Below are 72,089 nucleotides of genomic sequence, written 5' to 3'. Positions count from 1 at the left end.
GTACAATGGGGGTGAATGGGAAGGAGTCGGGTCCATTGGGATTCTGTACAGTGGGAGTGAATGGGAAGGAGTTGGGTCCATTGGGATTCTGTACAATGGGAGTGAATGGGAAGGGGTTGGGTCCATTGCGATTCTGTATAATGAGAGTCAATGGGAAGGGCTGCGTCCATTGTGATTCTGTACAGTGGGAGTGAATGGGAAGGGGTGGGGTCCTTTAGGATTCTGTACAATGGGAGTGATTGGGAAGGGATGCGGTCCATTGGGATTCTGTACAATGGGAGTGAATGGCCAGGGTTTGTGTCCATTGGGATTCTGTACAATGGGAGTGAATGTTAAGTTTTTGAGTCCATTAGGTTCTGTACAATGGGAGTAAATGGGAAGGGGTTGGGTCCATTGGGATTTTGTACTGAGGGAGTGAATGGGAAGGGGTTCCATGCATTGGGATTCTGTACAAAGGGAGGGAATGGCAAGGGGTTCAGTCCATTGGGATTCTGTACAATGGGAGGGAATGGTAAGGGGTTCAATCCATTGGGATTCTGTACAATGGGAGTGAATGAGAAGGGGTTCAGTCCATTGGGATTCTGTACAATGGGAGTGAATGGGAAGGGGTTCAGTCCATTGGGATTCTGTACAATGGGAGGGAATGGCAAGGAGTTCAGTCCATTGGGATTCTGTACAATGGGAGTGAATGAGATGGGGTTCAGTCCATTGGGATTCTGTACAATGGGAGGGAATGGGAAGGGGTTCAGTCCATTGGGATTATGTACAATGGGAGGGAATGGCAAGGGGTTCAGTCCATTGGGATTCTGTACAATGGGAGGTAATGGGAAGGGGTTCAGTCCATTGGGATTCTGTACAATGGGAGTGAATGGGAAGGGGTTCAGTCCATTGGGATTCTGTACAATGGGAGTGAATGAGAAGGGGTTGAGTCCATTGGGATTTTGTACTGAGGGAGTGAATGGGAAGGGGTTCCGTGCATTGGGATTCTGTACAAAGGGAGGGAATGGCAAGGGGCTCAGTCCATTGGGATTCTGTACAATGGGAGGGAATGGGAATGGGTTCAGTCCATTTGGATTCTGTACAATGGGAGGGAATGGCAAGGGGTTCAGTCCATTTGGATTCTGTACAATGGCAGTGAATGGGAAGGGGTTGAGTCCATTGGGATTTTGTACTGAGGGAGTGAATGGGAAGGGGTTCCGTGCATTGGGATTCTGTACAAAGGGAGGGAATGGCAAGGGGTTCAGTCCATTGGGATTCTGTACAATGGGAGGGAATGGCAAGGGTTTGGGTCCATTTGGATTCTGTACAATGGGAGGGAATGGGAAGGGGTTGGATCCATTGGGATTCTGTACAATGGCAGTGAATGGGAAGGGGTTCAGTCCATTGGGATACTGAGCAATGGGATTGAATGGGAAGTGGTTCAGTCCATTGGGATTCTGTACAATGGGAATGAATGGGAATTGGTTCAGTCCATTGGGATTCTGTACAATGGGAGTAAATGGGAAATGGTTCAGTCCATTGGGATTCTGAGCAATGGGAGTAAATGTGAAGGTGTTGGGACCATTGAGTTTCTATACAATGGGAGTGAATGGGAAGGGATTGGATCCATTGGGATTCTGTACAGTGGGAGTGAATGGGAAGGGGTTCAGTCTATTGGGATTCTGTACAATGGGAGTGAAAGGGAAGGGGTTTGGCCAATTGGGATTCTGTATAATGGGAGTGAATGGGAAGTGGTTGGGTCATTGGTATTCTGTACAGTGGGAGTGAATTGGAAGGGGTTGGGTCCACTGGGATTCTGTAGAATGGGAGTGAATGGGATGACGTTGGGTCCACTGGGATTCTATAGAATGGGAGTGAATGGGAAGGGTTTGGGTACATTGGGATTCTCTATCATGGGTGTGAATGGTAAGGGGTTCAGTCCATTGGGATTCTGTACAATGGGAGTTAATGGCAAGTGGTTCAGTCCACTGGGATTCTGTACAATGGGAGTGAATGGGAAGGGGTTGGGTCCATTGGGATTCTATATAATGGGGGTGATGCGCTATCAATTACTCATAAAAGACTGAGAGTTAAGAGAGTAACTAAAGGCTTTTATTAGCAAAGAACAGAGCATGCCTCTCGTGGTTGACTGGGTTCCAAGAAAGCAGGGGCTGCAGGTGAATCACCTTTATACCTGGGCCTGTGTGGGTGGAGCCAGCCGAGACATGTTGAGGCATGCATAGGTACAACAGTGTGTAACAACAACAACAACAACAGTGGTTTACCACATTCACCCCTTGTTTAAAATTGAGTCCGGTGGGGTGAAGTGTACTAAAGGTTTGTGTAAGTAAGTCTATCAGGTGGCCTTGTATGCCGTCCTGATCGTCGTGGTGGCGGCGGTGATGGTGCAGCATCCAACGTTGAGTCTGGCATCTCATTGAGTGGTTGGGTGGTCAATGACGGGTCCTGGGGCTGCGGCATGCCGTCTAGCGGGGTTGGGTTGTGGGTAGTGGTGAATGGCAATGGTAGTGTTTCAGGGGCACCCAAAGGTGCGAGATCTCGTGTGGGGGCTGTGTCCTCCCGCCCATCCGGGTACGCTACGTAAGCGTACTGGGGGTAGGCGTGGGTAGTGGTGGATGGCGAGGGGGGTGTTTCGGGAGCACCCGAAGGTGCGAGGTCTCGTGTGGAGACTGTGTCCTCCCGCCCGTCTGGGTACACCACGTAAGCATACTGAGGGTTGGCATGGAGGAGGCTCACCCTCTCGACCAGGGGGTCCGTCTTATGGGACCTCACGTGCTTCCGCATTAGGACGGGTCCTGGAGAAGTCAGCCATGTCAGTAACGAGGTCCCCGATGTGGACTTCCTGGGGAAGGAGAACATTCTCTCGTGAGGGGTAGCATTGGTGGCTGTACAGAGCAGTGACCGAATGGAATGGAGCGCCGCAGGGAGGACTTCCTGCCAGCGAGAGGTCGGAAGGCCCTTAGATTTCAAGTTTAAAAGGACTGCCTTCCAGACCGTCGCATTCTCCCTTTCCACCTGGCCATTCCCCCGGGGGTTGTAGCTGGTGGTCCTGCTTGTAGCGATACCTCTCGAGAGCAGGTACTGCCGGAGTTCGTCGCTCATAAAGGATGAGCCCCTGTCGCTATGAATATAACTAGGGAAACTGAACAAGGCGAAGAGGTCATTCAGACATTTAATGACCGTGGTACTGGTCATGTCTGAGCAAGGGATGGCAAACGGGAAACGGGAGTACTCATCAATTATGTTGAGGAAGTACACATTGCGGTCGGAGGAGGGGAGGGGCCCTTTAAAATCGACGCTCAGCCATTCAAAGGGGCGCGTGGCTTTGATCAGGCTTGCTCTGTCTGGCCTATAAAAATGCGGTTTGCACTCGGCACAGATTTGGCAGTTCCTGGTCATGGTCCTGACCTCCTCGATGGAGTAGGGCAGGTTACGGGATTTGATGAAGTGAAAAAACCTGGTGACCCCCGGGTGGCAGAGGTCATTGTGGAGGGTCTTCAGTCTATCGACCTGCGCGTTGGCGCATGTACCACGTGATAGGGCATCTGGGGGCTCATTGAGTTTCCCGGGCCGGTACAAGATATCGTAATTGTAGGTGGAGAGTTCGATTCTCCACCTCAAGATCTTGTCGTTCTTGATTTTGCCCCTCTGCTTATTATTAAACATAAAAGCTACTGAACGCTGGTCAGTGAGCAGGGTAAATCGTTTTCCGGCCAGGTAATGCCTCCAATGTCGCACAGCTTCCACAATGGCCTGGGCCTCCTTTTCGACAGAGGAGTGTCGAACCTCGGGGCCCTGGAGGGTCCTTGAGAAAAAGGCCACGGGTCTCCCCGCCTGGTTAAGGGTTGCAGCTAGGGCAAAGTCGGATGCGTCGCTCTCCACTTGGAAAGGGATGGACTCATCCACTGCGTGCATTGTGGCCTTCGCAATATCTCCTTTTATGAGAGTGAAGGCTGCACAGGCCTCTGCTGTCAGGGGGAAGGAGGTGGACTTGATGAGGGGTCTGGCTTTGTCCGCATAGTTGGGCACCCACTGAGCATAGTACGAGAAAAACCCTAGGCATCTCTTCAGTGCTTTTTGGCAGTGGGGGAGGGGGAGCTCCATAAGGGGGCGCATCCTGTCGGGGTCGGGGCCGATGACTCCGTTCTCCACTACACAGCCAAGAATGGCAAGGCGCGTGGTACGGAACATACATTTGTCCTTGTTGTATGTTAGGTTCAGCCGCTGGGCCGTACGGAGGAATTTCTCTAGATTAACATCATGGTCCTGCTGGTCGCGGCCGCAGATGGTGACGTTGTCTAGATAGGGGAAAGTGGCCTGGAGCGCGTTCTGGTCGACCATCCGGTCCATCTCCCGTTGGAAGACTGAAACCCCGTTGGTGACGCCGAAGGGAACTCTGAGGAAGTGGTAGAGACGACCGTCAGCTTCAAAAGCTGTGTACTGGCGGTCCTCAGCCCTGATGGGGAGCTGGTGGTATGCCGACTTCAGATCAATCGTCGAGAACACCCGGTATTGTGCTATCTGATTGACCATGTCAGATATGCGGGGGAGTGGCTATGCATCTAGCTGGGTGTAGCGATTGATCGTCTGGCTGTAGTCAATAACTAGGCGCTGTTTTTCGCCAGTCTTCACTACCACCACTTGTGCTCGCCATGGGCTGGTGCTACTTTCAATAATCCCTTCCTTCAGGAGTCTTGCTACCTCGGATTTAATGAAGCTCCTATCCCCGGCACTGTAACGCCTGCTTTTGGTAGCGATGGGCTTACAGTCGCGGGTGAGGTTAGCGAACAAGGAGCGGGGGGGACTTTAAGGGTGGAGAGGCTGCAAATGGTGCACGGCGGGCGATTTAAAAGCTGCTGGCTGCAGACTGTGAGTGGGGGGAGGGGTCTGTCGTACGCTAATGTGACACTCTTAAGGTTGCACTGAAAATCCAACCCCAGTAGAACGGCAGCGCAAAGATGGGGCAGGACCAGGAGTTTAAAATTTTTGTATTCTGTGCCCCTTACTGAAAGGGTCACTACACAGTAGCCACCGACGTCCGCTGACTGGGCTTTGGAAGCCAAAGAGATCCGATGTCGCGTCGGCAGGACCGGGAGAGAGTAACTTCGCACCGTGTCGGGGTGGATAAAGCTTTCCGTGCTCCCGCTGTCAAAAAGGCAGGTAGTGGCGCGGCCGTTTACCTTAATGTCCATCATGGACCTGGACAGTTGATGAGGGAGAGATTGGTCCAGCATCACGGAGGCCAGCGTATGGTCGAGCGAGTCGATGTGGTCGTCAGATGAGGCGGTGGTTGAGTCCGGGTCCCCCGTGGTTGAAGTTGGAGACGTCCGAGATGGCGGACAAAATGGCGGCGCCCATGGTCCCGATCCCCACGTGGCTGGGGGAGCCCAAGATGGCAGACAAGATGGCTGCCCCCACAGTTCGCACGCGGCGCTGCTGGCGTTAGCGGTTTTACCTTTGCAGGCGCTGACATAGTGTCCTTTCTTCCCGCAGCCGGAGCAGGTAGCGTTTCTCGCCGGGCAGCGTGCTCTGGGGTGTTTTGCCTGGCCACAAAAATAACACTTCTGTGCCTTGGACATCGCAGCAGCAGTTGAAGGTGGCGGTCCCATGACCCAAGGTTGTGGCGTCCACGTTGCGGAGCGGTTAGGGGAGAAGGCGTCCATATTCCTGTGGGCCGCGTCGAGCGAGAGCGCGAGGGACACTGCCTTTCTCAGGTCCATTTCTCCCTTTTCCAACAGTCTCTGCCGGGAGTAGTCGGACCTTAGACCCGCAACGAAAGCATCTCGGATCAGTCCCTCCGTGTGTGCTGCGGCTGATGCTTCTTTGCAATCGCAGTCTCGGCCGAGTATCCGTAGTGCCCGTAGGAAGGCCTCCACCGATTCCCCGGGCTGCTGTCTGTGGGATCTTAAGAGGTGCCTGGCATAGACCGTATTTACCGGGCGTGCGTATTGCCCTTTTAGCAGACCGATAGCCGCCGCGTAGGTCGTCGCGTCCTGGATTATTGTATAAACTTGGTGGCTCACCTTTGAGGCCAGGATTTCCAACTTGTTTTCGTCCAGGGTCACAGTTGAGGCTTGCAGGTAGGCCTCGAAGCAACGCAGCCAATGCACGAATTTGGTAGCCGTACCCGCTTCTTGGGGGTCTAGGTCCAGGCATGTTGGTCTGAGGGCTCGCAGCAGCTCCTGCTGCTCAGCGTTTGGTGCAGCAGCCTGCTGTTCAGCGTTTGGTGCAGCAGCCTGCTGTTCAGCGTTTGGTGCAGCAGCTCCTGCTGCTCAGCGTTTGGTGCAGCAGCCTGCTGTTCAGCGTTTGGTGCAGCAGCCTGCTGTTCAGCGTTTGGTGCAGCAGCCTGCTGTTCAGCGTTTGGTGCAGCAGCTCCTGTTGCTCAGCGTTTGGTGCAACAGGCTGCTGTTCAGCGTTTGGTGCAGCAGCCTGCTGTTCAGCAAATGTCGACATTTTGTTTTTGCTAATAAAATTGATGCGCTATCAATTACTCATAAAAGACTGAGAGTTAAGAGAGTAACTAAAGGCTTTTATTAGCAAAGAACAGAGCATGCCTCTCGTGGTTGACTGGGTTCCAAGAAAGCAGGGGGCTGCAGGTCAATCACCTTTATACCTGGGCCTGTGTGTGTGGAGCCAGCCGAGACATGTTGAGGCATGCATAGGTACAACAGTGTGTAACAACAACAACAACAGCAACAACAACAACAGTGGTTTACCACAGGGGGTAAATGGGAAACGTTGTGTCCATCGGGACTCTGTACAATGGGACTGAATGGGTAAGGGTTGGATCCATTGGTATTCTGTACAATGGGAGTGAATGGGAAGTGGTGCAGTCCATTGGGATTCTGTACAATGGGAGTGAATGGGAAGGGGTTCAGTCCATTGGGATTCTGTACAATGGGAGTGAATGGGAAGGGGTTCAGTGCATTGGGATTCTGTACAATGGGAGTGATTGGCCAGGGTTTGTGTCCATTGGGATTATGTACAATGGGAGTGAATGGGAAGGTTTTGGGTCCATTAGGTACAGTACAATGGGAGTAAATGGGAAGGGGTTGGGTCCATTGGGATTCTGTACTGTGGGAGTGAATGGGAAGGGTTTGTGTCCATTGGGATTCTGTACCATGGGAGTGAATGGGAAGGGATTGGGTCCATTGGGATTCTGTACAGTGGGGGTGAATGGGAAGGGGTTGGGTCCATTGGGATTCTGTACAATGGGAGTGAATGGGAAGGGGGTTGAGTCCATTGGGATTCTGCACAATGGTAGTGAATGGGAATGGGTTGGGTCCATTGGGAGTCTGTACAATGGGAGTGAATGGGAAGGGATTGATTCCATTGGGATTCTGCACAATGGAAGTGAATGGGAAGGGGTTAGTTCCATTGGGATTCTGTACAGTGGGAGTGAATGAGAAAGGATCGGGTCCATTGGGAATTCTGTACAGTGGGAGGGAATGGGAAGGGGTTGAGTCCATTGGGATTCTGCACAATGGGAGTGAATGGGAAGGGGTTGGTTCCATTGGGATTCTGTACAGTGGGAGTGAATGAGAAAGGGTCAGGTCCATTGGGAATACTGTACAATGGGAGTGAATGGGAAGGGGTCGGTTCCTTTGGGATTCTGTACAATGGGTGTGAATGGGAAGGGGTTGGGTCCACTGGGATTCTGTACAATTGGAGCACATGGGAAGGGATCATGTCCAATGGGATTTTGTACCATGGGAGTGAATGGGAAGGGGTTGGTTCCATTGGAATTCTGTACAGTGGGAGGGAATGGGAAGAGGTTGGGTCCATTGGGATTCTGTACAATGGGAGTGAATGGGCTAAGCTCGGGTCCATTGAGATTCTGTACAATGGTAGTGAATGGGAAGGCATTGCATCCATTGGGAATCCTGTTCAGTGGGAATTAATGGGAAGGGGTTCAGTCTATTGGGATTGTGTACAATTCACAATTCACAATTCAAATCGCTTTATTGGCATGATAAGGTACATCTTATGTTGCCAAAGCATCAAAATACATTTATGGTTGAACACATAAACGCGGTTCTATTCATACAGTTTGTAAATGGGAGTGAATGGGAAGGGGTTGGGACCATTGGGATTCTGTACAATGGGAGTGAATGGGAAGGGGTTGGGTCCACTGGGATTTTGTACCGTGTGTGTGAATGGGAAGGGGTTGGGTCCATTGGGTTTCTGTACAGTGGGAGTGAATGGGAAGGGGTTGGTCCACCGGGATTCTGTACAATGGGAGTGAATGGGAAGTGATGGGTCCTTTGGGATTCTGTACAATGGGAGTGAATGGGAAGGGATCGGGTCCACTGGGATTCTGTACATGGGTGTGAATGGGAAGGGGTTGGGTTCACTGGGATTCTGTACAGTGGGGGTGAATGGGAAGGGGTTGGGTTCACTGGGATTCTGTACAGTGGGGGTGAATGGCAAGGGGTTCAGTCCATTGGGATTCTGTACAATGGGAGGGAATGGCAAGGGATTCATTCCACTGGGATTCTGTACAATGGGAGGGAATGGCAAGGGATTCATTCCATTGGGATTCTGTACAATGGGAGTGATTGGGAAGGGTATGGATCCATTTGGTTTCTGTACAATGGGAGTGAATGGGAAGGGGTTGGATCCATTGGGATTCTGTACAATGGTAGTGAATGGGAAGGGGTTCAGTCCATTGGGATTCTGTACAATGGGAGTGAATGGGAAGTGGTTCAGTCCATTGGGATTCTGTACAATGGGAGTGAATGGGAAGGGGTTCAGTCCATTGGGATTCTGAGCAATGGGAGTAAATGGGAAGGTGTTGGGACCATTGAGTTTCTATACAATGGGAGTGAATGGGAAGACATTGGATCCATTGGGATTCTGTACAGTGGGAGTGAATGGGAAGGGGTTCAGTCTATTGGGATTCTGCACAATGGGAGTGAAAGGGAAGGGGTTTGGCCAATTGGGATTCTGTATAATGGGAGTGAATGGGAAGGGGTTGGTTCGATTGGGATTCTGTACTGTGGGAATGAATGAGAAAGGGTTGGGTCCACTGGGAATTCTGTACAATGAGAGTGAATGGGAAGGGGTCAGGTCCATTGGGAATCTGTACAATGGGTGTGAATGGGAAGGGTTTGGGTCCACTGGGATTCTGTACAATTGGAGCAAATGGGAAGGGATCATGTCCAATGGGATGTTGTTCCATTGGAAGTGAATGGGAACGGGTTGGGTCCATTGGAATTCTGTACAGTGGGATTGAATGGGAAGGGGTTGGGTCCATTATGATTCTGTACAGTGGGAGGGAATGGGAAGGAGTTGTGTGCACTGGGATTCTGTAGAATGCATGTGAATGGGAAGGGGTTGGGTCCACTGGGATTCTGTACCGTGTGTGTGAATGGGAAGGGGTTGGGTCCATTGGGTTTCTGTACAGTGGGAGTGAATGGGAAGGGGTTGGTCCACCGGGATTCTGTACAATGGGAGTGAATGGGAAGGGGTTGGGACCATTGGGATTCTGTACAATGGGAGTGAATGGGAAGGGGTTGGGTCCATTGGGATTGTGTACTATGAGAATGAATGGGAAGGGGTTGTGCCCATTGTGATTCTGTACAATGGGAGTGATTGGGAAGGGGTTGGGTCCATTGGGATTCTGTACAATAGGAGTGAATGGGAAGGGATGGGTCCTTTGGGATGCTGTACAATGGGAGTGAATGGGAAGGGATCGGGTCCACTGGGATTCTGTACATGGGTGTGAATGGGAAGGGGTTGGGTTCACTGGGATTCTGTACAGTGGGGGTGAATGGGAAGGGGTTGGGTTCATTGGGATTCTGTACAGTGGGGGTGAATGGCAAGGGGTTCAGTCCATTGGGATTCTGTACAATGGGAGGGAATGGCAAGGGATTCATTCCACTGGGATTCTGTACAATGGGAGGGAATGGCAAGGGATTCATTCCATTGGGATTCTGTACAATGGGAGTGATTGGGAAGGGTATGGATCCATTTGGATTCTGTACAATGGGAGTGAATGGGAAGGGGTTGGATCCATTGGGATTCTGTACAATGGTAGTGAATGGGAAGGGGTTCAGTCCATTGGGATTCTGTACAATGGGAGTGAATGGGAAGTGGTTCAGTCCATTGGGATTCTGTACAATGGGAGTGAATGGGAAGTGGTTCAGTCCATTGGGATTCTGTACAATGGGAGGGAATGGGATGAGCTCGGGTCCATTGAGATTCTGTACAATGGTAGTGAATGGGAAGGCATTGCATCCATTGGGAATCCTGTTCAGTGGGAATTAATGGGAAGGGGTTCAGTCTATTGGGATTGTGTACAATTCACAATTCACAATTCAAATCGCTTTATTGGCATGATAAGGTACATCTTATGTTGCCAAAGCATCAAAATACATTTATGCTTGAACACATAAACGCGGTTCTATTCATACAGTTTGTAAATGGGAGTGAATGGGAAGGGGTTGGGTCCATTAGGTTTCTGTACAGTGGGAGTGAATGGGAAGGGGTTGGTCCACCGGGATTCTGTACAATGGGAGTGAATGGGAAGGGGTTGTGTCCATTGGGATCCTGTACAATGGGAGTGAATGGGAAGGGGTTGGGTCCACTCTGATTTTATACCATGGGAGTGAAAGGGAAGGGGTTGGGTCCATTGGAATTCTGTACAGTGGGATGGAATGGGAAGGGGTTGGATCCACTGGGATTCTGTACAATGGGTGTGAATGGGAAGGGATTGGTTCCATTGGGATTCTGTGCAATGGGTGTGAATGGGAAGGGGTTAGGTCTATTGGGATTCTGTACAATGGGAGTGAATAGGAAGGGGTCAGGTCCATGGGTATTGTGTATAATGGGAATGAATGGGAAGGGGTCAGGTCCATTGGGATTCTGTACAATAGTAGAGAATAAGAATGCATTGAGTCCATCGGGATTCTGTTCAATAGGAATGAATAGGATGGGTTGTGTCCATTGGGATTCTGTACAATGGCAGTGAATGGGAAGGGGTTGGGTCCATTGGGATTCTGTACAGTGGGAGTGAATGGGAAGTGGTTCAGTCCATTGGGATTCTGTACAATGGGAGTGATTGGGAAGGGGTTGGGTCCATTGGGATTCTGTACAATAGGAGTGAATGGGAAGTGATGGGTTCTTTGGGATTCTGTACAATGGGAGTGAATGGGAAGGGATCGGGTCCACTGGGATTCTGTACATGGGTGTGAATGGGAAGGGGTTGGGTTCACTGGGATTCTGTACAGTGGGGGTGAATGGGAAGGGGTTGGGTTCACAGGGATTCTGTGCAGTGGGGGTGAATGGCAAGGGGTTCAGTCCATTGGGATTCTGTACAATGGGAGGGAATGGCAAGGGATTCATTCCACTGGGATTCTGTACAATGGGAGGGAATGGCAAGGGATTCATTCCATTGGGACTCTGTACAATGGGAGTGATTGGGAAGGGTATGGATCCATTTGGTTTCTGTACAATGGGAGTGAATGGGAAGGGGTTGGATCCATTGGGATTCTGTACAATGGTAGTGAATGGGAAGGGGTTCAGTCCATTGGGATTCTGTACAATGGGAGTGAATGGGAAGTGGTTCAGTCCATTGGGATTCTGTACAATGGGAGTGAATGGGAAGGGGTTCAGTCCATTGGGATTCTGAGCAATGGGAGTAAATGGGAAGGTGTTGGGACCATTGAGTTTCTATACAATGGGAGTGAATGGGAAGGGATTGGATCCATTGGGATTCTGTACAGTGGGAGTGAATGGGAAGGGGTTCAGCCTATTGGGATTCTGCACAATGGGAGTGAAAGGGAAGGGGTTTGGCCAATTGGGATTCTGTATAATGGGAGTGAATGGGAGGTGGTTGGGTCATTGGGATTCTGTACAGTGGGAGTGAATGGGAAGGGGTTGGTTCGATTGGGATTCTGTACTGTGGGAATGAATGAGAAAGGGTCGGGTCCACTGGGAATTCTGTACAATGGGAGTGAATGGGAAGGGGTCAGGTCCATTGGGATTCTGTACAATGGGTGTGAATGGGAAGGGTTTGGGTCCACTGGGATTCTGTACAATTGGAGCGAATGGGAAGGGATCATGTCCAATGGGATGTTGTTCCATTGGGAGTGAATGGGAACGTGTTGGGTCCATTGGAATTCTGTACAGTGGGATTGAATGGGAAGAGGTTGGGTCCACTGGGAGTCTGTAGAATGGGTGTGAATGGGAAGGGGTTGGGTCCACTATGATTCTGTACAGTGGGAGGGAATGGGAAGGAGTTGTGTGCACTGGGATTCTGTAGAATGGATGTGAATGGGAAGGGGTTGGGTCCACTGGGATTCTGTACCGTGTGTGTGAATGGGAAGGTGTTGGGTCCATTGGGTTTCTGTACAATGGGAGTGAATGGGAAGGGGTTGTGTCCATTGGGATTCTGTACAATGGGAGTGAATGGGAAGGATTTGTGTCCATTGGGATCCTGTACAATGGGAGTGAATGGGAAGGGGTTGGGTCCACTGGGATTTTGTACCATGGGAGTGAATGGGAACGGGTTGTGTCCATTCAAATTCTGTACAGTGGGATGGAATGGGAAGGGGTTGGGTCCACTGGGATTCTGTACAGTGGGTGTGAATGCGAAGGGGTTGGGTCTATTGGGATTCTGTACACTGAAAGTGAATGGGAAAGGGGTCAGGTCCATGGGTATTGTGTACAATGGGAATGAATGGGAAGGGGTCGGGTCCATTGGGATTCTGTACAATAGTAGTGAATGAGAATGCATTGAGTCCATCGGGATTCTGTTCAATGGGAATGAATAGGATGGGTTGTGTCCGTTGGGATTCTGTACAATGGGAGTGAATGGGAAGGGGTTGGGTCCATTGGGATTCTGTACAATGGGAGTGAATGAGAAGTGGTTCAGTTCATTGGGATTCTGTACAATGGGAGGGAATGGGATGGGCTCGGTTCCATTGAGATTCTGTGCAATGGTAGTGAATGGGAAGGCATTGCATCCATTGGGAATTCTGTACAGTGGGAATTAATGGGAAGGGGTTCAGTCTATTGGGATTGTGTACAATGGGAGTGAATGGGAAGGGGTTGGGACCATTGGGATTCTGTACAATGGGAGTGAATACGAAGGGGTTGGGTCCATTGGGATTGTGTACTATGAGAATGAATGGGAAGGTGTTGTGTCCATTGGGATTCTGTACAACGGGAGTGAATGGGAAGGGGTTGGGTCCATTGGGATTCTGTACAATAGGAGTGAATGGGAAATGATGTGTCCGTTGAGATTCTGTACAATGGGAGTGAATGGGAAGCGATCGGGTCCACTGGGATTCTGTACATGGGTGTGACTGGGAAGGGGTTGGGTTCACTGGGATTCTGTACAGTGGGGGTGAATGGGAAGGGGTTGGGTCCACTGGGATTCTGTACAATGGGTGTGAATGGTAAGGTTTGTGTCCACTGGGATTCTGTACCATGGGATTGAATGGGAAGGGGTTTGTGTCCATTTGGATTCTGCACAGTGGGAGTGCATGGGAAGCGGTTGGGTCCACTGGGATTCTTTACAATGGGAGTGAATGGGAAGGGGTTGGGACCACTGGGATTCTGTACAATGGGAGTGAATGGGAAGGAGTCGTGTCCATTGGGATTCTGTACAGTGGGAGTGAATGGGAAGGGGTTGGGTCCATTGGAATTCTGTAGTGTGGGAGTGAATGGGAAGGGGTTGGGTCCATTTGGATCCTGTACAATGGGAGTGAATGGGAAGGGGTTGGGTCCATTGCGATTCTGTATAATGAGAGTCAATGGGAAGGGGTGGGTTCCATTGGGATTCTGTACAATGGGGGTCAATGAGGAAGGGCTGCATCCATTGGGATTCTGTACAGTGGGAGTGAATGGGAAAGGGTTGAGTCCATTGGGATTCTGTAAAGTGGGAGTAAATGGGAAGGGGTTGGGTCCATTGGGATTCTGTACTGTGGGAGCGAATGGGAAGGGGTTGGGTCCATTGGGATTGTGTACTGTGGGAGTGAATGGGAAGGGGTCCTGTGCATTGGGATTCTGTACAAAGGGAGGGAGTGGCAAGGGTTTGGGTCCATTTGGATTCTGTACAATGGGAGAGAATGGGAAGGGGTTGGATCCATTGGGATTCTGTACAATGGTAGTGAATGGGAAGGGGTTCAGTCCATTGGGATTCTGAGCAACGGGATTGAATGGGAAGTGTTTCAGTCCATTGGGATTCTGTACAATGGGAGTGAATGGGAAGTGGTTCAGTCCATTGGGATTCTGTACAATGGGAGTGAATGGGAAGGGGTTCAGTCCATTGGGATTCTAAGCAATGGGAGTAAATGGGAAGGGGTTGGGACCATTGAGTTTCTATACAATGGGAGTGAATGGGAAGGGATTGGATCCATTGGGATTCTGTACAGTGGGAGTGAATGGGAAGGGGTTCAGTCTATTGGGATTCTGTACAATGGGAGTGAAAGGGAAGGGGTTTGGCCTATTGGGATTCTGTACAATGGGAGTGAATGGGAAGGGGTTGGGTCCACTGGGATTCTGTAGAATGGGAGTGAATGGGAAGAGGTTGGGTCCACTGGGATTCTATAGAATGGGAGTGAATGGGAAGGGTTTCGGTACATTGGGATTCTGTATAATGGGAGTGAATGGTAAGGGGTTCAGTCCATTGGGATTCTGTACAATGGGAGGGAATGGCAAGGGGTTCAGTCCATTGGAATTCTGTACAATGGGAGTGAATGGGAAGGGGTTCAGTGCATTGAGATTCTGTACAATGGGAGTGAATGGCCAGGGTTTGTGTCCATTGGGATTCTGTACAATGGGAGTGAATGGGAAGGTTTTGGGTCCATTAGGTTCTGTACAATGGGAGTAAATGGGAAGGGGTTGGATCCATTTGGATTCTGTACTGTGGGAGTGAATGGGAAGGGGTCGGGTCCATTAGGATTCTGTACAATGGGAGTAAATGGGAAGGGGTTGGGTCCATTGGGATTCTGTACAATGGATGTGAATTGGAAGCGTTTCAGTCCATTGGGATTCTGTACCATGGGAGTGAATGGGAAGGAGTTCAGTCCATTGGGATTCTGTACAGTGGGGGTGAATGGGAAGGGGTTGAGTCCATTGGGATTCTGTACAATGGGAGTGAATTGGAAGGGGTTCAGTGCATTGGGATTCTGTACAATGGGCGTGAATGGCCAGGGTTTATATCCATTGGGATTCTGTACAATGGGAGTGAATGGGAAGCTTTTGGGTCCAATAGGTTCTGTACAATGGGAGTAAATGGGAAGGGGTTGGGTCCATTGGGATTTTATACTGTGGGAGTGAATGGGAAGGGGTTCCATGCATTGGGATTCTGTACAAAGGGAGGGAATGGCAAGGGGTTCAATCCATTGGGATTCTGTACAATGGGAGGAAATGGCAAGGGGTTCAGTCCATTGGGATTCTGTACAATGGGAGTGAATGGGAAGGGGTTCGGTACAATGGGAGTGGATGGGAAGGGGTTCAGTCCATTGGGATCCTGTACAAAGGGAGGGAATGGCAAAGGATTCATTCCACTGGGATTCTGTACAATAGGAGTGATTGGGAATGGTATGGGTCCATTTGGATTCTGTACAATGGGAGTGAATGGGAAGGGGTTGGATCCATTGGGATTCTGTAAAATGGTAGTGAATGGGAAGGGGTTCAGTCCATTTGGATTCTGAGCAATGGGATTGAATGGGAAGTGGTTCGGTCCATTGGTATTCTGTGCAATGGGAGTGAATGGGAAGTGGTTCAGTCCAATGGGATTCTGAGCAATGGGAGTAAATGGGACGGGGTTGGGTCCACTGGGATTCTGTAGAGCGGGAGTGAATGGGAAGAGGTTGGGTCCACTGGGATTCTATAGAATGGGAGTGAATGGGAAGGGTTTCGGTACATTGGGATTCTGTATAATGGGAGTGAATGGGAAGTGTTTGGGTCATTGTGATTCTGTACAGTGGGAGTGAATGGGACGGGGTTGGGTCCACTGGGATTCTGTAGAGCGGGAGTGAATGGGAAGAGGTTGGGTCCACTGGGATTCTATAGAATGGGAGTGAATGGGAAGGGTTTCGGTACATTGGGATTCTGTATAATGGGAGTGAATGGTAAGGGGTTCAGTCCATTGGGATTCTGTACAATGGGAGTGAATGGCAAGGGGTTCAGTCCACTGGGATTCTGTACAATGGGAGTGAATGGGAAGGGGTTGGATCCATTGGGATTCTATACAATGGGAGTGAATGGGAAACGTTGTGTCCATCGGGACTCTGTACAATGGGAGTGAATGGGTAAGGGTTGGGTCCATTGGTATTCTGTAAAGTGGGAGTGAATGAGAAGTGGTTCAGTCCATTGGGATTCTGTACAATGGGAGGGAATGGGATGAGCTCGGGTCCATTGAGATTCTGTACAATGGTAGTGAATGGGAAGGCATTGCATCCATTGGGAATTCTGTTCAGTGGGAATTAATGGGAAGGGGTTCAGTCTATTGGGATTGTGTACAATGGGAGTGAATGGAAAGGGGTTGGGACCATTGGGATTCTGTACAATGGGAGTGAATGGGAAGGGGTTGGGTCCATTGGGATTGTGTACTATGAGAATGAATGGGAAGGGGTTGTGTCCATTGGGATTCTGTACAATGGGAGTGATTGGGAAGGGGTTGGGTCCATTCGGATTCTGTACAGTAGGAGTGAATGGGAAGTGATGGGTCCTTTGGGATTCTGTACAATGGGAGTGAATGGGAAGGGATCGGGTCCACTGGGATTCTGTACATGGGTGTGAATGGGAAGGGGTTGGGTTCACTGGGATTCTGTACAGTGGGGGTGAATGGCAAGGGGTTCAGTCCATTGGGATTCTGTACAATGGGAGGGAATGGCAAGGGATTCATTCCACTGGGATTCTGTACAATGGGAGGGAATGGCAAGGGATTCATTCCATTGGGATTCTGTACAGTCGGAGTGATTGGGAAGGGTATGGATCCATTTGGTTTCTGTACAATGGGAGTGAATGGGAAGGGGTTGGATCCATTGGGATTCTGTACAATGGTAGTGAATGGGAAGGGGTTCAGTCCATTGGGATTCTGTACAATGGGAGTGAATGGGAAGTGGTTCAGTCCATTGGGATTCTGTACAATGGGAGTGAATGGGAAGGGGTTCAGTCCATTGGGATTCTGAGCAATGGGAGTAAATGGGAAGGGGTTGGGCCCATTGAGTTTCTATACAATGGGAGTGAATGGGAAGGGATTGGATCCATTGGGATTCTGTACAGTGGGAGTGAATGGGAAGGGGTTCAGTCTATTGGGATTCTGTACAATGGGAGTGAAAGCGAAGGGGTTTGGCCTATTGGGATTCTGTACAATGGGAGTGAATGGGAAGTGGTTGGGTCATTGGGATTCTGTACAGTGGGAGTGAATGGGAAGAGGTTGGGTCCACTGGGATTCTATAGAATGGGAGTGAATGGGAAGGGTTTCGGTACATTGGGATTCTGTATAATGGGAGTGAATGGTAAGGGGTTCAATGCATTGGGATTCTGTACAATGGGAGGTAATGGCAAGGGGTTCAGTCCATTGGAATTCTGTACAATGGGAGTGAATGGGAAGGGGTTCAGTGCATTGAGATTCTGTACAATGGGAGTGAATGGCCAGGGTTTGTGTCCATTGGGATTCTGTACAATGGGAGTGAATGGGAAGGTTTTGGGTCCATTAGGTTCTGTACAATGGGAGTAAATGGGAAGGGGTTGGATCCATTTGGATTCTGTACTGTGGGAGTGAATGGGAAGGGGTCGGGTCCATTAGGATTCTGTACAATGGGAGTAAATGGGAAGTGGTTGAGTCCATTGGGATTCTGTACAATGGATGTGAATGGGAAGCGTTTGGGTCCATTGGGATTCTGTACAATGGGAGTGAATGGGAAGGGGTTGGGCCCATTGGGATTCTGTACAATGGGAGTGAATGGGAAGGAGTTAAGTCCATTGGGATTCTGTACAGTGGGGGTGAATGGGAAGGGGTTGAGTCCATTGGGATTCTGTACAATGGGAGTGAATTGGAAGGGGTTCAGTGCATTGGGAATCTGTACAATGGGCGTGAATGGGAAGTGGTTTGGCCCATTGGGATTCTGTACAATGGGAGTGAATGGCCAGGGTTTATATCCATTGGGATTCTGTACAATGGGAGTGAATGGGAAGGTTTTGGGTCCAGTAGGTTCTGTAAAATGGGTGTAACTGGGAAGGGGTTGGGTCCATTGGGATTTTATACTGTGGGAGTGAATGGGAAGGGGTTCCGTGCATTGGGATTCTGTACAAAGGGAGGGAATGGCAAGGGGTTCAGTCCATTGGGGTTCTGTACAATGGGAGGGAATGGCAAGGGGTTCAGTCCATTGGGATTCTGTACAATGGGAGGGAATGGCAAGGTGTTCAGTCCATTGGGATTCTGTACAATGGGAGTGAATGGGAAGGGGTTCGGTACAATGGGAGTGAATGGGAAGGGGTTCAGTCCATTGGGATCCTGTACAAAGGGAGGGAATGGCAAAGGATTCATTCCACTGGGATTCTGTACAATAGGAGTGGTTGGGAATGGTATGGGTCCATTTGGATTCTGTGCAATGGGAGTGAATGGGAAAGGGTTGGATCCATTGGGATTCTGTACAATGGTAGTGAATGGGAAGGGGTTCAGTCCATTTGGATTCTGAGCAATGGGATTGAATGGGAAGTGGTTCAGTCCATTGGGATTCTGTACAATGGGCGTGAATGGGAAGTGGTTCAGTCCATTGGGATTCTGTACAATGGGAGTGAATGGGAAGGGGTTCAGTCCATTGGGATTCTGAGCAATGGGAGTAAATGGGAAGGGGTAGGGACCATGGAGTTTTTATACAATGGGAGTGAATGGGAAGGGATTGGATCCATTGGGATTCTGTACAATGGGAGTGAATGGGAAGGGGTTCAGTCTATTGGGATTCTGTACAATGGGAGTGAAAGGGAAGGGGTTTGGCCAATTGGGATTCTGTATAATGGGAGTGAATGGGAAGTGGTTGGGTCATTGGGATTCTGTACAGTGGGAGCGAATGGGAAGGGGTTGGGTCCACTGGGATTCTGTAGAACGGGAGTGAATGGGAAGAGGTTGGGTCCACTGGGATTCTATAGAATGGGAGTGAATGGGAAGGGTTTCGGTACATTGGGATTCTGTATAATGGGAGTGAATGGTAAGGGGTTCAGTCCATTGGGATTCTGTACAATGGGAGTGAATGGGAAGGGGTTGGATCCATTGGGATTCTATACAATGGGAATGAATGGGAAACGTTGTGTCCATCGGGACTCTGTACAATGGGAGTGAATGGGTAAGGGTTGGATCCATTGGTATTCTGTACAGTGGGAGTGAATGAGAAGTGGTTCAGTCCATTGGGATTCTGTACAATGGGAGGGAATGGGATGAGCTCGGGTCCATTGAGATTCTGTACAATGGTAGTGAATGGGAAGGCATTGCATCCATTGGGAATTCTGTTCAGTGGGAATTAATGGGAAGGGGTTCAGTCTATTGGGATTGTGTACAATGGGAGTGAATGGGAAGGGGTTGGGACCATTGGGATTCTGTACAATGGGAGTGAATGGGAAGGGGTTGGGTCCATTGGGATTGTGTACTATGAGAATGAATGGGAAGGGGTTGTGTCCATTGGGATTCTGTACAATGGGAGTGATTGGGAAGGGGTTGGGTCCATTGGGATTCTGTACAATAGGAGTGAATGGGAAGTGATGGGTCCTTTGGGATTCTGTACAATGGGAGTGAATGGGAAGGGATCGGGTCCACTGGGATTCTGTGCATGGGTGTGAATGGGAAGGGGTTGGGTTCACTGGGATTCTATACAGTGGGGGTGAATGGGAAGGGGTTGGGTTCACTGGGATTCTGTATAGTGGGGGTGAATGGCAAGGGGTTCAGTCCATTGGGATTCTGTACAATGGGAGGGAATGGCAAGGGATTCATTCCACTGGGATTTTGTACAGTGGGAGGGAATGGCAAGGGATTCATTCCATTGGGATTCTGTACAATGGGAGTGATTGGGAAGGGTATGGATCCATTTGGCTTCTGTACAATGGGAGTGAATGGGAAGGGGTTGGATCCATTGGGATTCTGTACAATGGTAGTGAATGGGAAGGGGTTCAGTCCATTGGGATTCTGTACAATGGGAGTGAATGGGAAGTGGTTCAGTCCATTGGGATTCCGTACAATGGGAGTGAATGGGAAGGGGTTCAGTCCATTGGGATTCTGAGCAATGGGATTAAATGGGAAGGTATTGGGACCATTGCGTTTCTATACAATGGGAGTGAATGGGAAGGGATTGGATCCATTGGGGTTCTGTACAGTGGGAGTGAATGGGAAGGGGTTCAGTCTATTGGGATTCTGCACAATGGGAGTGAAAGGGAAGGGGTTGGCCAATTGGGATTCTGTATAATGGGAGTGAATGGGAGATGGTTGGGTCATTGGGATTCTGTACAGTGGGAGTGAATGGGAAGGGGTTGGTTCCATTGGGATTCTGTACTGTGGGACTGAATGAGAAAGGTCGGGTCCATTGGGAATTCTGTACAATGGGAGTGAATGGGAAGGTGTCAGGTCCATTGGGATTCTGTACAATGGGTGTGAATGGGAAGAGGTTGGGTCCACTGGGAGTCTGTAGAATGGGTGTGAATGGGAAGGGGTTGGGTCCACTATGATTCTGTACAGTGGGAGGGAATGGGAAGGAGTTGTGTGCACTGGGATTCTGTACCGTGGATGTGAATGGGAAGGGGTTGGGTCCACTGGGATTCTGTACCGTGTGTGTGAATGGGAAGGGGTTGGGTCCATTGGGTTTCTGTACAGTGGGAGTGAACGGGAAGGGGTTGGTCCACCGGGATTATGTACAATGGGAGTGAATGGGAAGGGGTTGTGTCCATTGGGATTCTGTACAATGGGAGTGAATGGGAAGGGGTTGTGTCCATTGGGATTCTGTACAATGGGAGTGAATGGGAAGGATTTGTGTCCATTGGGATCCTGTACAATGGGAGTGAATGGGAAGGGGTAGGGTCCACTGGGATTTTGTACCATGGGAGTGAATGGGAAGGGGTTGGGTCCATTGAAATTCTGTACAGTGGGATGGAATGGGAAGGGGTTAGGTCCACTGGGATTCTGTACAATGGGTGTGAATGGGAAGGGGTTAGGGCTATTGGGATTCTGTACACTGGAAGTGAATGGGAAAGGGGTCAGGTCCATGGGTATTGTGTACAATGGGAATGAATGGGAAGGGGTCAGGTCCATTGGGACTCTGTACAATAGTAGTGAATGCGAATGCATTGAGTCCATCGGGATTCTGTTCAATGGGAATGAATAGGATGGGTTGTGTCCATTGGGATTCTGTACAATGGGAGTGAATGGGAAGGATTTGTGTCCATTGGGATCCTGTACAATGGGAGTGAATGGGAAGGGGTTGGGTCCATTGGGATTCTGTACAATGGGAGTGAATGGGAAGTGGTTCAGCCCATTGGGATTCTGTACAATGGGAGGGAATGGGATAGGCTCGGGTCCATTGAGATTCTGTACAATGGTAGTGAATGGGAAGGCATTGCATCCATTGGGAATTCTGTTCAGTGGGAATTAATGGGAAGGGGCTCAGTCTATTGGGATTGTGTACAATGGGAGTGAATGGGAAGGGGTTGGGACCATTGGGATTCTGTACAATGGGAGTGAATGGGAAGGGGTTGGGTCCATTGGGATTGTGTACTATGAGAATGAATGGGAAGGGGTTGTGTCCATTGGGATTCTGTACAACGGGACTGAATGGGAAGGGGTTGGGTCCATTGGGATTCTGTACAATGGGAGTGAATGGGAAGGAGTCGTGTCCATTGGGATTCTGTACAGTTGGAGTGAATGGGAAGGTGTTGGGTCCATTGGAATTCTGTAGTGTGGGAGTGAATGGGAAGGGGTTGGATCCATTGGGATTCTGCACAATGGGAGTGAATGGGATGGGGTTGGTTCCATTGGGATCCTGTACAATGGGAGTGAATGGGAAGGGGTTGGGTCCATTGGGATCCTGTACAATGGGAGTGAATGGGAAGGGGTGGGTTCCATTGGGATTCTGTACAATGGGGGTCAATGAGGAAGGGCTGCGTCCATTGGGATTCTGTACAGTGGGAGTGAATGGGAAAGGGTTGAGTCCATTGAGATTCTGTAAAATGGGAGTAAATGGGAAGGGGTTGGGTCCATTGGGATTTTGTACTGTGGGAGTGAATGGGAAGGGGTTGGGTACATTGGGATTTTGTGCTGTGGGAGTGAATGCGAAGGGGTTCTGTGCATTGGGATTCTGTACAAAGGGAGGGAGTGGCAAGGGTTTGGGTCCATTTGGATTCTGTACAATGGGAGAGAATGGGAAGGGGTTTGATCCATTGGGATTCTGTACAATGGGAGAGAATGGGAAGGGGTTCAGTCCATTGGAATTCTGTACAATGGGAGTGAATAGGAAGGGGTTCAGTGCATTGGGAGTCTGTACAATGGGAGTGAATGGCCAGGGTTTGTGTCCATTGGGATTCTGTACAATGGGAGTGAATGGGAAGGTTTTGGGTCCATTAAGTTCTGTACAATGGGAGTAAATGGGAAGGGGTTGGATCCATTTGGATTCTGTACTGTGGGAGTGAATGGGAAGGGGTCGGGTCTATTAGGATTCTGTACAATGGGAGTAAATGGGAAGGGGTTCGGTCCATTGGGATTCTGTACAATGGATGTGAATGGGAAGCGTTTGGGTGCATTGGGATTCTGTACCATGGGAGTGAATGGGAAGGGGTTGGGTCCATTGGGATTCTGTACATTGGGAGTGAATGGGAAGGAGTTCAGTCCATTGGGATTCTGTACGGTGGGGGTGAATGGGAAGGGGTTGGGTCCATTGGGATTCTGTACAATGGGAGTGAATGGGAAGGAGTTCAGTCCATTGGGATTCTGTACAGTGGGGGTGAATGGGAAGGGGTTCAGTCCATTGGGATTCTGTACAGTGGGGGTGAATGGGAAGGGGTTCAGTCCATTGGGATTCTGTACAATGGGAGTGAATTGGAAGGGGTTCAGTCCATTGAGATTCTGTACCATGGGAGTGAATGGGAAGGGGTTCAGTCCATTGGGGTTCTGTACAATGGGAGTGAATTGGAAGGGGTTCAGTGCATTGGGATTCTGTACAATGGGCGTGAATGGGAAGTGGTTTGGCCCATTGGGATTCTGTACAATGGGAGTGAATGGCCAGGGTTTATGTCCATTGGGATTCTGTACAATGGGAGTGAATGGGAAGGTTTTGGGTCCATTAGGTTCTGTGCAATGGAAGTAAATGGGAAGGGGTTGGGTCCATTGGGATTTTGTACTGTGGGAGTGAATGGGAAGGGGTTCCGTGCATTGGGATTCTGTACAAAGGGAGGGAATGGCAAGGGGTTCAGTCCATTGGGATTCTGTACAATGGGAGGGAATGGCAAGGGGTTCAGTCCATTGGGATTCTGTACAATGGGAGGGAATGGCAAGGGGTTCAGTCCATTGGGATTCAGTACAATGGGAGGGAATGGCAAGGGGTTCAGTCCATTGGGATTCTGTACAATGGGAGGGAATGGCAAGGGGTTCAGTCCATTGGGATTCTGTACAATGGGAGTGAATGGGAAGGGTTTCGGTACAATGGGAGTGAATGGGAAGGGGTTCAGTCCATTGGGATCCTGTACAAAGGGAGGGAATGGCAAAGGATTCATTCCACTGGGATTCTGTACAATAGGAGTGATTGGGAATGGTATGGGTCCATTTGGATTCTGTACAATGGGAGTGAATGGGAAGGGGTTGGATCCATTGGGATTCTGTACAATGGTAGTGAATGGGAAGGTGTTCAGTCCATTTGGATTCTGAGCAATGGGATTGAATGGGAAGTGGTTCAGTCCATTGGGATTCTGTACAAAGGAAGTGAATGGAAAGTGGTTCAGTCCATTGGGATTCTGTACAATGGGAGTGAATGGGAAGGGGTTCAGTCCATTGGGATTCTGTACAATGGGAGTGAATGGGAATGGGTTCAGTCTATTGGGATTCTGTACAATGGGATGAAAGGGAAGGGGTTTGGCCAATTGGGATTCTGTATAATGGGAGTGAATGGTAAGGGGTTCAGTCCATTGGGATTCTGTACAATGGGAGGTAATGGCAAGGGGTTCAGTCCACTGGTATTCTGTACAATGGGAGTGAATGGGAAGGGGTTGTATCCATTGGGATTCTATACAATGGGAGTGAATGGGAAATGTTGTGTCCATCGGGACTCTGTACAATGGGAGTGAATGGGCAAGGGTTGGATCCATTGGTATTCTGTACAGTGGGAGTGAATGAGAAGTGGTTCAGTCCATTGGGATTCTGTACAATGGAAGTGAATGGGAAGGGATTCAGTCCATTGAGATTCTGTACAATGGGAGTGAATGGCCAGGGTTTATGTCCATTGGGATTCTGTACAATGGGAGTGAATGGGAAGGTTTGGGGTCGATTAGGTTCTGTACAATGGGAGTAAATGGGAAGGGGTTGGGTCCATTGGGATTCTGTGCTGTGGGCGTGAATGGGAAGGGGTCGGGTCCATTCGGATTCTGTACAATGGGAGTAAATGGGAAGGGGTTGGGTCCATTGGGATTCTGTACAATGGGTGTGAATGGGAAGGGTTTGGGTCCATTGGGATTATGTACCATGGGAGTGAATGGGAAGGGGTTGGGTCCATTGGGATTCTGTACAGTGGGGGTGAATGGGAAGGGGTGGGGTCCATTGGGATTCTGTACAATGGGAGTGAATGGGAAGGGGGTTGAGTCCGTTGGGATTCTGAACAATGGGAGTGAATGGGAATGGGTTGGGTCCATTGGGAGTCTGTACAATGGGAGTGAATGGGAAGGGGTTGAGTCCATTGAGATTCTGCACAATGGGAGTGAATGGGAAGGGATTGGTTCCATTGGGATTCTGTACAGTGGGAGTGAATGGGAAGGGGTCGGGTCCATTGGGATTCTGTACAATGGGTGTGAATGGGAAGGGGTTGGGATGACTGGGATTCTGTACAATTGGAGCGCATGGGAAGGGATCATGTCCAATGGGATTTTGTACCATGGGAGTTAATGGGAAGGGGTTGGGTCCATTGGAATTCTGTACAGTGGGAGGGAATGGGAAGAGGTTGGGTCCACTGGGAGTCTGTAGAATGGATGTGAATGGGAAGCGTTTGGGTCCATTGGGATTCTGTACCATGGGAGTGAATGGGAAGGGGTTGGGTCCATTGGGATTCTGTACAATGGGAGTGAATGGGAAGGAGTTCAGTCCATTGGGATTCTGTACAATGGGAGTGAAAGGGAAGGGGTTTGGCCAATTGGGATTCTGTATAATGGGAGTGAATGGTAAGGGGTTCAGTCCATTGGGATTCTGTACAATGGGAGGTAATGGCAAGGGGTTCAGTCCACTGGTATTCTGTACAATGGGAGTGAATGGGAAGGGGTTGGATCCATTGGGATTCTATACAATGGGAGTGAATGGGAAACGTTGTGTCCATCGGGACTCTGTACAATGGGAGTGAATGGGTAAGGGTTGGATCCATTGGTATTCTGTACAGTGGGAGTGAATGAGAAGTGGTTCAGTCCATTGGGATTCTGTACAATGGAAGTGAATGGGAAGGGATTCAGTCCATTGTGATTCTGTACAATGGGAGTGAATGGCCAGGGTTTATGTCTATTGGGATTCTGTACAATGGGAGTGAATGGGAAGGTTTTGGGTCCATTAGGTTCTGTACAATGGGAGTAAATGGGAAGGGGTTGGGTCCATTGGGATTCTGTGCTGTGGGCGTGAATGGGAAGGGGTCGGGTCCATTCGGATTCTGTACTATGGGACTAAATGGGAAGGGGTTGGGTCCATTGGGATTCTGTACAATGGGTGTGAATGGGAAGGGTTTGGGTCCATTGGGATTCTGTACCATGGGAGTGAATGGGAAGGGGTTGGGTCCATTGGGATTCTGTACAGTGGGGGTGAATGGGAAGGGGTGGGGTCCATTGGGAGTCTGTACAATGGGAGTGAATGGGAAGGGGTTGAGTCCATTGAGATTCTGCACAATGGGAGTGAATGGGAAGGGGTTGGTTCCATTGGGATTCTGTACAGTGGGAGTGAATGAGAAAGGGTCGGGTCCATTGGGAATTCTGTACAATGGGAGTGAATGGGAAGGGGTCGGGTCCATTGGGATTCTGTACAATGGGTGTGAATGGGAAGGGGTTGGGATGACTGGGATTCTGTACAATTGGAGCGCATGGGAAGGGATCATGTCCAATGGGATTTCGTACCATGGGAGTTAATGGGAAGGGGTTGGGTCCATTGGAATTCTGTACAGTGGGAGGGAATGGGAAGAGGTTGGGTCCACTGGGAGTCTGTAGAATGGATGTGAATGGGAAGCGTTTGGGTCCATTGGGATTCTGTACCGTGGGAGTGAATGGGAAGGGGTTGGGTCCATTGGGATTCTGTACAATGTGAGTGAATAGGAAGGAGTTCAGTCCATTGGGATTCTGTACGGTGGGGGTGAATGGGAAGGGGTTGAGTCCATTGGGATTCTGTAAAATGGGAGTGAATGGGAAGGAGTTCAGTCCATTGGTATTCTGTACAGTGGGGTTGAATGGGAAGGGGTTCAGTCCACTGGGATTCTGTAAATGGGAGTGAATTGGAAGGGGTTCAGTCCATTGGGATTCTGTACCATGGGAGTGAATGGGAAGGGGTTAGTCCATGGGGATTCTGTACAATGGGAGTGAATTGGAAGGGGTTCAATGCATTGGGATTCTGTACAATGGGCGTGAATGGGAAGTGGTTTGGCCCATTGGGATTCTGTACAATGGGAGTGAATGGCCAGGGTTTATGTCCATTGGGATTCTGTACAATGGGAGTGAATGGGAAGGTTTTGGGTCCATTAGGTTCTGTACAATGGAAGTAAATGGGAAGGGGTTGGGCCATTGGGATTTTGTACAGTGGGAGTGAATGGGAAGGGGTTCCGTGCATTGGGATTCTGTACAATGGGAGGTAATGGCAAGGGGTTCAGTCCATTGGGATTCTGTACAATGGGAGGGAATGGCAAGGGGTTCAGTCCATTGGGATTCTGTACAATGGGAGGGAAAGGCAAGGGGTTCAGTCCATTGGGATTCTGTACAATGGGAGTGAATGGGAAGGGGTTCGGTACAATGGGAGTGAATGGGAAGGGGTTCAGTCCATTGGGATCCTGTACAAAGGGAGGGAATGGCAAAGGATTCATTCCACTGGGATTCTGTACAATAGGAGTGATTGGGAATGGTATGGGTCCATTTGGATTCTGTACAATGGGAGTGAATGGGAAGGGGTTGGATCCATTGCGATTCTGTACAATGGTAGTGAATGGGAAGGTGTTCAGTCCATTTGGATTCTGAGCAATGGGATTGAATGGGAAGTGGTTCAGCCCATTGGGATTCTGTACAATGGGAGTGAATGGGAAGTGGTTCAGTCCATTGGGATTCTGTACAATGGGAGTGAATGGGAAGGGGTTCAGTCCATTGGGATTCTGAGCAATGGGAGTAAATGGGAAGGGGTAGGGACCATGGAGTTTCTATACAATGGGTGTGAATGGGAAGGGATTGGATCCATTGGGATTCTGTACAATGGGAGTGAATGGGAAGGGGTTTGGCCAATTGGGATTCTGTATAATGGGAGTGAATGGTAAGGGGTTCAGTCCATTGGGATTCTGTACAATGGGAGGTAATGGCAAGGGGTTCAGTCCACTGGTATTCTGTACAATGGGAGTGAATGGGAAGGGGTTGGATCCATTGGGATTCTATACAATGGGAGTGAATGGGAAACGTTGTGTCCATCGGGACTCTGTACAATGGGAGTGAATGGGTAAGGGTTGGATCCATTGGTATTCTGTACAGTGGGAGTGAATGAGAAGTGGTTCAGTCCATTGGGATTCTGTACAATGGAAGTGAATGGGAAGGGATTCAGTCCATTGGGATTCTGTACAATGGGAGTGAATGGCCAGGGTTTATGTCCATTGGGATTCTGTACAATGGGAGTGAATGGGAAGGTTTTGGGTCCATTAGGTTCTGTACAATGGGAGTAAATGGGAAGGGGTTGGGTCCATTGGGATTCTGTGCTGTGGGCGTGAATGGGAAGGGGTCGGGTCCATTCGGATTCTGTACTATGGGACTAAATGGGAAGGGGTTGGGTCCATTGGGATTCTGTACAATGGGTGTGAATGGGAAGGGTTTGGGTCCATTGGGATTCTGTACCATGGGAGTGAATGGGAAGGGGTTGGGTCCATTGGGATTCTGTACAGTGGGGGTGAATGGGAAGGGGTGGGGTCCATTGGGAGTCTGTACAATGGGAGTGAATGGGAAGGGGTTGAGTCCATTGAGATTCTGCACAATGGGAGTGAATGGGAAGGGGTTGGTTCCATTGGGATTCTGTACAGTGGGAGTGAATGAGAAAGGGTCGGGTCCATTGGGAATTCTGTACAATGGGAGTGAATGGGAAGGGGTCGGGTCCATTGGGATTCTGTACAATGGGTGTGAATGGGAAGGGGTTGGGATGACTGGGATTCTGTACAATTGGAGCGCATGGGAAGGGATCATGTCCAATGGGATTTCGTACCATGGGAGTTAATGGGAAGGGGTTGGGTCCATTGGAATTCTGTACAGTGGGAGGGAATGGGAAGAGGTTGGGTCCACTGGGAGTCTGTAGAATGGATGTGAATGGGAAGCGTTTGGGTCCATTGGGATTCTGTACCGTGGGAGTGAATGGGAAGGGGTTGGGTCCATTGGGATTCTGTACAATGTGAGTGAATAGGAAGGAGTTCAGTCCATTGGGATTCTGTACGGTGGGGGTGAATGGGAAGGGGTTGAGTCCATTGGGATTCTGTAAAATGGGAGTGAATGGGAAGGAGTTCAGTCCATTGGTATTCTGTACAGTGGGGTTGAATGGGAAGGGGTTCAGTCCACTGGGATTCTGTAAATGGGAGTGAATTGGAAGGGGTTCAGTCCATTGGGATTCTGTACCATGGGAGTGAATGGGAAGGGGTTAGTCCATGGGGATTCTGTACAATGGGAGTGAATTGGAAGGGGTTCAATGCATTGGGATTCTGTACAATGGGCGTGAATGGGAAGTGGTTTGGCCCATTGGGATTCTGTACAATGGGAGTGAATGGCCAGGGTTTATGTCCATTGGGATTCTGTACAATGGGAGTGAATGGGAAGGTTTTGGGTCCATTAGGTTCTGTACAATGGAAGTAAATGGGAAGGGGTTGGGCCATTGGGATTTTGTACAGTGGGAGTGAATGGGAAGGGGTTCCGTGCATTGGGATTCTGTACAATGGGAGGTAATGGCAAGGGGTTCAGTCCATTGGGATTCTGTACAATGGGAGGGAATGGCAAGGGGTTCAGTCCATTGGGATTCTGTACAATGGGAGGGAAAGGCAAGGGGTTCAGTCCATTGGGATTCTGTACAATGGGAGTGAATGGGAAGGGGTTCGGTACAATGGGAGTGAATGGGAAGGGGTTCAGTCCATTGGGATCCTGTACAAAGGGAGGGAATGGCAAAGGATTCATTCCACTGGGATTCTGTACAATAGGAGTGATTGGGAATGGTATGGGTCCATTTGGATTCTGTACAATGGGAGTGAATGGGAAGGGGTTGGATCCATTGCGATTCTGTACAATGGTAGTGAATGGGAAGGTGTTCAGTCCATTTGGATTCTGAGCAATGGGATTGAATGGGAAGTGGTTCAGCCCATTGGGATTCTGTACAATGGGAGTGAATGGGAAGTGGTTCAGTCCATTGGGATTCTGTACAATGGGAGTGAATGGGAAGGGGTTCAGTCCATTGGGATTCTGAGCAATGGGAGTAAATGGGAAGGGGTAGGGACCATGGAGTTTCTATACAATGGGTGTGAATGGGAAGGGATTGGATCCATTGGGATTCTGTACAATGGGAGTGAATGGGAAGGGGTTCAGTCTATTGGGATTCTGTACAATGGGAGTGAAAGGGAAGGGGTTTGGCCAATTGGGATTCTGTATAATGGGAGTGAATGGTAAGGGGTTCAGTCCATTGGGATTCTGTACAATGGGAGGTAATGGCAAGGGGTTCAGTCCACTGGGATTCTGTACAATGGGAGTGAATGGGAAGGGGTTGGATCCATTGGGATTCTATACAATGGGAGTGAATGGGAAACGTTGTGTCCATCGGGACTCTGTACAATGGGAGTGAATGGGTAAGGGTTGGATCCATTGGTATTCTGTACAGTGGGAGTGAATGAGAAGTGGTTCAGTCCATTGGGATTCTGTACAATGGAAGTGAATGGGAAGGGATTCAGTCCATTGGGATTCTGTACAATGGGAGTGAATGGGAAGGGGTTCAGTGCATTGGGATTCTGCACATTGGGAGTGAATGGCCAGAGTTTATGTCCATTGGGATTCTGTACAATGGGAGTGAATGGGAAGGTTTTGGGTCCATTAGGTTCTGTACAATGGGAGTAAATGGGAAGGGGTTGGGGTCCATTGGGATTCTGTGCTGTGGGCGTGAATGGGAAGGGGTCGGGTCCATTCGGATTCTGTACAATGGGAGTAAATGGGAAGGGTTTGGGTCCATTGGGATTCTGTACCATGGGAGTGAATGGGAAGGGGTTGGGTCCATTGGGATTCTGTACAGTTGGGGTGAATGGGAAGGGGTTGGGTCCATTGGGATTCTGTACAATGGGAGTGAATGGGAAGGGGTTGAGTCCATTGAGATTCTGCACAATGGGAGTGAATGGGAAGGGGTTGGTTCCATTGGGATTCTGTACAGTGGGAGTGAATGAGAAAGGGTCGGGTCCATTGGGAATTCTGTACAATGGAAGTGAATGGGAAGGGGTCGGGTCCATTGGGATTCTGTACAATGGGTGTGAATGGGAAGGGGTTGGGATGACTGGGATTCTGTACAATTGGAGCGCATGGGAAGGGATCATGTCCAATGGGATTTTGTACCATGGGAGTTAATGGGAAGGGGTTGGGTCCATTGGAATTCTGTACAGTGGGAGGGAATGGGAAGAGGTTGGGTCCACTGGGAGTCTGTAGAATGGGTGTGAAGGGGAAGGGGTTTGGTCCACTGTGATTCTGTACAGTGGGAGGGAATGGGAAGGAGTTGAGTCCACTGGGATTCTGTAGAATGGATGTGAATGGGAAGGGGTTGGGTCCACTGAGATTCTGTACCATGTGTGTGAATGGGAAGGGGTTGGGTCCATTGGGTTTCTGTACAGTGGGAGTGAATGGGAAGGGGTTGGTCCACCGGGATTTTGTACAATGGGAGTGAATGGGAAGGGGTTGTGTCCATTGGTATTCTGTGCAATGGGAGTGAATGGGAAGGATTTGTGTACATTGGGATTCTGTACAATGGGAGTGAATGGGAAGGGTTTGTGTCCATTGGGATTCTGTACAATGGGAGTGAATGGGAAGGATTAGTGTCCATTGGCATCCTGTACAATGGGAGTGAATGGGAAGGGGTTGGGTCCACTGGGATTTTGTACCATGGGAGTGAATGGGAAGGGGTTGGGTCCATTGGAATTCTGTACAGTGGGATGGAATGGGAAGGGGTTGGGTCCACTGGGATTCTGTACAATGGTAGTGAATGGGAAGGGGTTCAGTCCATTTGGATTCTGAGCAATGGGATTGAATGGGAAGTGGTTCAGTCCATTGGGATTCTGTACAATGGGAGTGAATGGGAAGTGGTTCAGTCCATTGGGATTCTGTACAATGTGAGTGAATGGGAAGGGGATCAGTCCATTGGGATTCTGAGCAATGGGAGTAAATGGGAAGGGGTAGGGACCATGGAGTTTCTAAACAATGGGAGTGAATGGGAAGGGATTGGATCCATTGGGATTCTGTACAATGGGAGTGAATGGGAAGGGGTTCAGTCTATTGGGATTCTGTACAATGGGAGTGAAAGGGAAGGGGTTTGGCCAATTGGGATTCTGTACAATGGGAGCGAATGGGAAGGGGTTCAGTGCATTGGGATTCTGTACATTGGGAGTGAATGGCCAGGGTTTATGTCCATTGGGATTCTGTACAATGGGAGTGAATGGGAAGGTTTGGGGTCCATTAGGTTCTGTACAATGGGAGTAAATGGGAAGGGGTTGGGTCCATTGGGATTCTGTGCTGTGGGCGTGAATGGGAAGGGGTCGGGTCCATTCGGATTCTGTACAATGGGAGTAAATGGGAAGGGGTTGGGTCCATTGGGATTCTGTACAATGGGTGTGAATGGGAAGGGTTTGGGTCCATTGGGATTCTGTACCATGGGAGTGAATGGGAAGGGGTTGTGACCATTGGGATTCTGTACAGTGGGGGTGAATGGGAAGGGGTGGGGTCCATTGGGATTCTGTACAATGGGAGTGAATGGGAAGGGAGTTGAGTCCGTTGGGATTCTGCACAATGGGAGTGAATGGGAATGGGTTGGGTCCATTGGGAGTCTGTACAATGGGAGTGAATGGGAAGGGGTTGAGTCCATTGAGATTCTGCACAATGGGAGTGAATGGGAAGGGGTTGGTTCCATTGGGATTCTGTACAGTGGGAGTGAATGAGAAAGGGTCGGGTCCATTGGGAATTCTGTACAATGGGAGTGAATGGGAAGGGGTCGGGTCCATTGGGATTCTGTACAATGGGTGTGAATGGGAAGGGGTTGGGATGACTGGGATTCTGTACAATTGGAGCGCATGGGAAGGGATCATGTCCAATGGGATTTTGTACCATGGGAGTTAATGGGAAGGGGTTGGGTCCATTGGAATTCTGTACAGTGGGAGGGAATGGGAAGAGGTTGGGTCCACTGGGAGTCTGTAGAATGGGTGTGAATGGGAAGGGGTTTGGTCCACTGTGATTCTGTACAGTGGGAGGGAATGGGAAGGAGTTGAGTCCACTGGGATTCTGTAGAATGGATGTGAATGGGAAGGGGTTGGGTCCACTGAGATTCTGTACCATGTGTGTGAATGGGAAGGGGTTGGGTCCATTGGGTTTCTGTACAGTGGGAGTGAATGGGAAGGGGTTGGTCCACCGGGATTCTGTTCAATGGGAGTGAATGGGAAGGGGTTGTGTCCATTGGTATTCTGTGCAATGGGAGTGAATGGGAAGGATTTGTGTACATTGGGATTCTGTACAATGGGAGTGAATGGGAAGGGGTTGTGTCCATTGGGATTCTGTACAATGGGAGTGAATGGGAAGGATTAGTGTCCATTGGCATCCTGTACAATGGGAGTGAATGGGAAGGGGTTGGGTCCACTGTGATTTTGTACCATGGGAGTGAATGGGAAGGGGTTGGGTCCATTGGAATTCTGTACAGTGGGATGGAATGGGAAGGGATTGGGCCCACTGGGATTCTGTACAATGGTAGTGAATGGGAAGGGGTTCAGTCCATTTGGATTCTGAGCAATGGGATTGAATGGGAAGTGGTTCAGTCCATTGGGATTCTGTACAATGGGAGTGAATGGGAAGTGGTTCAGTCCATTGGGATTCTGTACAATGTGAGTGAATGGGAAGGGGTTCAGTCCATTGGGATTCTGAGCAATGGGAGTAAATGGGAAGGGGTAGGGACCATGGAGTTTCTAAACAATGGGAGTGAATGGGAAGGGATTGGATCCATTGGGATTCTGTACAATGGGAGTGAATGGGAAGGGGTTCAGTCTATTGGGATTCTGTACAATGGGAGTGAAAGGGAAGGGGTTTGGCCAATTGGGATTCTGTATAATGGGAGTGAATGGGAAGTGGTTGGGTCATTGGGATTCTGTACAGTGGGAGTGCATGGGAAGGGGTTGGGTCCACTGGGATTCTGCAGAACGGGAGTGAATGGGAAAGGTTGGGTCCACTGGGATTCTATAGAATGGTAGTGAATGGGAAGGGTTTCGGTACATTGGGATTCTGTATAATGGAAGTGAATGGTAAGGGGTTCAGTCCATTGGGATTCTGTACAATGGGAGGTAATGGCAAGGGGTTCAGTTCACTGGGATTCTGTACAATGGGAGTGAATGGGAAGGGGTTGGATCCATTGGGATTCTATACAATGGGAGTGAATGGCCAGGGTTTATGTCCATTGGGATTCTGTACAATGGGAGTGAATGGGAAGGTTTTGGGTCCATTAGGTTCTGTACAATGGGAGTAAATGGGAAGGGGTTGGGTCCATTGGGATTCTGTGCTGTGGGAGTTAATGGGAAGGAGTCGGCTCCATTCGGATTCTGTACAATGGGAGTAAATGGGAAGGGGTTGGGTCCATTGGGATTCTGTACAATGGGTGTGAATGGGAAGGGTTTGGGTCCATTGGGATTCTGTACCATGGGAGTGAATGGGAAGGGGTTGGGTCCATTGGGAGTCTGTACAATGGGAGTGAATGGGAAGGGGTTGAGTCCATTGGGATTCTGCACAATGGGAGTGAATGGGAAGGAGTTGGTTCCATTGGGATTCTGTACAGTGGGAGTGAATGAGAAAGGGTCGGGTCCATTGGGAATTCTGTACAATGGGAGTGAATGGGAAGGGGTCGGGTCCATTGGGATTCTGTACAATGGGTGTGAATGGGAAGGGGTTGGGATGACTGGGATTCTGTACAATTGGAGCGCATGGGAAGGGATCATGTCCAATGGGATTTTGTACCATCGGAGTGAATGGGAAGGGGTTGGGTCCATTGGAATTCTGTACAGTGGGAGAGAATGGGAAGAGGTTGGGTCCACTGGGAGTCTGTAGAATGCGTGTGAATGGGAAGGGGTTTGGTCCACTGTGATTCTGCACAGTGGGATGGAATGGGAAGGAGTTGAGTCCACTGGGATTCTGTAGAATGGATGTGAATGGGAAGGGGTTGGGTCCACTTAGATTCTGTACCGTGTGTGTGAATGGGAAGGGGTTGGGTCCATTGGGTTTCTGTACAGTGGGAGTGAATGGGAAGGGGTTGGTCCACCGGGATTCTGTACAATGGGAGTGAATGGGAAGGGGTTGGTTCCATTGGGATTCTGTACAGTGGGAGTGAATGAGAAAGGGTCGGGTCCATTGGGAATTCTGTACAATGGAAGTGAATGGGAAGGGGTCGGGTCCATTGGGATTCTGTACAATGGGTGTGAATGGGAAGGGGTTGGGATGACTGGGATTCTGTACAATTGGAGCGCATGGGAAGGGATCATGTCCAATGGGATTTTGTACCATGGGAGTTAATGGGAAGGGGTTGGGTCCATTGGAATTCTGTACAGTGGGAGGGAATGGGAAGAGGTTGGGTCCACTGGGAGTCTGTAGAATGGGTGTGAAGGGGAAGGGGTTTGGTCCACTGTGATTCTGTACAGTGGGAGGGAATGGGAAGGAGTTGAGTCCACTGGGATTCTGTAGAATGGATGTGAATGGGAAGGGGTTGGGTCCACTGAGATTCTGTACCATGTGTGTGAATGGGAAGGGGTTGGGTCCATTGGGTTTCTGTACAGTGGGAGTGAATGGGAAGGGGTTGGTTCACCGGGATTTTGTACAATGAGAGTGAATGGGAAGGGGTTGTGTCCATTGGTATTCTGTGCAATGGGAGTGAATGGGAAGGATTTGTGTACATTGGGATTCTGTACAATGGGAGTGAATGGGAAGGGTTTGTGTCCATTGGGATTCTGTACAATGGGAGTGAATGGGAAGGATTCGTGTCCATTGGCATCCTGTACAATGGGAGTGAATGGGAAGGGGTTGGGTCCACTGGGATTTTGTACCATGGGAGTGAATGGGAAGGGGTTGGGTCCATTGGAATTCTGTACAGTGGGATGGAATGGGAAGGGGTTGGGTCCACTGGGATTCTGTACAATGGTAGTGAATGGGAAGGGGTTCAGTCCATTTGGATTCTGAGCAATGGGATTGAATGGGAAGTGGTTCAGTCCATTGGGATTCTGTACAATGGGAGTGAATGGGAAGTGGTTCAGTCCATTGGGATTCTGTACAATGTGAGTGAATGGGAAGGGGATCAGTCCATTGGGATTCTGAGCAATGGGAGTAAATGGGAAGGGGTAGGGACCATGGAGTTTCTAAACAATGGGAGTGAATGGGAAGGGATTGGATCCATTGGGATTCTGTACAATGGGAGTGAATGGGAAGGGGTTCAGTCTATTGGGATTCTGTACAATGGGAGTGAAAGGGAAGGGGTTTGGCCAATTGGGATTCTGTACAATGGGAGCGAATGGGAAGGGGTTCAGTGCATTGGGATTCTGTACATTGGGAGTGAATGGCCAGGGTTTATGTCCATTGGGATTCTGTACAATGGGAGTGAATGGGAAGGTTTGGGGTCCATTAGGTTCTGTACAATGGGAGTAAATGGGAAGGGGTTGGGTCCATTGGGATTCTGTGCTGTGGGCGTGAATGGGAAGGGGTCGGGTCCATTCGGATTCTGTACAATGGGAGTAAATGGGAAGGGGTTGGGTCCATTGGGATTCTGTACAATGGGTGTGAATGGGAAGGGTTTGGGTCCATTGGGATTCTGTACCATGGGAGTGAATGGGAAGGGGTTGTGACCATTGGGATTCTGTACAGTGGGGGTGAATGGGAAGGGGTGGGGTCCATTGGGATTCTGTACAATGGGAGTGAATGGGAAGGGAGTTGAGTCCGTTGGGATTCTGCACAATGGGAGTGAATGGGAATGGGTTGGGTCCATTGGGAGTCTGTACAATGGGAGTGAATGGGAAGGGGTTGAGTCCATTGAGATTCTGCACAATGGGAGTGAATGGGAAGGGGTTGGTTCCATTGGGATTCTGTACAGTGGGAGTGAATGAGAAAGGGTCGGGTCCATTGGGAATTCTGTACAATGGGAGTGAATGGGAAGGGGTCGGGTCCATTGGGATTCTGTACAATGGGTGTGAATGGGAAGGGGTTGGGATGACTGGGATTCTGTACAATTGGAGCGCATGGGAAGGGATCATGTCCAATGGGATTTTGTACCATGGGAGTTAATGGGAAGGGGTTGGGTCCATTGGAATTCTGTACAGTGGGAGGGAATGGGAAGAGGTTGGGTCCACTGGGAGTCTGTAGAATGGGTGTGAATGGGAAGGGGTTTGGTCCACTGTGATTCTGTACAGTGGGAGGGAATGGGAAGGAGTTGAGTCCACTGGGATTCTGTAGAATGGATGTGAATGGGAAGGGGTTGGGTCCACTGAGATTCTGTACCATGTGTGTGAATGGGAAGGGGTTGGGTCCATTGGGTTTCTGTACAGTGGGAGTGAATGGGAAGGGGTTGGTCCACCGGGATTCTGTTCAATGGGAGTGAATGGGAAGGGGTTGTGTCCATTGGTATTCTGTGCAATGGGAGTGAATGGGAAGGATTTGTGTACATTGGGATTCTGTACAATGGGAGTGAATGGGAAGGGGTTGTGTCCATTGGGATTCTGTACAATGGGAGTGAATGGGAAGGATTAGTGTCCATTGGCATCCTGTACAATGGGAGTGAATGGGAAGGGGTTGGGTCCACTGTGATTTTGTACCATGGGAGTGAATGGGAAGGGGTTGGGTCCATTGGAATTCTGTACAGTGGGATGGAATGGGAAGGGATTGGGCCCACTGGGATTCTGTACAATGGTAGTGAATGGGAAGGGGTTCAGTCCATTTGGATTCTGAGCAATGGGATTGAATGGGAAGTGGTTCAGTCCATTGGGATTCTGTACAATGGGAGTGAATGGGAAGTGGTTCAGTCCATTGGGATTCTGTACAATGTGAGTGAATGGGAAGGGGTTCAGTCCATTGGGATTCTGAGCAATGGGAGTAAATGGGAAGGGGTAGGGACCATGGAGTTTCTAAACAATGGGAGTGAATGGGAAGGGATTGGATCCATTGGGATTCTGTACAATGGGAGTGAATGGGAAGGGGTTCAGTCTATTGGGATTCTGTACAATGGGAGTGAAAGGGAAGGGGTTTGGCCAATTGGGATTCTGTATAATGGGAGTGAATGGGAAGTGGTTGGGTCATTGGGATTCTGTACAGTGGGAGTGCATGGGAAGGGGTTGGGTCCACTGGGATTCTGCAGAACGGGAGTGAATGGAAAAGGTTGGGTCCACTGGGATTCTATAGAATGGGAGTGAATGGGAAGGGTTTCGGTACATTGGGATTCTGTATAATGGAAGTGAATGGTAAGGGGTTCAGTCCATTGGGATTCTGTACAATGGGAGGTAATGGCAAGGGGTTCAGTTCACTGGGATTCTGTACAATGGGAGTGAATGGGAAGGGGTTGGATCCATTGGGATTCTATACAATGGGAGTGAATGGGAAACGTTGTGTCCATCGGGACTCTGTACAATGGGAGTGAATGGGTATGGGTTGGATCCATTGGTATTCTGTACAGTGGGAGTGAATGAGAAGTGGTTCAGTCCATTGGGATTCTGTACAATGGAAGTGAATGGGAAGGGATTCAGTCCATTGGGATTCTGTACAATGGGAGTGAATGGGAAGGGGTTCAGTGCATTAGGATTCTGCATAATGGGAGTGAATGGCCAGGGTTTATGTCCATTGGGATTCTGTACAATGGGAGTGAATGGGAAGGTTTTGGGTCCATTAGGTTCTGTACAATGGGAGTAAATGGGAAGGGGTTGGGTCCATTGGGATTCTGTGCTGTGGGAGTTAATGGGAAGGGGTCGGCTCCATTCGGATTCTGTACAATGGGAGTAAATGGGAAGGGGTTGGGTCCATTGGGATTCTGTACAATGGGTGTGAATGGGAAGGGTTTGGGTCCATTGGGATTCTGTACCATGGGAGTGAATGGGAAGGGGTTGGGTCCATTGGGAGTCTGTACAATGGGAGTGAATGGGAAGGGGTTGAGTCCATTGGGATTCTGCACAATGGGAGTGAATGGGAAGGAGTTGGTTCCATTGGGATTCTGTACAGTGGGAGTGAATGAGAAAGGGTCGGGTCCATTGGGAATTCTGTACAATGGGAGTGAATGGGAAGGGGTCGGGTCCATTGGGATTCTGTACAATGGGTGTGAATGGGAAGGGGTTGGGATGACTGGGATTCTGTACAATTGGAGCGCATGGGAAGGGATCATGTCCAATGGGATTTTGTACCATCGGAGTGAATGGGAAGGGGTTGGGTCCATTGGAATTCTGTACAGTGGGAGGGAATGGGAAGAGGTTGGGTCCACTGGGAGTCTGTAGAATGCGTGTGAATGGGAAGGGGTTTGGTCCACTGTGATTCTGCACAGTGGGATGGAATGGGAAGGAGTTGAGTCCACTGGGATTCTGTAGAATGGATGTGAATGGGAAGGGGTTGGGTCCACTGAGATTCTGTACCGTGTGTGTGAATGGGAAGGGGTTGGGTCCATTGGGTTTCTGTACAGTGGGAGTGAATGGGAAGGGGTTGGTCCACCGGGATTCTGTACAATGGGAGTGAATGGGAAGGGGTTGTGTCCATTGGTATTCTGTGCAGTGGGAGTAAATGGGAAGGATTTGTGTACATTGGGATTCTGTACAATGGGAGTGAATGGGAAGGGGTTGTGTCTATTGTGATTCTGTACAATGGGAGTGAATGGGAAGGATTAGTGTCCATTGGGATCCTGTACAATGGGAGTGAATGGGAAGGGGTTGGGTCCAGTGGGATTTTGTACCATGGGAGTGAATGGGAAGGGGTTGGGTCCATTGGAATTCTGTACAGTGGGATGGAATGGGAAGGGGTTGGGTCCACTGGGATTCTGTACAATGGGTGTGAATGGGAAGGGGTTGGTTCCATTAGGATTCTGTACAATGGGAGTGAATGGGAAGAGGTTGGGTCCACTGGGATTCTGTACAATGGGAGTGAATGGGAAGGGGTTAGGTCTATTGGGATTCTGTACAATCGGAGTGAATGGGAGGTGGTCAGGTCCATGGGTATTGTGTATAATGGGAATCAATGGGAAGGAGTCGGGTCCATTGGGATTCTGTACAATAGTAGTGAATGAGAATGCATTGAGTCCATCGGGATTCTGTTCAATGGGAATGAATAGGATGGGTTTTGTCCATTGGGATTCTGTACAATGGCAGTGAATGGGAAGGGGTTGGGTCCATTGGGATTCTGTACAATGGGAGTGAATGGGAAGTGGTTCAGTCCATTGGGATTCTGTACAATGGGAGGGAATGGGATGGGCTTGGGTCCATTGAGATTCTGTACAATGGTAGTGAATGGGAAGGCATTACATCCATTGGGAATTCTGCTCAGTGGGAATTAATGGGAAGGGGTTCAGTCCATTGGGATTGTGTACAATGGCAGTGAATGGGAAGGGGTTGGGACCATTGGGATTCTGTACAATGGGAGTGAATGGGAAGGGGTTGGGTCCATTGGGATTGTGTACTATGAGAATGAATGGGAAGGGGTTGTGTCCATTGGGATTCTGTACAATGGGAGTGAATGGGAAGTGATGGGTCCTTTGGGATTCTGTACAATGGGAGTGAATGGGAAGGGATCGGTTCCACTGGGATTCTGTACATGGGTGTGAATGGGAAGGGGTTGGGTTCACTGGGATTCTGTACAGTGGGGGTGAATGGGAAGGGGTTGGGTCCACTGGGATTCTGTACAATGGGTGTGAATGGGAAGGGTTTGTGTCCACTGGGATTCTGTACCATGGGATTGAATGGGAAGGAGTTTGTGTCCAGTGGGATTCTGTACAGTGGGAGTGAATGGGAAGCGGTTGGGTCCACTGGGATTCTTTACAATGGGAGTGAATGGGAAGGGGTTGGGACCACTGGGATTCTGTACAATGGGAGTGAATGGGAAGGTGTCGGGTCCATTGGGATTCTGTACAGTGGGAGTGAATGGGAAGGGGTTGGGTCCATTGGAATTCTGTCGTGTGTGAGTGAATGGGAAGAACATAAGAACATAAGAAATAGGAGCAGGAGTAGGCCAATCGGCCCCTTGAGCCTGCTCCACCATTCAATAAGCTCATGGCTGATCTGATCCTAACCTCAAATCTTCTATCACGCTCCATCCCACCCGAACCCATGTGATCTCCCGGGAGAGGCGAAAAACCAGATAAAAAACCCAATGGCCAATTTGGGAGAAAAAATCTGGGAAATTCCTCTCCGATCCATCTAGGCGATCGAAACTCTTCCAGGAGATCACTCTGTCCCTATATTTTCTACAGTACTTACCTTCTGTAAAGGCGATCTCCACCCCAGCCAGGAACAGGAATAAAACCATCTCCTGAAATCTAACAGAATTAGAACACAGTAGGAGCAGAACAAGGCTACACGGCCCCTGGGCCCACTCCACTACCCACAGGGCCATGACCATTCCGAACCTAGACTCATGTCCAATTTCCTGCCCGCTCCCCGTAACCCTTTACTTCTAGGAAACTATCTATTTCTGTTTTAAATTTATTTAATGATGTCGCTTCCACAGCTTTCTGGGGCAGCAAATTCCACAAACCTACCACCCTCTGAGTGAAGAAGTTTCTCCTCATCTCAGTTTTGAAAGAGCAGCCCCTTATTTTAAGATTATGCCCCCTAGTTCTAGTTTCACCCATCATTGGGAACATCCTCACCGCATCCACCCGATCAAGCCCCTTCACAATCTTATATGTTTCAATAAGATCACCTCTCATTCTTCTGAACTCCAATGAGTAGAGTCCCAATCTACTCAACCTCTCCTCATATGACCACCCCCTCATCCCCGGGATTAACCGAGTGAACCTTCTTTGTACTGACTCGAGAGCAAGTATGTCTTTTCTTAAGTATGGACACCAAAACTGTATGCAGTATTCCAGGTGCGGTCTCACCAATACCTTGTATAACTGCAGCAATACCACCCTGTTTTTATATTCTATCCCCCTAGCAATAAAAGCCAACATTCCATTGGCCTTCTTGATCACTTGCTGCACCTGCATACTAACTTTTTGAGTTTCGTGCACCAGGACCCCCAGATCCCTTTGTACTTCAGTACTTTCTAGTTTCTTGCCATTAAGATAATAACTTGCTCTATGATTTTTCCTGCCAAAGTGCATAACCTCACACTTTCCAGTATTGTATTCCATCTGCCAAATCTCTGCCCACTTACTTAGCCTGTCTATGTCACTTTGCAGGTTTTTTATGTCCTCCTCACTCACTACTTTCCATCCCATCTTTGTATCATCTGCAAACTTTGATATGTTACACTCGGTCCCCTCCTCCAAATCGTTAATATAGATTGTAAAGAGTTGGGGACCCAGCACTGACCCCTGCGGAACACCACTAGTTACTGATTGCCAGTCTGAGAATGAACCATTTATCCCAACTCTCTGCTTTCTGTTAGAGAGCCAATCCTCCACCCATGCCAGAATATTACCCCCAATCGTGTGATTTTTTATCTTGAGCAATAATCTTTTGTGTGGCACCTTGTCAAATGCCTTTTGAAGTCTAAATACACTACGTCCACTGGTTCCCCTTTATCCACCTTGTATGTTACTTCCTCAAAGAACTCAAGCAAATTTGTCAAACATGACTTCCCCTTCATGAAACCATGCTGAGTTTGTCCTATTAAATTATGTTTATCCAAATGTCCCGTTACTGTCTCCTTAATAATGGACTCTAACATTTTACCAACCACAGATGTTAGGCTAACAGGTCTATAGTTTCCAGCCTTCTGCCGACTACCCTTTTTAAATAAGGGTGTTACATTAGCAGTTTTCCAATCTGCCAGGACCTTTGCTGAGTCCAGGGAGTTTTGGATTCTGTACAGTGGGAGTGAACAGGAAGGAGTTGGGTCCACTGGGCTTCTGTACAATGGGTGTGAATGGGAAGGGGTCGGGTCCATTGGGATCCTCATGTTCCTGATGCACCTTAATCATTCAGACTGAATTAATCTATCAATAGGGACGCAATCCAGACTGTTCATTATTTAATATATCTTGATCATGTCACCTCCAAGTCTACACTGTTCTAGAATAAATAGACTTTTATATTATAAAAATATACTCTATATATTAAGCTCGATGGATTTAAGGGGAAGCTAGATAAACACATGAGGGAGAAAGGAATGGAAAGATATGGTGATGGGGTGAGGTGAAGAGGGATGGGAGGAGGCTCGTGTGGAGCATAAACAGCAGCATGGACCGAATGGCCTGTTTGTGTGCTGTAAATACTATGTAATCCTATCATCAGAGATTGTAAGTTAGTATGATTCAAAAATGATTCCTTAATTTTTTTTTAACGCAGTGAGTTGTAATCTGGAATGCACTGCCTGAAAGGGCGGTGGAAGCAGATTCAACAATAAAGTGCGAAGTGAAATATTTTGTTTATGAAGGACGAGGAGAGGCAAGACTAAAGGGTACAATCCTAAAGTGTTGCAAAAAACAGAGAGACCTGGGGGTATGTGTGCACAAATCGTTGAAGGTGGCAGGGCAGGTTGAGAAAGCAGTTAAAAAAGTATATGGGATCCTGGGCTTCATAAAAAGAGGCATAGAGTACAAAAGCAAGGAAGTTATGATGAATCTGTATAAAACACTGGTTCGGCCCCAACTGGAGTATTGTGTCCAATTCTGGGCATCGCACTTTAGGAAGGATGTGACGGTTTCGAGAGGGTGCAGAGGAGGTTTACGAGAATGAATTCAGGAATGGGGGACTTCAGTTGCGTGGATAGACTGGAGAAGCTGGGGTTGTTCTCCTTGGAGCAGAGAAGGTTGAGGGGGGATTTGATAGAGGTGTTCAAAATCATGAAGGGTCTGGACAGAGTAGATAGAGAGAAACTGTTGCCATTGGCAGAAGGGTCGAAAACCAGTGGACACAAATTTAAGGTGATGGGCAGAAGAACCAAAGGTGACATGAGGAAAAACTTTATTACACAGCGAGTGGTTAAGATCTGGAATGTACAGCCTGAAAGGGTGGTGGAGGCAGACTCAATCGTGGCTTTCAAAAGGGAGTTGGATAAGTACCTGAAGGAAAAAAATTTGCAGGGCTACGGGGAAAGGGCGGGGGAGTGGGACGAGCTGAAGTGCTCTAGCAGAGAGTTGGCACGGGCTCGATGGGCCGAATGGCCTCCTTCCGTGCTTCAACCATTCTATGATTTTATGATTCTAACTTCCCAAAGGGAATTGGATAAATACTTGAAGGTGAGAAAATCTGCAGGGGTACGGGGAAGGAGCGGGGGAGTGGAACAATTTGGAGAGCTCTGTCAAAGAGCCGGGACAGGCAGGGAGGGCCAAATGGCCTCCTTCTGTGCTGTATGCTTCTAAGATTCAAGGAAGCAAAGCTGCAGTGTGCTGGAGGCTTTCTGTGTGTGAGGGCAGCTTAAGGGTTAACGGTGCAGTGTACAGTTATTTTTGTAGCCATTGCTCTCCTGCGCTTTAGTGATTTACAGTTTAAAGCTTCCTTTGTTAACTCAACGTCATGGTAGACACCCAGTGTGAAGTGACGGTTGTCAGACCCAAGCGGTATCTGGAATGCACAGACATTCCCCATTTCTGGACGCTGTAACTGACTAATGCTTGTCTAGATCCCAAAAAACTGCCACAAACTACAATTTCCCTCCGACCGCTGAGAGGCTACATCTGAGACACCATCAATCCCTGACATCTATTAATAACTCAACATGGATTAACATCAGGACCAGGGAACTGGGTGTCACAGTGTGCTAGATACACTGTCCTTTCCCCTCTGGGACCGGGTGTCACAGTGTGCTAGATACACTGTCCTTTCCCCTCTGGGACCGGGTGTCACAGTGTGCTAGATACACTGTCCTTTCCCCTCTGGGACCGGGTGTCACAGTGTGTTCGATACACTGTCCTTTCCCCCTCTGGGACCGGGTGTAACAGTGCGTTAGATACACTGTCCTTTCCCCCTCAGGGACCGGGTTTGACAGTGTGTGAGATACACTGTCCTTTCCCCATCTGGGACCAGGTGTCACAGTGTGTTAGATACACTGTCCTTTCCCTCTCTGGGACCAGGTATCACAGTGCATTAGATACACTGTCCTTTCCCCCTCTGGGACTGGGTGTCACAGGGCATTAGATACACTGTCCTTTACCCCTCTGGGACCGGGTGTTACAGTACATGAGATACACTGTCCTTTCCCGCTCTGGGACCAGGTGTCACAGTGCATTAGATACACTGTCCTTTCCCCCTCTGGGACTAGGTGTTACAGTGTGTGAGATGCACTGTCCTTTCCCCCTCTGGGACCGGGTGTCAGAGTGTGTTAGATACACTGTCCTTTCCCCCTCTGGGACCGGGTGTCACAGTGTGTTAGATACACTGTCCTTTCTATTATGTCTGTGTGTAATTGAGACACGGACTGCAGGAGTAGGTTACAACAGGTGTTTACTGAGTGGAGACAAAACTGGAACTACTATGCAAAGTTACTACACAGGCTTATATACAGGGGTGGTCACTACTGGTACTGCAGTATACAGGGGCTGCAGAATATAGTTCCTTCTGCAAAGTACATACACTACAATTCCTCCCCTTTTAGCTAAACAGTACATAACATTCGATTAATAATTAAATAACATATTTACAATTACAGTTGCTAGATACATCAGCTGAAGTTAAGCAATTATAAGTTCAGTCTTTGAGGAGGCTTCCTGATTCTGTCTGGATAACACCTCTTTGGGGTATCAGGTTCTTCTGGCAAAGTTGATTCGGGATCAACGTCGTTGTTTGGTTCGTCTGCTTCCAATATCACCGATTCTGGGGTAGATGCAATTGGTACTTCGGTTTCATCACCAGGTGTATCGGATCGTGGTGTGGAATTGATGTTTTCCAGTGACTCTAGAATCTGGTCAGCATGGCGTCTTACAATGCTCTCTCCAACATCCACGGTATACATTAGAGGTCCTTGCCGTATGCAGATCGTTCCTGGCTGCCATTTCTCTGTGCGGTAGTCCCGGGCCAAAACTGGTTGACCTATCTTAAAACTCCTGGTCGGCCTTTCATTCATATTCTGAAACTGCCTGTTCTCCACATCTCTTCTGATGTTTGGCTTAACTAAATCCAAGCGGCATCGTAGTCTTCGATTGAAGAACATCATGGCTGGAGTTTGGTTGGTAACCGCATGTGTCGCATTCCGGTAGGCAAACAAGAGGTTATCCAGCTTGTGTTGTAGGGGTATGTCTTCATTACACATTGCCTTGATAGCCTTCTTGAATGTTTGAACGAACCTCTCAGCCAATCCATTGGTGGCTGGATGATATGGGGCGGATGTGTAATGCTTAACACCATTGTTCTTTAAGAACCTCCAGAACTCTTCAGACACAAACTGTGGTCCATTGTTGGAGCAAATCTGTTCAGGCAGCCCATTTCTGGTGAACATGGTTCGTAAGACTGTGATAGTTTTTTCTGTGGTGGTTGAGGACATTTTTATTACCTCTGGCCACTTTGAATGTGCATCCACCGCAATTAGAAACATCGAGTCCATAAATGGACCAGCAAAATCAATGTGTACCCTTTGCCATGGAGATGAGGGCTGTAATGATCAATAACATGTCATTCTATAGTGGACACTAGGTGGAGCCGTAGAGCTGTGTAGAGCTGTATATAGCTGTATGTATAAGACTACACTACCCAGCTGTATGTATATTAAGACTACATTACCCATGAGGCACTAGGCTACCCACAAGGCAGCAGTCAAGATGGAAGCCTCTACAGATACTGTACCTAGTCCACATGTGCTCAATAAAGTAACTAGCAAAAGCTAGCTGTGTTCATAATAAGAATGTCTATTTATTAATGAACATAAGATGGTACCAGGATGGTGAAGATCTGCTAAAAATTGTGAAAAGCGACATGGAGAATTTGAAGCCACCAGAGCGTTTGAAACTCACAGGAAAAATCGACTACAGTTGGCAGACTTTTAAACAACAATTCGAACTCTACATTGCAGCCATCGGATTCGGTACAAAGCCAGACGCAAGGAAGATAGCGTTGCTGCTTACGGTTGCAGGCCCACAGGCGATAGAGGTATTTAATACATTTGTATTTAATCCAGAGGAGAACAGAGAAAAATTAGAAGATGTGCTAAAAAAATTTGATACACATTGCTCTCCCAAAAAGAATGACATGTTATTGATCATTACAAGGGCCACTCCCATGGATGTCGAGGGGCTTGTGGTGGGGTGTTTTGGACCTTCTGGCATCCTGTACAGCTCTTGGTCATCTCTTCGATTTCTCTATCGATTCCCGGCCACCACACAAACGCTCTGGCTAAGTTCTTCATTTTTACTCCTCCCAGATGACCCTTATGAAGCTCATTGAGCACTCCATCCTTCAATTTGGGTGGAATTACTACTCTGGATCCACACATCAAGGTTCCTCTGCACACTGACAGCTGTTCTCTTCTCGGCGAGAATGCTGGCAACAGTGGTTCGCCATGTGCTGGCCATCCCTTCATCGTTAAATCATAGACCTTGGAGAGTGTCGGGTCATTTCGTGTTTCCTTTTCTATGTTTGCATTCGTCACAGGTAGACATTCGACTATGGTCGAGTGGAATATCTCCACAGGATCCACTGCAGGTGTTTCTTCCACCGTTGGCAACGGTAGGCTCGACAATCTATCAGCATTCCCATGCTGTTTAGTTCCTTTGTACTCTATGTCATATTGGTGTGCCCCTAGGAAAAGGGACCACCTCTGTAGCCGTTGTGTTGTCATTATCGGGACGCCCTTCTGAGGGTTGAAAATTGAGACAAGAGGTTGATGATCAGTTAGTAGAGTAAATTTCTGACCGTGCAGGTAGTGATTGAACTTCTTCACCCCCCACACCAGGCTGAGGGCCTCTCTGTCAATCTGGGCGTAGTTACGCTCGGCTGAAGTTAACGAGTGTGACGCAAAAGCTATCGGCCTCTCTGAACCATCAAGGAATTTATGTGACAGTACCGCTCCAATGCCGTAGGGAGACGCATCACACGCCAGTCTTATCGGTAGTGATGGGTTGTAGTGAGCCAATACTTCTCTTGAAGTGATTAGGTCTTTACTCTTCTGAAAGGCCCGCTTACATTCATCGCTCCATTTCCATGCTACTCCAGTTTGTAGTTGGGCGTTCAGTGGGTGCAGAATTGCCGACAAATTCGGCAAAAACTTATGGTAGTAATTCACCAATCCGAGGAATGACCTCAGTTGCGACACATTTTCAGGCACTGCAGCCTTAACTACCGCTTCAATTTTGTCAGGGGACTTATATAACCCCTCTTCATCAATCACGTGGCCACAATACGATATCTGTTTCTTAAAAAACTCGCACTTGGGGCGATTGGCTCGTAGCCCATGTTCTCTCAGTCTAGTGAGCACCTGCTCTAGGTTGGCAAGGTGTTCACTGTCATCTTCACCTGTCACTAGGATGTCGTCCAAGTAACACTGAGTCCCCGGAATCGCTTTGCAGGACTTGTTCACAGAATCACAGAAACCCCACAGTGCAGATAGAGGCCATTTCGGCCCATCGAGCCTGCATCGACACATATCCCACCCGATCCCCGTAACCCCTACACCAACACATATCCCACCCGATCCCCGTAACCCCTACACCAACACATATCCCACCCTATCCCTGTAACCCCATGTATTTAATCCCCCTAACACTAAGGGTCAATTTATCATAGCCAATCAACCTAACCCGCACATCTTTGGACTGTGGGAGGAAACCGGAGCACCCGGAGAAAACCCACGCAAACACGGGGAGAATGTGCAAACTCCACACAGACAGTCGCCCGAGGCCGGATTCGAACCATCGCTCTTTGCCATATCGCCGGAGCTGATGCTACTCCGAATACCAGTCGATTATACTGGTAAAGACCTTTGTGAGTGTTTATCGTGAGATACTTCCTAGAGGATTCTTCAACCTCCATCTGCAAATATGCTTGTGCTAGGTCAATTTTTGTAAGACGCTTCCCTCCAGATAGTGAGGCAAAAATATCTTCTATCCTCGGGAGAGGATACTGCACTGTGTGAAGGACTGGGTTCACCGTCACCTTGAAGTCCCCACAGATGCAGACCTTCCTTGGCTCCTCAGGCTTATTATTTAACGTTTTCTTCATGACAGGAATGATGGGTGTCGCCCACTCGCTGCAGTCTACCTGAGATAACACGCCTGCATTCTCCAGATTCTCCAGCTCTGCCTCGACGGCTGGGCGAATTGCATACGGTACCGGTCTTGCTTTGAAAAACTTGGGAATTGCGTTCTCTTCTATTTTTATTGAGGCGGTTACGCCTTTAAGAGTTCCCAGTTCTTGTTGAAATACCTCTTTGGCATTAGCTAAGATTTTTGCCAATCATCCAGGCGTGACATCGTCATCCTTTTTACCAGCCACAGTCAGTGCCTGAATGGAGTGCCAGTCTAAACTTATCTCTCTGATCCATTCACGTCCCAATAATGGTGGTCCACCATCTTGCAGTATGTACAGATACAATTTCTGTATTTCCTTGCCGTTGTATTCGACAGGCACCCTTATTTTTCCTCTGGGGTATACTTTCTGCCCCGTATACGTCTTCAAGACAATGAATGTCTTTTTCAAGGGTATGTGTGAGAATAGCCGCTCGTAGTCTCGTCGATTCATGATGGTCAGAGCTGATCCTGTATCCAATTCCATTTTGACTTGGGACCCTGCTATCGTGAGGGTGACCCAAATGGTTCAGTGATCCTCTTTTGCGATTACGTTGTGAAGTTTGAGACAGCTTAGTCTCTTGTTCCCGGATTCACTATTGCTCTTCTGGTCTTCGGAACTACTGTCCGTCATCTTTTGTACTGTCCTGTACTGTTCCTTAGTAGCCTTTTTGTTGTCATTAGTCTTCTTTCCAGACCTGCAAACTTGTGCAATGTGTCCCATCTTTCCACATTGCCTGCATATTTTGTCGTTGGACCAGCAGTCCTTCTGGTCATGGGTTGTTCTGCCGCAGCGATAACATTTTTCAAATCCCCGTGTCATTTCATGGGTGCCGTATTCTTGTGGCTTTTGCTGTATTTCCGCAGCTCCCCTTGCTGCTGCTTTGTACGATACTGCCACGCTGAAAGCCTTATCTAGCGTCAGCTCTTTCTCTGAGAGTAACCTCTTCTGGGTTCCTTCACTCAGGAGTCTACAGACAAATTTGTCCCGTAAGGTATCTGCCAGTCCTGCTCCGAACTGGCAGTGCTTTGATAGCTTGCATAGTTCCGTAAGGTAATCAGCATTGCTCTCCTCTTTATGCTGATTTCTCTTGTGGAATTTAAATCTTTCTGCTATCAGCAGCGGTGTAGGATTTAGGTGTTCCTGTAGGATATCAACAATTTTGTTAAAACTCTTCGCCATCGGTTTGACTGGAGTGATCAGGTTCCGCAATAGGCCGTACGTTCTTGCGCCCATTAAGTTTAGTAGTACCGATGACTTTTTCTCATCGGCTACTTCATTTGCCTTGCAATATACTTCGACTCTTTCCACATACGTGGTCCAGTCTTCTATTGCATTATCGAAGGCAGAGATATTGCCAGTCTTCGGCATTTTGGAAATCTAAGATGGCGACTCCCGCGCTTTGCCTTCTTCCCCGCTGGATTAAGATGGCGCCTCCCGCGCTTTCTGTCTTCTCCGCTGCTGCTAGCGCTGTTACTGGCGTTTTTATGCCTTGATGGCGACGCCCTATGGTCTTCGCGCACTTCCCCCCCGCGCTGCTGCTAACGCCGCTCTCCGCGGTCCCCGTGGCAAACTGCAGCTCCTCGCGGCTTTCTGCGCTTCTAATTTCTTTTCTTTTCTCGTTGTCAGAGCAAACCTTCCGGGATACTTTCCTCCCTCTTCTGTATGCTGCCCGGCTTCGTAGCACCGGCCGCGCCCTGTGTGCTCCACCCTTACTCTCTCTCTCTCCTCTTCCCGACAACGCTGCTCGGCCCCGTTGAAAAGCCACCCGATCGAGCTCTAGCCCACCGCAGCCCAGGAAGGATCAGTGTACTACCTGCCACCAGCCCGATTAGCTGGAACGCCATAGACAGGATAACCAAGCCCTGCCCTCGACAGCCTCTCCTGCAAATCTTCAACTCCGATGAATCAGAGGCGGTTGTCCACGGTCGACGCCCGTTTCTTCTGTTTGTTTTTTTTTCTTTCTTCTTTCAGGCCTCGACCTCCAACAACTTCGCTTCAGGGATGGATCCCCATGAGGTGGTGCAGAACTGCAGGTAAGTTCGGATCTGCTCGTCGCCAGTATTATGTCCATGTGTAATTGAGACACGGACTGCAGGAGTAGGTTACAAGAGGTATTTACTGAGTGGAGACAAAACTGGAACTACTATGCAAAGTTAATGCACAGGCTTATATACAGGGGTGGTCACTACTGGTACTGCAGTATACAGGGGCTGCAGAATATAGTTCCTTCTGCAAAGTACATACACTACACTTTCCCCCTCTGGGACCGGGTGACACAGTGCGTTAGATACACTGTCCTTTCCCCCTCCGGGACCGGGTGTCGCAGTGAGTTAGATACACTGTCCTTTCCCCCTCAGGGACCGGGTGTCACAGTGCGTTAGATACACTGTCCTTTCCCCTCTGGGACTGGGTGTCAACAGTGTGTTACATACACTGTCCTTTCCCCCTCTGGGACTGGGCGATACAGTGCATTAGATACACTGTCCTTTCCCCCTCTGGGACCGGGTGTCACAGTGCATTAGATACACTGTCCTTTCCCCCTCTGGGACCGGGTGTCACAGTACGTTAGATACACTGTTCTTTCCCACTCTGGGACCGGCTGTGTCAATGTGTTAGATACACTGTATTTTCCCCCTCTGGGACCGGGTGTCACAGTGTGTTAGATACACTGTCGTTTCCACCTCTGGGACCAGGTGTCACTGTGTGTTAGATACACTGTCCTTTCCCCCTCTGGGACCGGGTGTCACAGTGCGTTAGATGCACTGTCATTTCCCCCTCTGGGACCGGGTGTCACAGTGAAAAAGATACACTGTCCTTTCTCCCTCTGGGACCGGGTGTTAACACTGCGTTAGATACACTGTCCTTTCCCCCTCTGGGACCGGGTGTCACAGTGCATTAGATACTGTCCTTTCCTCCTCTGGGACCGGGTGTCACAGTGCGTTAGATACACTGTCCTTTTCCCCTCTGGGAACTGGGTGTCACAATGTGTGAGGTACACTGTCCGTTCCCCCTCTGGGACCAGGTGTTACAGTACGTTAGATACAGTGTCCTTTCCCCCAATGGGACCAGGCGTCACAGTGCATTAGATACACTGTCCTTTCCCCCTCTGGGACCAGTTGTTGCAGTGTGTGAGCTGCACTGTCCTTTCCCCCTCTGGGACTGGGTGTCACAATGTGTTAGATACACTGTCCTTTCCCCCTCTGGGACCGGGTGTCACAGTGCATTACATACACTGTCCTTTCCCCCTCTGGGACCGGGTGTCAACAGTGCGTTAGATACGCTGTCCTTTCCCCCTCTGGGACCGGGTGACACAGTGCATTAGATACACTGTCCGTTCCCCCTCTGGGACCGGGTGTCACAGTGCGTTAGATACACTGTCCTTTCCCCCTCTGGGACCAGGTGTCACAGTGTGTTAGATACACTGTCCTTTCCCCCTCTGGGCCCAGGTGTCACAGTGTGTTAGATACACTGTCCTTTCTCCCTCTGGGACCAGGTGTCACTGTTTGTTAGATACACTGTCCTTTCCCCCTCTGGGACCGGGTGTCACAGTGCGTTAGATACACTGTCATTTCCCCCTCTGGGCCCTGGTGTCACAGTGCATTAGATTGACTGTCCTTTCCCCCTCTGGGACCGGGTGTCACAGTGTGTTAGATACACTGTCCTTTCCCCCTCTGGGACCGGGTGTCACAGTGTGTTAGATACACTGTGTTTCCCCCTCTGGGACCGGGTGTCAACAGTGCTTTAGATACACTGTCCTTTCCCCTTCTGGGACTGGGTGTCACAGTGTGTTAGATACACTGTCCTTTCCCCCTCTGTGACTGGGTGTCACAGTGTGTTAGATACACTGTCCTTTCCCCCTCTGGGACCGGGTGTCAACAGTGCTTTAGATACACTGTCCTTTCCCCCTCTGGGACCGGGTGTCACAGTGCGTTAGATACACTGTCCTTTCCCCCTCTGGGACCGGATGTCACAGTGCGTTAGATACACTGTCCTTTCCCCCTCTGGGACCGGGTGTCACAGTGCATTAGATACACTGTCCTTTCCCCCTCTGGGACCGGGTGTCACAGTGTGTTAGATACACTGTGTTTCCCCCTCTGGGACCGGGTGTCAACAGTGCTTTAGATACACTGTCCTTTCCCCTTCTGGGACTGGGTGTCACAGTGTGTTAGATACACTGTCCTTTCCCCCTCTGTGACTGGGTGTCACAGTGCGTTAGATACACCGTCCTTTCCCCCTCTGTGACTGGGTGTCACAGTGCGTTAGATACACTGTCCTTTCCCCTTCTGGGACCGGGTGTCACAGTGCGTTAGATACACTGTCCTTTCCCCCTCTGGGACCGGGTGTCAACAGTGCTTTAGATACACTGTCCTTTCCCCCTCTGGGACCGGGTGTCACAGTGTGTTAGATACACTGTCCTTTCCCCTTCTGGGACTGGGTGTCACAGTGTGTTAGATACACTGTCCTTTCCCCCTCTGTGACTGGGTGTCACAGTGTGTTAGATACACTGTCCTTTCCCCCTCTGGGACCGGGTGTCACAGTGCGTTAGATACACTGTCCTTTCCCCTCTGGGACCGGGTGTCACAGTGTGTTAGATACACTGTCCTTTCCCCCTCTGGGACCGGGTGTCAACAGTGCTTTAGATACACTGTCCTTTCCCCCTCTGGGACCGGGTGTCAACAGTGCGTTAGATACACTGTCCTTTCCCCTCTGGGACCGGGTGTCATAGTGTGTTAGATACACTGTCCTTTCCCCCTCTGGGACCGGGTGTCAACAGTGCTTTAGATACACTGTCCTTTCCCCCTCTGGGACTGGGTGTCACAGTGTGTTAGATACACTGTCCTTTCCCCCTCTGGGACCGGGTGTCACAGTGTGTTAGATACACTGTGTTTCCCCCTCTGGGACCGGGTGTCAACAGTGCTTTAGATACACTGTCCTTTCCCCCTCTGGGACCGGGTGTCACAGTGCGTTAGATACACTGTCCTTTCCCCCTCTGGGACTGGGTGTCACAGTGTGTTAGATACACTGTCCTTTCCCCCTCTGGGACTGGGTGTCACAGTGCTTTAGATACACTGTCCTTTCCCCCTCTGGGACCGGGTGTCACAGTGTGTTAGATACACTGTCCTTTCCCCCTCTGGGACCGGGTGTCACAGTGTGTTAGATACACTGTGTTTCCCCCTCTGGGACCGGGTGTCAACAGTGCTTTAGATACACTGTCCTTTCCCCCTCTGGGACCGGGTGTCACAGTGCTTTAGATACACTGTCCTTTCCCCCTCTGGGACCGGGTGTCACAGTGCGTTACATACACTGTCCTTTCCCCCTTCTGGGACTGGGTGTCACAGTGTGTTAGATACACTGTCCTTTCCCCCTCTGGGACCGGGTGTCACAGTGCGTTAGATACACAGTCCTTTCCCCCTCTGGGACCGGGTGTCACAGTGTGTTAGATACACTGTCCTTTCCCCCTCTGGGACCGGGTGTCAACAGTGCGTTAGATACACTGTCCTTTCCCCCTCTGAGACCGGGTGTCAACAGTGCATTAGATACACTGTCCTTTCCCCTTTTGAGACTGGGTTTCACAATGTGTTATATACACTGTCCTTTCCCCCTCTGGGACCGGGTGTCACAGTGCGTTAGATACACTGTCCTTTCCCCTCTGGGACCGGGTGTCACAGTGTGTTAGACACACTGTCCTTTCCCCTCGGGGACCGGGTGTCACAGTGTGTTAGATACACTGTCCTTTCCCCTTCTGGGACCGGGTGTCACAGTGCGTTAGATACACTGTCCTTTCCCCTTCTGGGACCGGGTGTCACAGTGCGTTAGATACACTGTCCTTTCCCCCTCTGGGACCGGGAGTCACAGTGCGTTAGATACACTGTCCTTTCCCCCTCTGGGACCGGGTGTCACAGTGCGTTAGATACACTGTCCTTTCCCCTCTGGGACCGGGTGTCACAGTGTGTTAGATACACTGTCCTTTCCCTTCTGGGACCGGGTGTCACAGTGCGTTAGATACACTGTCCTTTCCCCCTCTGGGACTGGGTGCCAACAGTGCTTTAGATACACTGTCCTTTCCCCTTCTGGGACCGGGTGTCACAGTGCGTTAGATACACTGTCCTTTCCCCCTCTGGGACTGGGTGCCAACAGTGCTTTAGATACACTGTCCTTTCCCCTTCTGGGACCGGGTGTCACAGTGCGTTAGATACACTGTCCTTGCCCCCTCTGGGACTGGGTGCCAACAGTGCTTTAGATACACTGTCCTTTCCCCTTCTGGGACCAGGTGTCACAGTGTGTTAGATACACTGTCCTTTCCCCCTCTGGGACCGGGTGTCACAGTGCGTTAGATACACTGTCCTTTCCCCTTCTGGGACCGGGTGTCACAGTGCGTTAGATACACTGTCCTTTCCCCCTCTGGGACCGGGAGTCACAGTGCGTTAGATACACTGTCCTTTCCCCCTCTGGGACCGGGTGTCACAGTGCGTTAGATACACTGTCCTTTCCCCCTCTGGGACCGGGTGTCACAGTGCGTTAGATACACTGTCCTTTCCCCCTCTGGGACCGGGTATCACAGTGTGTTAGATACACTGTCCTTTCCCCCTCTGGGACCGGGTGTCACAGTGCCTTAGATACACTGTCCTTTCCCGCTCTGGGACCGGGTGTCACAGTGCCTTAGATACACTGTCCTTTCCCCCTCTGGGACCGGGTGAAACAGTGTGTTAGATACACTGTCCTTTCCCCCTCTGGGACCGGGTGTCACTGCGTTAGATAAACTGTCCTTTCCCCTTCTGGGACCGGGTGTCACAGTGCGTTAGATACACTGTCCTTTCCCCCTCTGGGACCGGGTGTCACAGTGCGTTAGATACACTGCCCTTTCCCCCTCTGGGACCGGGTATCACAGTGCGTTAGATACACTGTCCTTTCCCCCTCTGGGACCGGGTGTCACAGTGCCTTAGATACACTGTCCTTTCCCGCTCTGGGACCGGGTGTCACAGTGCGTTAGATACACTGTCCTTTCCCCTTCTGGGACCGGGTGTCACAGTGCGTTAGATACACTGTCCTTTCCCCCTCTGGGACCGGGAGTCACAGTGCGTTAGATACACTGCCCTTTCCCCCTCTGGGACCGGGTGTCACAGTGCGTTAGATACACTGTCCTTTCCCCCTCTGGGACCGGGTGTCACAGTGCGTTAGATACACTGTCCTTTCCCCCTCTGGGACCGGGTGTCACAGTGCGTTAGATACACTGTCCTTTCCCCCTCTGGGACCGGGTGTCACAGTGCGTTAGATACACTGTCCTTTCCCCCTCTGGGACCGGGTGTCACAGTGCGTTAGATACACTGTCCTTTCCCCTTCTGGGACCGGGTGTCACAGTGCGTTAGATACACTGTCCTTTCCCCCTCTGGGACCGGGAGTCACAGTGCGTTAGATACACTGTCCTTTCCCCCTCTGGGACCGGGTGTCACAGTGTGTTCGATACACTGTCCTTTCCCCCTCTGGGACCGGGTGTCACAGTGTGTTAGATACACTGTCCTTTCCCCCTCTGGGACCGGGTGTCATAGTGCGTTAGATACACTGTCCTTTCCCCCTCTGGGACCGGGTGTCACAGTGCGTTAGATACACTGTCCTTTCCCCCTCTGGGACCGGGTATCACAGTGCGTTAGATACACTGTCCTTTCCCCCTCTGGGACCGGGTGTCACAGTGCCTTAGATACACTGTCCTTTCCCGCTCTGGGACCGGGTGTCACAGTGCGTTAGATACACTGTCCTTTCCCCTTCTGGGACCGGGTGTCACAGTGCGTTAGATACACTGTCCTTTCCCCCTCTGGGACCGGGAGTCACAGTGCGTTAGATACACTGCCCTTTCCCCCTCTGGGACCGGGTGTCACAGTGCGTTAGATACACTGTCCTTTCCCCCTCTGGGACCGGGTGTCACAGTGCGTTAGATACACTGTCCTTTCCCCCTCTGGGACCGGGTGTCACAGTGCGTTAGATACACTGTCCTTTCCCCCTCTGGGACCGGGTGTCACAGTGCGTTAGATACACTGTCCTTTCCCCCTCTGGGACCGGGTGTCACAGTGCGTTAGATACACTGTCCTTTCCCCCTCTGGGACCGGGTATCACAGTGTGTTAGATACACTGTCCTTTCCCCCTCTGGGACCGGGTGTCACAGTGCCTTAGATACACTGTCCTTTCCCGCTCTGGGACCGGGTGTCACAGTGTGTTTGGTACACTGCCCTCTGATGTAGCAGCCAACAATTTTACCTCTGTTCTTCCTTCTCTCATCATAGAATCATGGAAATTTACAACATAGAAGGAGGCCATTCGGCCCACCTTGTCCGTGCCAGCCGACAAAGAGCTATCCAGCCTAATCCCATTTTCCAGCTCTTGGTCCGTAGCCTTGTAGGTTGCGGCACTTCAATTGCACATCCAACTACATTTTAAATGTGATGAGGGTTCCTGCCTCTACCAGCTTTTCAGGCAGTGAGTTCCAGACCCCCACCACCCTCAGGGTGAAAAAAATTCTCCTCAAATCCCCTCTAAACTTCTGACCAATTACTTTAAATCTGTGCCCCTGGTTTTGACCCCTCTGTTAAGGGAAATAGGTCCTTCTTATCCACTCTATTTAGGCCCCTCATAATGTTATAAACCTCAATTAGGTCTCCCCTCAGCCTCCTCCGTTCCAAAGAAAAGAACCCCAGCCTCTCCAATCTTTCCTCATGGCTAAAATTCTACAGCTCAGGCACCATCCTCCTAAATCTCCTCTGTACCCCCTCTAGTGCAATCACATCTTTCCTGTAATGTGGTTGTAGTGTATGTACCTTTAAGGGGAGAACTACTTTTTACAGCTCCTGTATACTGTAGTACCGGCAGTGACAACACCTGTATATAAACCCTGAGTAGGGATCTGTACAGATAGTTTTAGTGTAACCCTCATCCAGTAAACATCTGTTGATTGTTCCCTGCAGTCTCTTGTCTAATTATTGAAGGACACACAACATCAAGATACACGGATCTAACATTGGCGACGAGGATGGGATTCAAACCTACCTGCAACTCTGCATCACCTCCCAGGGATTCGCTCCTGGAGAGCAGTGAAAGAAGAAGGCCGAGTCCAGAAGCACGGGCGTCGACCATCCAGCGGAGACTTGAGCATCGCAGGGGAGGCTGTTGAGAGCTGGGCTTGGTTCTCCGGTCACGGCGGTCCAGCGAAACGGGCTGGCAACAGGTACGGTGCAGACCCTCCCCGGACAGCAGCGGCTACAGCCGACCGACGGCACAGAAAAAGGCCGAGCAGCGTCGACGGGAGAAGAGAGAGGGTAGAGCGCACAGGGTGCAGCCGGTGTTCAGGACCGAGCAGCGTCGACGGGAGAAGAGAGAGGGTAGAGCGCACAGGGCGCAGCCGGTGTTCAGGACCGAGCGGCGTCGATGGGAGAAGAGAGAAGGGAGAGCGCGGGAGACGCCATTTTGAGCCACAGCGGAGAAGAAGGGAGAGCGCGGGAGACGCCATTTTGAGCTGCAGCGGAGAAGAAGGGAGAGCGCGGGAGATGCCATTTTGAGCCAGTCTAACCACACCCAAAAATGCCGAAGAGTGGCAATATCACAGCATTCGACAATGAAGTCAAAGATTGGACGACATATGTCGAACGCATAGAAGTATACTGCAAGGCGAATGAAGTGCCAGATGACAAGAAAGCACTGGTATTGTTGAATTCAATGAGTGCAAAAATGTATGGCTTACTACGAAACCTAGTAACCCCAGAGAAGCCAGTAGAAAAGGATTTTGGAAACATAGTGTCAATCCTACAGGACCACTTAAACCCCACACCGCTGCTGATAGCGGAAAGATTTAAGTTTCACAGAAGGAACCAGCATAAAGACGAAAGTAATGCTGAGCTTTTAACGGAACTGCGCAAGCTATCGAAACCCTGCCAGTATGGAACGGGACTAGCAGATACTTTAAGGGACAAGTTTGTGTGTGGGCTTCAAAGTGAAGGAACCCAGAAATGGCTTCTATCAGAAAAGGATCTTACGCTGGACAAGGCTTTCAGCATGGCAGTATCACATGAAGCAACAGCACGGGGCGTAGCAGAGATACAACGGAGACCGCAAGAATATGGCACAAATGAAATGTCATACGGAACAGTGAAGTGCTATCGCTGCGGCAGAACAACACATGACCATAAGGATTGCTGGTTCAAGGACCAAGTGTGCAGACAGTGTGGAAAAGTAGGACACATAGCAAGAGTCTGCAGGTCGGAAAAGAAAATCAGCAGCAAGAAATCTCCACAGGAGAAGTACAAGAAGGTACATAGGTGACGGAGAGTAGTTCAGACGAACAGAAAAGTGATACAGACTCCGGAAGCAAGGAGCTGGGTTGTCTGAAACTACATAATGTGATCAAAATGGAGGATCACCAAACTATCTGGGTCACGCTCAAGATAGCCGGAGTCCAAGTGAAAATGGAATTGGACACAGGATCAGCCCTAACAGTCATAAACCGAAGGGACTACAAGCGGCTATTCTCACATATACCCTTGAGAAATACAGAGATCGTCTTGAAGACGTACACGGGGCAAAAAGTCTACCCCAAAGGAAAAATAAGGGTGAACGTTATATATAACGGCAAGGAAACATCAAAAATGGACCTATATGTATTGCCAGAGGGAGGCCCACCACTACTAGGACGTGAATGGATCCGGAAGATACAGCTAGATTGGCATTCCATACAAGCACTGACTGTAGATGCCAAAAAGGATGACGAAGTCACACCTGGACGACTGTCAAAAATGCTAACTGACGCACAAGAAGTATTCCAGGAGGGACTCGGAACACTAAAAGGCATAACAGCGACGATCAAAATAGAGGAAAATGCAAGCCCAAAGTTTTTTAATGCGATCCGCCCAGCTGTCGATGCAGAGCTGGAAGGTTTGGAACGTTCAGGAGTACTGTCCAAAGTGGACTGGAGCGAGTGGGCTACACCCATCGTTCCGGTAATGAAGAGGTCATTGAGTAATACGCCTGGGGAACCAAAGAAGGTTCGCATCTGTGGGGACTTTAAGGTGACAGTGAACCTAGTCCTTCACACGGTACAATATCTGCTTCCGCGGATTGAAGATATTTTTGCCTCGCTATCTGGAGGGAAACGCTTCACTAAGATTGATCTGGCCCAGGCGTACCTGCAAATGGAGGTAGAAGAAGCCTCGAAACAGTACCTCATGATCAACACTCATAAAGGTCTCTACCAATACAATCGGCTGGTGTTCGGGGTAGCATCAGCTCCGGCTATTTGGCAAAGGGCAATGGATCAAGTCCTGCAAGGGATTCCAGGGACCCAGTGTTATTTAGATGACATCCTGGTCACGGGCGAAAATGACAGTGATCACCTCGCCAACCTGGAGCAGGTGCTCACTAGATTGAAGGAATATGGGCTTCGAGCTAATCGCCACAAATGCAAGTTTTTCCAGAAGCAGATCTCGTATTGTGGCCACGTTATTGATAAAGAGGGGTTACATAAGTCCCCTGAAAAGATTGAGGCAGTAGTCAAGGCTCCAGCACCGGAAAATGTGTCACAACTGAGGTCGTTCCTCGGGCTGGTGAACTACTACCATAAGTTCTTGCCGAATTTGTCTACCGTACTGCACCCACTGAACACCCTACTGCAAACAGGGGTACCATGGAAGTGGAATGACGAATGTAAACGAGCTTTCCAGAAGAGCAAAGAATTGATCACATCAAAAGAGGTGTTGGCTCATTTCAACCCAGCACTACCAATTCGGTTGGCATGTGATGCATCACCCTATGGCATTGGAGCGGTGCTGTCGCACAAATTCTCGGACGGCTCAGAGAGGCCAATGGCCTTTGCGTCACGATCACTAGCCTCAGCCAAGCGTAACTACGCCCAGATTGACAGGGAGGCCTTCAGCCTAGTGTGGGGAGTGAAAAAGTTCAATCACTATCTGCACGGGCAGAAGTTCACCTTGCTGACTGACCACCAACCACTTGTCTCCATCTTTAATCTAAAGAAGGGCATTCCGGTGATGACTGCGCAACGGCTACAAAGATGGTCCCTTTTTCTAGGGGCGAACCAATATGAAATTAAGTAGAAGGGCACGAAACAGCATGGAAACGCTGATGGGCTATCAGGCCTGCCACTGCCTACTGCGGAGGAAGCACCAGAAGTGGACCCTGTCGAAATATTTCATTCGACTATAATTGAACGCTTGCCAGTAACTAACGCTGGTATAGAGAAGGAGACCCGAAATGACCCAACACTGTCTCGGGTATATGACTTGACGGTGAAGGGATGGCCAACACATGGCGACTCACTGTTGCCAGCATTCTCATCCAGAAGAGAACAGCTGTCAGTATGCCAGGGGACCTTGATGTGTGGATCCCGAGTGGTAATTCCACCCAAGTTAAGGGAGAGAGTGCGCAATGAGCTTCACGAAGGCCATCTGGGAGGGGTGAAAATGAGAAGCCCTGCTAGGGCTTATGTGTGGTGGCCGGGGATTGATCAGCAAATCGAGGACCTGACCAAGAGCTGCTCAGGATGCCAGAAGGTCCAAAATGCACCACCACATGCCCCTCTACACCCATGGGAGTGGCCCTCCTCTCCATGGCAACGGGTGCATATTGATTTTGCTGGTCCATTCATGGACTCAATGTTTTTAATAGCCGTGGATGCGCACTCGAAATGGCCTGAGGTGATCAAAATGTCCTCCACCACCACGGAGAAAACTATTGCAGTCCTACGGACCATATTTGCCAGGAACGGCTTGCCAGAGCAGATTTGCTCTGATAACGGACCACAGTTTGTTTCTGAAGAGTTTCAAAGATTTATGAAAAGGAATGGGGTAAGGCATTACACATCCGCCCCGTATCACCCAGCCACAAATGGATTGGCTGAGAGGTTCGTACAAACCTTTAAAAAAGCAGTAAGTGCCATGTGTGATGATGACATTCCACTGCAGCATAAGGTGGACCATTTCCTGTTAGCCTTCAGAAATGCGACACGTGCAGTCACCAACCAGACCCCGGCCATGATGTTCTTTAACCGAAGGTTGAGATCTCGTCTGGATTTGCTCAGACCAAATGTACGAAGAGATGTTGAGAATAAGCAATTCCAGCACATCAATGAGAAGCCGACAAGGAGCTTCAATGTAGGGCAACCAGTCTTGGCCCGTGACTACCGAACAGAGAAATGGCAACCAGGAACGATATGCACACAGCAGGGGCCACTAATGTACACAGTGGATGTTGGGGAGAACATTGTGAGACGCCATGTTGACCAGATCCTAGAGTCGCAGGAACGAGTCAACCCCATGTCTCGCGTACCTGGTAATGAACCCAACATACAGGTAGCATCTACCCCAGAAACAGTAGCATCGGAAGCTGATGAACCAACCGACGACAGGGGGCCAGAATCGCCTCCGCACCAAGAGCAAGACACTCGGGAAAGGCGCTATCCAGAAAGGATCAGGAAGCCGCCCCAAAGACTGAATTTATAAATAGACTATTTTCAGTTAATGTTGCATGTTAAAAGTGTTAATTGTAATTAGTTGATATTTAATTGTTAAATGAATGTTATGGTACTGTTAATCTAAAAGGGGAGGAATTGTAGTGTATGTACCTTTAAGGGGAGAACTACTTTTTACAGCTCCTGTATACTGTAGTACCGGCAGTGACCACACCTGTATATAAACCCTGAGTAGGGATCTGTACAGTTAGTTTTAGAGTAACCCTCATCCAGTAAACACCTGTTGACTCTTCCCTGCAGTCTCTTGTCTAATTATTGAAGGGCACACAACATCAAGATACACGGATCTAACAGTGGTGACCAGAACTGTAAGCAGTATTCTAGCTGTGACCTAACTAGTGTTTTATACAGTTCGAGCATAACCTCCCTGTGTTATGTCTGACATTGGTGATAGGTACTCGATTGCCTTGGCCTGAGCACATGGAGTTTGATAGTGCTGTTATCGTTGTATTGTGTCTGACATTGGATATAGGTATTCGATTGCTTTTGCCTGAGAGAGGGTGTTTGGATCAGCCATTGAAAGCAACATGAACTGAGCTCTGCATACGGCCTCTGGATTATCTTTGCAAATGCAACATTTGGCGATGAGGATGGCTGAAATCTCTCTTCCACCACCTCCTCCCTTCCTTGCACTACCCGGTGAGCCCCCGATCCCATGGGTTCGCTGGTTACAGTCCTTTGAAACCTACCTTATTGCTCTTGGACTAGAAAATGTGAGTACAGCACGGAAAAAGGCACTGTTATCCCATTGCTTGGGAGCGGAGGGCTAGCGTGTTCTTGGGACATTATGCGCAGCAGACTCAATTCAAACGTATGATGTGGCTGTGGCTCTGTTAAGCACACACTTCTCTGCCCCACAAAGTGCCCTCCTGCGGCGATTCATTTTTAGACAACATCACCAACTCCCCGGCGAGTCGGTGCATCAATACATGGCTAATTTGAGGGGGTTAGCTAGCTCATGCAAGTTCGGTGCACTACAAGATGAGATGGTGCGTGATCAACTAATAGAGCACACAAACAACGTGAGAGTGCGTGAAAGACTGTTACTTGAGTCCGACGATCTGTCGTTGTCACAGGCAGCCAACATTGCCTTTCAAGTGGAGTCTGCAGCCGAATGTGCAGTGAAACTAGCACACACACCCAGTGACAGCGCCCTCGGCCCCGACAGCTCTGACACGGTAATGCTCGCGCGACGGCAGCAACGCGCACTACCGCGGCAACAGTGTGGAAACTGCGGATCTCATTCACATGCTACCAGAGCGCAGAATTGCCCCGCGCGCGGCCAAGCCTGTCGCAATTGTGGAAAACAGAATCACTTTGCCAATGTCTGCTGCTCTGCCCCTGTTGCTACAAATGAACACTCTCAGTCCTCAAGCAGTTGGCCTATAATTCACAACGTGAGCTCTGGGCCAGTAGTGGCTTTCAAGTCATGCACAATTAACCTGAATGATGTGTGCATCCCGCTGTTGTTGGATACTGGTGCCAGCGTCTCACTGCTGAATGTGGACACATTCAAACGCTTTTTCAGCTCCCTGCCACTCTCTGCGCCCTCCACTGCCCTTTGCGGGTATGGTAATTCGAAAATTGGACTAGTGGGCTCAGTCAACCTCACTGTACGCTATGGAACAAAAGTTTTGCCAGATTTTTGTTTTCATGTGGCACGCCAAGGAGCTAACCTGATGGGACTGGATCTTTTCACTGACCTGGGTTTTTCTCTCTTGGACACCGGCGGGTCTGCGATTCTGCACGTCGCCTCACCGTGGCGCCAAACATGGCCAGCACTCTTCGAGGGTCTGAGCTGCCTGACTGCCTTCACCCACCAGCCCATGGTTGACTCCACCGTTACCCCTGTCATTCAGCCACTGCGCCGCATCCCGCTTGCTCTCCGTGACGGGGTCACAGCTGAACTAAAGCAGCTACTGGAAGCTGGCATCATCGAACCAGTTGATGCCTCCCCATGGGTCTCCAACCTGGTGGTCGCAATGAAAAAGTCAGGTGGTCTACGCGTCTGTGTCAATCTTCGAGCAGTGAATAAGGCCGTAATCCCTGACAAATATCCACTGCCCACGTCAGAGGAACACTCAGCGCAGTTCTATGGTTCCATCCTGTTCTCGAAACTGGACTTTTGACAGGGCTATCTATAGGTTCCCCTCCACCCCAGCAGCAGGGACCTCACTGCTTTTGTGACACATGCTGGCGTCTTTCGGTACACCAGGATGCCATTTGGACTTAGCTCTGCACCCAGCTGCTTCCAAAAGGTGATGTCCTCTGTGCTCGCGAGCATTCCTGAGGTGGCCATCTACCTGGATGACATCGTCGTGCATGGGCCCTCGACCTCCACTCACGACGAACGCCTTCACAGAGTTTTCACGGCTCTAGCAAAACACAAGCTCACACTGAATGGCGAAAAGTGTGTCTTTGCTGTTTCAGAGATCAAATTTGTGGGGTTTCGGTTGTCGGCTGACGGTATATCCCCACTCCAGTCAAACGTGGATGCCATTCACGGCATCCCAGAACCCAGCTCTGCAGCACAGGTTGCCTCCTTCCTTGGCATGACTGGGTACTACCTGAAGTTTTTGCCCCAGTACTCAGCCACCACAGCCCCACTGCACCAGCTCCTGTGAAAGGATGAGCCCTGGGTGTGGTCACAAGCCTGTATGGAAGCTGTTCGCCTCCTCAAATCGCAGCTCATGTCGCCTCCAGTGTTGGCTCACTTTGACATCGCCAGCCCCACCCTCGGCACCTGCGACGCGTCCGCTGCAGCTGTGGGGGCGGTGTTATCGCAGATACAGAATGGAGTGGAGAAACCAATCGCCATTGCCTCCCGAGCCCTTAGCCCCACTGAACAGAAGTACTCAGTAGGCGAGCGTGAGGCGCTGGCGTGCGTCTGGGCATGTGAGCGGTGGCACCTGTACACGTATGGCCGTGCCTTCACCCTGCGAACCGATCACCAGGCTTTCACTGCCCTGCTGTCGACATCCGGCATGGGCCACAGACCACTGCGTCTACTCCGCTGGTCTGACCACCTCCGCCAATACAATTTCAGTCTCCAGTTCACACCAGGACGTGACAATGACCTGCAGATCTGCTCTCCCGCACTGTCTCTGCCCCAGCCCCACTCGGCGGGTCTGAACATGTGGAACAGGATATCATCCAGATGCTGCACATGCCTCTCCAAACCACAGTCTCTCTCCAGGAGCTCAAAGAGGCCTCTGAACAGGATCCGGCCCTCTCCCAGCTGTGCACCTTCATCAGAGATGGCTGGCCTCGCAAGGTGCCTGAGGAACTGTCTGCCTACTCCAGAGTTAAAGAGGAGCTCTACTGCTGGAATGACTCCTGTGTTGCACGTGGGCTCTGCACTGTGGTCCCAAGTGCCCTTCATGCGCGTGTTCTATCCATGGCGCACGAGGGCCACTTGGGCATAGTGAAGCTCAAACAACGATGCCGAGACCTAGTGTGGTGGCTGGGTATCGACAGGGAAATCGAGGCCCTGGTCAAGGACTGTGCAAGCCTGCCTTGTAAGTGGCAAGACTGGCCACCAAGCTCCTCCATCCCTGCAACCCCTTGCCTGGCCCTCTCAGCCCTGGGAGCACCTGCAGCTGGACGTCTGCGGGGAGATCCATGGTGTCCCCCACCATCAACGGTTCCTAGTGGTGACCAATGACCTGCACTCAAAATGGCCAGAGGTCACTGCCGTGGGCTCCGTCACCTCTCGGGTCATCATCGAAATCCTTGAGTCCCTCTTCTCCTGCTGGGGGCATCCAAAGGCCATCACCACAGACAATGGCCCCCAAATGGTCTCTTCGGAACTCTCCTCTTACCTTGAGAGCAAGGGCATCCGTCACATTCGCACAGTGTACTACCACCCCGAGTCAAATGGGGGGGTGGAGCGTTTTAACCAGACACTGAAAAATAGCCTCAGAGCACACCTATCCCAGGGGTGTGTGTTTGACAAGGCCCTCCTCCACACACTGCTGCACTACAGAGCCTCCCAGCATTCCACTACAGGGGTCTCACCCGCATCCCTCATGCTAGGCCGTGAGCTCATGCTACCCCTTGGCAGGCTCCGCCCCTCGCTAGCTCAGAGCCCTGCTCCACGGGCTCAAGCCACAGTCGCTAGACAGCAGGAGAAGATGAAACTCCGCTTCGACCAGTCGAAGAGGGCCAAGGCGCCCAACATCTCAGTCTCCGATTGGGTCAGAGTCCGCAGGCCTCACCGCAGCAATAAGATGGCCTCATTCTGGTCCTCCCCTCTCCAAATCAGCCGCCAACTTGGACCAGCCACTTTCTGCCTCACTGACGGCTCTCGGTGGCATGCCAGCCGCCTTCGGAAGGTGCCAGCACCCCCTGATGCGGGATTATACGGACCTAATCCCCAAGCCTTACCCCCAGAGTGGTGGGATGCACATGTGGCTCAGCCAGCCAACCCTCCAGCAGATATTGTGCCTCAGCCTGCTCCTCACCAGTCCACACCTCGGCCTGCTCTTCACCAGTCTGCACCTCGGCCTGTTCGTACACGTTCTCGCCCTGGCCACCTACAGGACTTTGTCACTTCATTTCATGTTTGAAATTCTGTGAGGGGGGAGGAAATGTTATGTCTGACATTGGTGATAGGTACTCGATTGCCTTGGCCTGAGCACATGGAGTTTGATAGTGCTGTTATCGTTGTATTGTGTCTGACATTGGATATAGGTATTCGATTGCTTTTGCCTGAGAGAGGGTGTTTGGATCAGCCATTGAAAGCAACATGAACTGAGCTCTGCATACGGCCTCTGGATTATCTTTGCAAACGCAACACCCTGCTCTTGTATTCTATGCCTCGGTTAATAAAGGCAAGTATCCCGAATGCCTTCTTAACCACCTTATCTACCTGTCCTGCTACCTTCAGGGATCTGTGGACATTCACTCCAAGGTCCCTCTGATCTTCTGCACTTCTCAGTGTCCTACCATTTATTGTGTATTCCCTCGCCTTGGTAGCCCTCCCCAAATGCATTACCTCGCACTTCTCCGGATTGAATTCCATCTGCCATTGTTCTGCCCACCTGACCAGTCCATTGATAGCTTCCTGCAGTCTACAGCTTTCCTCTTTATTATCAACCACACGGCCAATTTTTATATCATCCGCAAACTTCTTAATCATACTTCCTACATTCAAGTCCAAATCATTGATATATACCACAAAAAGCAAAGGACCCAGTACTGAGCCCCGGGAACCCCACTGGAAACAGCCTTCCAGTCACAAAAACACCCGTCGACCATGACCCTTTGTTTCCTGCCTCTGAGCCAATTTAGGATCCAACTTGTCACTTTGCCTTGGATCCCAGGGGCTTTTACTTTCGTGACCAGTCTGCCATGTGGAACCTTGTCAAAATCCATATAGACTACATCAAACACACTACCCTCATCTTCCTGCTGTCTATGTGTGTGGGGCTCTGTCCCGCACTGGGTGAGTTGGTTCCTCAGCGTGTTAATTGAGACCTCAACTGGAGAAGGATCCTCTCTTCAGATGGGCATCAAATAGTTAACTCAATGCAGTCAGCAGACCAGACCGGAGCCAAGCATTCCTGGGCTGTCCAGACGTTTGTAAATGCTAGCCAGGCTAAGCAGCAGTGAAATACAAGTTTTTTTTTTAAATGAACAAGATTAAACAGTATGTCACCCCTCATTCCCATTAAATATACAGAAAATCTCATTCCCTTCTGTTTCATGTCAGCACCAGTTATTTTCCAAACTATCTTCCTGCCTGTTTTATAAACAGTCTGTGCCAATACATAGATCGACATGGACCTGCCCAAACTCTGGCCTACTTTATCATTAAATATTCTATGTATCAGTCACCCTCTGTCAATTCTGATTCGCTGTGTCTTAGGGTCAGACACTTAATCACACACACAGTTCCAGACGGGAGTGAATCATTCCCTTTTACTCGCTGTGTGCTGTACATGTACAGGAGCTGACACTGAGTTACACATGGGTCATACAGTTCTAGATGGGAGTGACTCATTCCCTTTTACCCGCTGTGTGCTGTACATGTACAGGAGCTGACACTGAGACACACACGGGCCGAACAGTACCAGACGGGAGTGAATCTTTCCCTTTTACTCGCTGTGTGCTGTACATGTACAGGAGCCGACACTGAGACACACACGGGCCGTACAGTTCTAGACGGGAGTGAATTGTTCCCTTTTACCCGGTGTACTGTAAATGTACAGGAGCCGACACTGAGAGACACACGGGCCGTACAGTACCAGACGGGAGTGAATCGTTCCCTTTTACCCGCTGTGTGCTGTACATGTGCAGGAGCTGACACTGAGACACACACGGGCCGTACAGCACCAGACGGGAATGAATCGTTCCCTTTTACCCGCTGTGTGCTGTACATGTGCAGGAGCTGACACTGAGACACACACGGGCCGTACAGTACCAGACGGGAATGAATCGTTCCCTTTTACCCGCTGTGTACTGTACATGTACAGGAGCTGACACTGAGACACACACGGGCCGTACAGTACCAGACGGGAGTGAATCGTTCCCTTTTACCCACTGTGTACTGTACATGTACAGGAGCTGACACTGAGACACACACGGGCCGTACAGTACCAGACGGGAGTGAATCGTTCCCTTTTACCCGCTGTGTACTGTACATGTACAGGAGCTGACACTGAGACACACACACGGGCCGTACAGTACCAGACGGGAGTGAATCGTTCCCTTTTACCCGCTGTGTGCTATACATGTACAGGAGCTGACACTGAGACACACACGGGCTGTACAGTACCAGACGGGAGTGAATCGTTCCCTTTTACCCGCTGTGTGCTGTACATGTACAGGAGCTGACACTGAGACACACACAGGCCGTACAGTACCAAATGGGAGCAAATCGTTCCCTTTTACCCGCTGTGTGTTGTACATGTACAGGAGCTGACACTGAGACACACACACGGGCTGTACAGTACCAGACGGGAGTGAATCGTTCCCTTTTACCCGCTGCGTACTGTACATGTACAGGAGCTGACACTGAGACACACACAGGCCGTACAGTACCAAATGGGAGCAAATCGTTCCCTTTTACCCGCTGTGTGCTCTACATGTACAGGAGCTGACACTGAGACACACACGGGCTGTACAGTACCAGACGGGAGTGAATCGTTCCCTTTTACCCGCTGTGTACTGTACATGTACAGGAGCTGACACTGAGACACACACGGGCTGTACAGTACCAGACGGGAGTGAATCGTTCCCTTTTACCCGCTGTGTACTGTACATGTACAGGAGCTGACACTGAGACACACACGGGCCGTACATTACCAAACGGGAGTGAATCATTCTCTCTCAGCCATGAAACATAGGAACTAGAGGAAGCCATTCAGCCCCTCGAGCCTGTTGCACCATTAGAGTCATATATACAGCACAGAAAGAGGCCCTTCGGCCCATCGTGTCCACGCCGGCCATCAAGCCCTGTCTATTCTGATCCCATTTTCCAGCACTTGGTCCCTAGCCTTGTATGCTATGACGTTTCAAGTGCTCATCTAAATGCTTCTTGAATGTTGTGAGGGTTCCTGCATCTACCACCCTTTCAGGCAGCGAGTTCCAGATTCCAACCACCCTCTGGGTGAAAAAGTTTTTCCTCAAATCCCCTCTAAACCTCCTGCCCCTTACCTTGAAACTATGCCCCCTGGTTATTGACCCCTCTACTAAGGGGAAAAGTTCCTTTCTATCTACCCTATCTATGCCCCTCATAATTTTGTACACCTCAATCAAGTCCCCCCTCAGCCTTCTCTGCTCTAAGGAAAACAACCCCAGCCTGTCCAGTCTTTCTTCATAGCTGAAGCGCTCCAGCCCAGGTAACATCCTGGTGAATCTCTTCTGCACCCTCTCCAATGCAATCCCATCCTTCCTATAGTGTGGCGACCAGAACTGTACACAGTATTCCAGCTGTGGCCTAACTAGCGTTTTGTACAGCTCCATCATAACAATCATTAGCCGAGGCATAGAATATAAGTATCTCATATGCCTTTTTCACCACCTTATCTACCTGTCCTGCTGCCTTCAGGGATCTATGTACATGCACACCAAGGCCCCTCTAATCCTCTGTCCTTCCTAGGGTCTTATCATTCATTGTGGAGTCCCTTGTCATGTCAGTCCTCCCAAAATGCATCACCTCACACTTTTCAGGGTTAAATTCCATTTGCCACTGTTCTGTCCATCTGACCAACCCGTCTACATCATCCTGTAGCCTGCGGCTTCCCTCCTCGCTATTTACCACTCCACCAATTTTCGTGTCATCTGCGAACTTACTGACCATACCTCCTACATTCATATCTAAATCATTAATGTACACTACAAACAGCAAAGGACCCAGCACCGATTCCTGCGGTACCCCACTGGACACAGGCTTCCAGTCACAAAAACAACCTTCGACCATCACCCTCTGCCTCCTGCCACTAAGCCAATTTTGGATCCAATGTGCCAAATTGCCCTGGATCCCATGGGCTCTTACCTTCTTCACCAGTCTCCCATGCGGGACTTTGTCAAAAGCCTTACTGCAGTCCATGTAGACTACATCAACTGCACTACCCTCATCCACACACCTAGTCACCCCCTCGAAAAATTCAATCAAATTGGTTGGACATGATCTCCCCCTGACAAAGCCATGCTGACTATCCTTGATTAATCCTTGCCTCTCCAAGTGGAGACTAATTCTGTCCCTCAGAAATTTTTCCAATAATTTCCCTACCTCTGATGTTAGGCTCACTGGCCTGTAATTTCCTGGTTTATCCCTACTACCCTTCTTGAATAATGGTACTACGTTAGCTGTTCTCCAGTCCTCTAGCACCTCCCCTGTGGCCAGAGAGGTTCTGAAAATTTGTGTCAGAGCCCCTGCAATCTCCTCCCTTGCCTCACACAGCAGCCTGGGATACATCTCGTCTGAGCCTGGGGATTTATCCACTTTTAAGCCTGCTAAAACCTCTAGTACCTCCTCCCTCTCAATACTAATTTGTTGAAGTATATCAAAATCCCCCTGCCTGATATCTATGCCTACATTGTCCTTCTCCATAGTGAACACAGATGCAAAAAATTCATTTAAAACCTCACCTACATCTTCCGACTCTACACACAGATTGCCACTTTGGTCCCTAATGGGCCCTACTCTTTCCCTTTCATTTTCAATAGTGGCTGATCTGTACCTCAACACCACTTACCCAACTTTGCCCCATATTTCTTCATACCTTTACCCAACAAAAATCTATCTATCTCAGCTTTGAAATTTTCAATGGAGCCCCAGCATCCACAGCTATTTGGGGGGGTGGGGGGGAGTTCCAGATTTCCACGGCCCTTTGTGTGAAGAAGTGCTTCCAGACATCACCCCTGAACGGCCTGTCTCTAACTTTAAGGTTCTGCCCCCTTGTTCTGGGCTCTCTCACCAGAGGAAACAGTTTCTCTCCATCTACCCGATCGAATCCTTTAATCATCTTAAACACCTCGATCAGATCACCCCTTCATCTTCTAAACTCACAGGAAGACAAGCCTACCTGTCCTCATAATTTAAAGAAAGAAGGAACTGCATTTATATAGCG

This window comes from Somniosus microcephalus, unplaced genomic scaffold, assembly GCF_052327205.1.
Source record: "Somniosus microcephalus isolate GS21.2 unplaced genomic scaffold, FLI_Smic_1.0 unresolved_chr1, whole genome shotgun sequence".
Taxonomy (NCBI): Eukaryota; Metazoa; Chordata; class Chondrichthyes; order Squaliformes; family Somniosidae; genus Somniosus; species Somniosus microcephalus.
This window is presented reverse-complemented; position numbering follows the sequence as displayed.